The following is a 72,089-nucleotide window of genomic DNA, read 5'->3' as shown; positions in this document are numbered from 1 at the left end:
TTCTGGACGTTGTAGTCTGCACCCCCCAAGGACCATCTCAGAACTTCTGGACCCTTGGGGTGAGCTGTGGACCTCGAAAGAACTTTAAAAGGGCATCTGGGAGAAGCTCCAGAAGTTGGGAGAAGTTTGGACAACTTTTGAAAAAAAGCTCCATAGTGGGACCGACCCGCCGTGGCAACTCTAGCCGGCTTGCCTCAACCGCGACCCGGCCTGATTTGCTGGTTCGTCCTGGTAAAGAAAATCTCCGAAAAAGAGACTAAGGGGGTCATTACAACATTGGCGGTAAAAGCCGCTTACCGCCGTGCAGAAGACCACCAACACACCGCCGCGGCCGCGGAAATCCGCCACAGCTATTATGACCCACATCTCGGAATCCGCCGAAATTCAGACACCCACACAAGTTCGCCACACCAAAGGTCAGTGATAAACTGGCGAAAACAAAACCTCCCCCGTCACGCCAACAGAAACACGCCCATGCTATCACGACCCACGAATCCACGCGGCGGTCTTTCAACAGCGGTATTCCATTGGCGGTACACACCGCCGCGCTCAAAATACACACACATCTCCAAAACACCGCCACATTGGACAATTCGAAATACATACACCTGATACACATACAAACACCACTCCTGCACACCCAACACAATATAAAACACACACCCACATCACCCACAAACCCCTACGACCAAAAATTAGTGACGAAGGCCAGAGAGACTACACAGCATAGACAACCCCACCACACAGAGGCACACAACACCATCACCCACACTACTTCCACGCACAAAACACCACACACCACTACACATCACCACACTCATCACCACATACACCACCCCACACATCACCTACACCACCCCCATGGACACCCATCACTAAAGCATGCCCACTGCACATACCCATAACACCCACCCAACCATCATCACACAAGCCCCCACACAGGAATGCTAGCACTGGGGTACACGCTCACCCACCCATTGCACACCATGACACACACAGATGCAATAATCATGCTTTTACACCCCTGCAGGACCACTACCCAATGTCACCAGACAGGAGGGTCCAGACATCTCTACCCCACCCACAGACGAGGCCCACAGTGATGACAGCAGCTCTGGCCAACTGGATCCAGATGACCAGCCCGGACCATCGTGGGCCTCAGGACAGTCGGTTCCCCTCGCACAGGCACAGCCCAACACAGACCTTCCACCCTCTGGGAACACCAGCACAGCACCCACCCAGCGGGCCCATACCTCCGTACCCAGGACACGTCAATCAGCTGTGTGTCCACCACTACAGGGTACCCAGGATAACCCATCCCCCCAACAACAACAGGGACCTGGGGGCAGGGGTAGTGGGCACACGGTCCAGGGGACGGAGGCCCAGGAACACAGGGGAACTGGGAGGGCTGCTGTGCGACAGGGGGCGGACAGGCCTAGGGAACCCACTCTCCACGAGGCCCTCTCCTCCATCATGGGAGCATACCACCACTCCCAGGAGACGATGGCTATGGTCCTGGCCAAGTTTCAGGAGACCCAGCGCATGCAGGAGGAACAGTATTTGGGCTTCAGGGAGGAACTCAGAACCATCAGCTCCGCCCTGGGCACCATCGTAGGGGTGCTGAAGGACATACTGAACACCATGAGGGACACCGTGGCACTCCAAGGGGCCCCTGACACTAGCATGGACGATGAACTGCCCACCACCTCCGCCGGTGCTAGTGGACAGGACGCCCCGCCACAGAACCACCACACCAGCACCCCAGCCCCTGCAGATGGAGAACCACCCCGCAAGCGGTCCATGAGATCCAGGAGCAGGACAGAGCACGATGGCAAGACCCCCGCCAAGAAATGAGACCACCCTGATTGTCATCCCACTGTCCCACTTTGTAACCCTGTCCATATTGGAACTACCCCAGCTCCACTTCCTATGCCCATATGGGCAGTGCACCTGTGAGACTAATAGACTGGACTCTGCCATGGACATTCCTCCACCATCACCCCTCACCATTTTACCACCCCCTCTAATATTTAGCACTTCAATAAACACCCTTGAAGTACAAAACAATCTGGAGTCAGTCTGTGATTTTGAAAATGTGTATTAGCTATGACAGTGACAAAATCCGTTCTCAAATGTAATGTCAACATACCTATGTCACACATCACAAGTCCATGAAGAATGCAAGCAGATGACACACGTTGGTAACCACACCTGTGAAACCGTAATGGAAATGTACAACTCAGTTACCAAATACTGCTTGAAATTGACAGACAGGATAGAGGTAGAAGTGTGAAAGTACTTGTAGTAGGCAAGAAAGTGTTCTCACCTGTGTTTCACTGGAAATATTGCTGGATGACTGAGTCCCTGTTGTCAATGTCTTCTTCCTCTGCTTCCTCCTCATCACTTTCCACAGACTCCACAGCTGCCACAACACCGTCATCTGGACCATCCTCCTGCAGAAAAGGCACCTGGCGTCGCAAAGCAAGATTGTGAAGCATACAGCAGGCGATGATGATCTGGCACACCTTCCTTGGTGAGTAGAATAGGGAACCACCTGTCATATGGAGGCACCTGAACCTGGCCTTCAGGAGGCCCAAGGTGCGTTCGATCACCCTCCTAGTCTGCCCATGTGCCTCATTGTAGCGTTCCTCTGCCCTGGTCCTGGGATTCCTCACTGGGGTCAGTAGCCATGACAGGTTGGGGTAACCAGAATCCCCTAATAGCCACACACAGTGCCTCTGGAGTTGACCCATCACATAAGGGATGCTGCTATTCCGCAGGATGTAGGCGTCATGCACTGAGCCAGGGAACATAGCATTTACCTGGGAGATGTACTGGTCTGCCAAACATACCATCTGTACATTCATGGAATGATAACTCTTCCGGTTCCTGTACACCTGTTCACTCCTGTGGGGGGGGACCAAAGCCACATGGGTCCCATCAATGGCACCTATGATGTTAGGGATATATCCAAGGGCATAGAAGTCACCTTTAACAGTAGCCAAATCCTCCACCTGAGGGAAAACGATGTAGCCCCTCATGTGTTTCAGCAGGGCAGACAACACTCTGGACAACACGTTGGAAAACATAGCCTGGGACATCCCTGATGCCATGGTCACTGTTGTTTGAAAAGACCCACTTGCTAGGAAATGGAGCACTGATAGCACCTGCACTTGAGGGGGGATCCCTGTGGGATGGCGGATAGCTGACATCAGGTCAGGCTCCAACTGGGTACACAGTTCCTGGATTGTGGCACGGTCAAACCTGTAGATGATGATTAAATGTCGCTCCTCCATGGTCAACAGGTCCACCAGCGGTCGGTACACCGGAGGATTCCGCCATCTCCTCACATGTCCCAGCTGACGGTGCCTAGGAAGGACAACAGCGACCACAGAGTCAAGCAACTCAGAGGTATGTACCCACAGCTACACAGAACACGAAACATAATCCAAAAAGTTGTCTGTATGTGTGTTGAGTCCAGGCCTAGGTATGTGTGACGCAGTTGAAAATGAAGCCATGTGGGCCCTGAAATGGTGGCTGCCTGACCTCTAAACTGGGACAATGGGATGTGAGGTAACTGCGCTGGCGTTGTACACCGTCGCGGTAGGCGGTCGAAGACCGCGGCGCAATGCTGCATTGGTTAACATTGGACCCTATGGGTCCCAGGAGCCAATGATGAAGTGCGCCGGCGGTGATGATACGCACCACCGCAGATGTCACCGCCGCGGATGTCACCGCCATTTTCTATCTGTTGAATCACTCGATACCTGATCTTCGACAGGAGAGGTCCTATACTGCAAGTGCTGCTGTGACCTCGGTCTGGAAGAGACAATGGCTCGTGCGTCTGGGGAAAGGGGCCCTGCCTTCACTGCACAGGAGTTGGAGAAGGTTGTGGACGGGGTCCTCCCCCAGTACACACTACTCTACGGTCCTCCAGACCAACAGGTGAGTACATAGGGTGCAAGTTGTATGGGCTATGCCTGGATGGAGAGGGCTGGTTGTAAGAAGGAAGGGGGCAGAGTTCTGCGAGTATGAAGGACTGTGAATGCATGTGCCACATGGCAAGGGCAGGGATGTGGGCCACTCACTTCGATGGTGCAGTTGGTAATGACTTCTCTTCTTCCCCTGTACATGTCATGTAGGTCAGCGCCCACCAGAAGAAGGATATTTGGCGTGCCATCGCCAAGGACGTCCGGACCCTGGGGGTCCACCAGAGATGGAGCACCCACTACCGTAAAAGATGGGAGGAAATTCGCCGCTGGAGCAAGAAGACGGCGGAGGCTCAGCTGGGGATGGCCTCCCAACGTGGGAGGGGTGCCCGTCGCACCATGATCCCCCTGATGTTCCGGATCCTGGCGGTGGCCTACCCTGAGTTTGATGGGCGCTTGAGGGCATCACAGCAGACACAAGGGGGTGAGTACACTCTCATTCAGCTGATTTTGCACGCAGTGGAGGGGTCTGGGTGGGGGAGGAGGGCTGTGGGTTTCCCTAGGCCAGGGCGAGTTCCGTAGGCTAGGCCCCTCCGTAATGCAGGCCATGTGCCACTCCACCCCACCTCTGTAGAGTGCCAAGTGCAGGTATACATGCCCCTGTGTCATCTATGTGTGCTGATGTCCACCATAGCCATGTAGGCCATATCCCAGGAACTGCATCAGTAGAGCCCAACAGCGCGGCGTAGTGCAGGGGGTTGCTGTGTCTGTATTGTCCGCCAACGGTAGCGGTAAGCCATGCACTCAACCAGTCTTTCTTCTGTCGTCCCCCCCCCCCCCCCTTTTTGTGCTGTCCCTGTTCTTTTGTGCATCAGCATCATCAGGCGGAGGTACAGTGGCACCGGAGCACGAGGGAGCTGCATCCCACATGGCCATGGAGGGCCACACCACGGACTCTGAATACACCAGTGGGACGGAGGGCGAGGGGAGCTTCACGGCGGGGACAGGATCAGCAACCAGCGACACGGACTCGTCCTCCGATGGGAGCTCCCTTGTGGTGGCGGCAAAATCTGTGCCCCCCACTTTTACAGGTACAGCCGCCACCCCCACTACCAGCACCGCCCTCCCAGCAGCCCCTCAGCCTTCGCCCCGTGCCCGCTCACCCAGGAGGGTGGGCATCACCTTCGCCCCAGGCACCTCAGCCCCTGCCCCTGTCACCTCTGCTGCCCTCAGTGAGGAGGCCATTGACCTCCTCAGGTCACTCACTGTTGGGCAGTCTACCATTGTGAATGCCATCCAGGGTGTAGAAAGGGAGTTGCAACACACTAATGCATTCCTGGAGGGCATTCATTCTGGTCAGGCTGCCCATCATCAAACCCTGCAATCTCTGGCCTCAGCACTGATGGCAGCCATTGTCCCTGTCTCTAGCCTCCCCCCTCCAACTTCCTCCACCCAGACCCAATCCCCTGTACCCCAGCCTATCCCAAGCACACCATCAGACCAGCCTGCACACACGTCAACACACAAGGGAAGCTGAGGCAAACATAAGCACCACACATCCCACAGGCACTCACGCAAGCATCACACACATACAGACACAGCAACATCCACTGCCTCCACTGTGTCCCCCTCCTCGTCGTCTCCCTCCTCCCTCCCAGTGTCGTCTACACTCTCACCTGCATGGACTACCACTACAGCCACTAGGACTCGCACCAGCACACCCACCACCAAACCCCGCTGACCTGCACTCACCACCCCCACTACCACTTACACATCCCCTGTGTCCTCTCCCAGTGTGTCTGTGACGCCCCCTCCCAAAGTACACAAACGCGGGCACACACCCGCCCAATATCCATCCACCTCACGACAGCCTCCAGCGCATGCACCTACACCCAAATCATCAAAAGTTACACCTCCTACAACCACCTCCTCTTCCTCCACTCCCAGACCCCCTCCAGCTACCCGTCCCAGTGTTCGTCAGAAACATTTCCTGAGCAACGGTGACCTCTTTCCCACCACCCCCCCCCTCCAATTCATAGGTCCCGTACTAGCACCCCAGCCAAAAAATCTCTACCAGTGGTGCCTGTTAGAGGTATGTGGAGTGCACCGGGCACCAGGGCAGCCAGTGTGACACGGAGCCAAAGCACAGCCAGTCTCCCCCCCCTGTGAAGCACCAGAAGTTGGACAGTGCCCGACGGGATAGGGGGAAGACTCCAGCCGCTCATAAGGGTCCCGGGGGGAGTGTCGACTCAGCTGTGACTCCTCCCAAGGTGGGGAAGGGGCAGAAGAAAGCGCCAAAGTCTGGGAAGAGCAGCACGGCGGAGAAGGCCACCATCATCCCCACTGCCCAGGAGGCCACCGCCAGCCCGATCGTCACTAGCCAGGACGCCACCGCCAGAGTCAGTGCCCAGGAGGGCAGTCCCATCGTCACTGGTCAGGAGACCACTGCCAGAGTCAGTGCCCAGGAGGGCCCCGGTAGCCACAGCCCCGTTGGGCAATGAGGGACTGCCATGGCAAACACCGCTGCACAGGTCAGAGACAGCAAAGTCAAGCACCGCTGAACAGTGCAAGCACCGCTGAACAGGTCAGAAACTGCAAAGTCAAGCACCGCTGAATAGGGCAAGCACCGCTGAACAGGGCAAAGACCGCCATGGCAAGCACCGCTAAACAGGGCAAGCACCGCTGAACAGGTCAGAAACTGCAAAGTCAAGCACCGCTGAACAGGGCAAAGACCGCCATGGCAAGCACCGCTGAACAGGGCAAGCACCGCCAACTCAAGCACCGGTAGCCCATGTGCGGCAGGGGCAGTGATGGAACTGGGACCGTTACCGGGAGAGTGATGCACTCTGGGCACCAGTCCCCCTCCAGAACCAGTGGGGAACAGCATCCACTACCTCAGTCCTTAACAGGATGAAGCACTCTGGGCACCAGCCCCCTCCAGAACCAGTGGAGACTGTCATCCACTTGAGAGACTGTGGCTTTGCACTCCCCAGGATAAAGCAGTGGGCAAACCACCCACTGTAGAGACTTGTGAGACTGTGGCTTTGCACTCCCCAGGATGGTACAGTGGGCAAACCACCAACTGAAAAGACTTGTGAGACTGTGGCTTTGCACTCCCCAGGATAAAGCAGTGGGCAAACCACCCACTGAAAAGACTTGTGAGACTGTGGCTTTGCACTCCCCAGGATTGAACAGTGGGCAAACCACCCACTGTAGAGACTTGAGAGACTGTGGCTTTGCACTCCCCAGGATGGTACAGTGGGCAAACCACCCACTGAAAAGACTTGTGAGACTGTGGCTTTGCACTCCCCAGGATAAAGCAGTGGGCAAACCACCCACTGAAAAGACTTGTGAGACTGTGGCTTTGCACTCCCCAGGATTGTACAGTGGGCAAACCACCCACTGTAGAGACTTGAGAGACTGTGGCTTTGCACTCCCCAGGATGGTACAGTGGGCAAACCACCCACTGAAAAGGCTTGTGATACTGTGGCTTTGCACTCCCCAGGATAAAACAGTGGGCAAACCACCCACTGAAAAGACTTGTGAGACTGTGGCTTTGCACTCCCCAGGATTGTACAGTGGGCAAACCACCCACTGTAGAGACTTGAGAGACTGTGGCTTTGCACTCCCCAGGATGGTACAGTGGGCAAACCACCCACTGAAAAGACTTGTGAGACTGTGGCTTTGCACTCCCCAGGATACATCAATGGGCATGGAGCCCCCTCGTGGATCTGGCGTGGTGCTGTCATCCGGCAGAGGTGCCCCCCTTCCCTTCCCCCTGAGGTGCCTGTTGTATTTCGATCTGAAGCCCTAGCAGTGTTCTCTCCGTTTTGCTCAGGTATCTGATGTGGGCCTCGCCCATGCATTTTGGGGCCAGTGGTCCACGGACATTGAATGGTGCATACCTGCACTACTAATAGTGATGTATATTTTGTTGAATGTGTATATATATCTGTATATATTAGCTTACTGTATTTTGATACATTAAAATGGTTGCACTCATTTCCTTTTGTCTTTGCATTCTTCCGGGGGGTTTGGGGGTTGTTACTGTGATGTTTGGATATACATTGGTATGTGTGTTGTAGTGGGTAAGGGTCGGGGTGGGGGCGGGGGTATTGCATGTGTGTCCCTGACTTTTGCCTCCCCCCTCCCGTATGTCGTAGGTGCAGTACTCACCGTTGTCTTCGGCGCCGGCGTTGCTGATGATCGTACAGGAGCAGGAAGACTATCGCAGGGAGTATTTGGAGTTCCGGCTCCATGGTGCCCTCCTTCCTCGTGGAGTGTGTAGAGGTGAGCGTTTTCCATTGAAATGGCTGTTTTCGCCGTGTTTTTATCCACGGTGAATCCGCCCCGGAAAAGGTGGCGGATTGGTAGGTTGTGATACTGTGGGCGGTACTTTGTATCCCGCCTGTCTGTTGGCGGTTACCGCCGCGCTGCTTGTCTGTACCGCTATGGCGGTCGGAGTGTTAAAGTGGCTGTCTTTATTGGCGTTTTCCGACACGGTCATAATTCCCTTTTTTTTTCCGCCGGCCTGTTTGCAGTCTTACCGCCGCTTTAACACCGTCCGCCAGGGTTGTAATGACCCCCTAAGTGTGAAGGTAAACTTTTAACTGAGGCCTCCCGCGGCCTGTAGCCGAGCAGGGCTCCATCGCAGTCGGCCTTAAACTTTGACTTTGCCCCGGTCGAGGTGCAACCAGATGACCCGATTGGCGCTTTTTGTTTCTAGGCACTAAAAAACAATCATTCTTTAAAAATTCATATCTCCGGTTCCCCTTATCCGATTTTATTCGTCTTTGTGTAATTTTAAAGATAAAAATCTAATTTATTTTGATCAATTGGTTTTGGATTTTTAAACTGTGTCCTGTGTTTTATTTAATTGCTGTTATGTGATATTTGAATGCTTTACACTCTGGCCCAGGGCAGCGGAAGCACGCCAACAGGCTGGCGGTGCTTCCTGGGCTATTCTGACCGCGGCGGTATCCTGTATCCTGGGGAGTGCAAAGCCACAGTCTCTCAAGTCTCTCCAGTGGGTGGTTTGCCCACTGCTTTATCCTGGGGAGTTCAAAGCCACAGTCTCTCAAGTCTCTCCAATGGGTGGGTTGCCCACTGCTTTGTCCTGGGGAGTGCAAAGCCACAGTCTCTCAAGTCTCTCCAGTGGGTGGTTTACCCATTGCTTTATCCTGGGGCGTGCAAAGCCACAGTCTCTCAAGTCTCTCCAGTGGGTGGATTGCCCACTTCTTTATCCTGGGGCGTGCAAAGCCACAGTCTCTCAAGTGGATGTCATTCTCCACTGGTTCTGGAGGGGGCCTGGTGCCCAGAGTGCTTCATCCTGCCAAGGACTGGTGAAGTGGATGCTTTTCTCCACTGGTTCTGGAGGGGGCCTGGTGCCCAGAGTGCTTCATCCTGCCAAGGCCTGAGGTAGTGGATGTATCTCTCCACTGATTCTGGAGGGGACCTGGTACCCAGAGTGCTTCATCCTGCCAAGGATTGGGGAAGTGGATTTTTCTCTCCACTGGTTCTGGAGGGGGCCTGGTGCACAGAGTGCTTTATCCTGCCAAGGACTGAGGTAGTGGATGTATCTCTCCACTGGTTCTGGAGGGGGCATGGTGCCCAGAGTGCACCACGTGCAGTGTGGCCGGTACAATTCCCTCACCTGGGTGTGTGTGCCATGAGATTGCCGAGGTACAGGTAGCATGATACGCCATGGAGGCAGCAACATACCCCACACTGCTGCGGCTTCGCCTTCCACCTGCAGGTGCAAACAGTGATGGAAGGCATGCATCATGGAAGCTGCCGAGGGTCCAGGAACTCTCCTCCAGCCTCGGACGGCTGACCACTGGGGATGGTAGCCATGTCAGCGGTAGTGCCACTGTCCGAGCAAGTCGCGTGGCCGGTGGCGGTGCTTGCAGCAGTGTCTATGACGGCGGTGCTGGTGCATGGGTCAGCACCTGCTGAGGGACACAGCAGGACGTCTTCTGCAGCCTCGGATGACTGCCCACTGGGGAAGAGGCTGGGGACTGTCTCTCACGCTGTAGACGTGCCGGTGGCTGTGCAGGTGGCGAGCAGGTGGCGGTGCAGGTGGCTGTTGTGGTGGTGGGGCAGCTAGCGGTGTTCGCCGCCTTACAGTTTGGTGTGGTCGTGGACAGAAGGTGTGACACTGGTACCTCACTCGGTGCCACCGTGCCCTCTCCTGACCTGCTCTTCTGCTTTTGTCCCTTCCCCACCTTTGATGGTGCTGCAGTTGTCTTGCCACTATCCCCTTTTGTTTTTGCTGAGCCCTTGGTGGCTGGTAGTTTTGGCTTCTCCCTCTGGGATGTGGGCTCCTTTTTCACCTTGGCAGGTGGCGGAATGTCCTTGCCCTCGCTACGTGGCACACTGGCAGCCCTGATGGGTGGCGCACTCGATGACCCCCACAGTTGCTGGCACCACTGTGCCTGGGGATTTGGTGGCTGAGGTGCTGGGCTGGGACCTAGAAAGCCTGACCCCAGGGGAAGGACGGGGGGGAGGTGAAGGGAAGAGGTCAAGGGTTGCCAGGAAAAGTTTTGTAGACACAATAGGACGGGAAGATGGAGGGGGTTTCGGAGTGGAGGAAGAGGTAGTGGTTGTAGGAGGTGTACGTCTGCTGAATTTGGGTGAAGGTTCATGGGCCAGAGGCTGTTGTGAGGTGGATGGCTGTTGGGTGGGTGTGTGCCTGCGTTTGTGTACTTTGGGAGGAGGGCTCGCAGACACACTGGGAGAGGACACAGGGGATGTGTGAATGGTAGTGGGGGTGGTGATTGCACGTGAGCGGTGTATGGTGATGGGCGTGCTGGTGATGGAGGTAGTGGCTGAGGATGTAGTGCATGCAGGTGTGAGTGGAGACAAGACAGGGAGGGAAGAGAACGACGTGGAGGAGGGGGACACAGTGGAGGCAGTGGATGTTGCTGTGTCTTCATGGGGATGGTGCTTGTGTGAGTGCCTCTGGGATGTGTGGTGCTTATGTTTGCCATGTCCACTCTTGTGTGTTGATGTGTGTGCATGCTGGTGTGCTTGGGATAGGCTGAGGTACAGGGAATTAGGTCTGGGTGGAGGAAGTTGGAGGGTGGAGGCTGGATACAGGGACAATGGCTGCCATCAGTGTTGAGGCCAGAGCCTGAAATGCTCTCTGTTGGGCCGCCTGCCCAGAATGAATGCCCTCCAGGTATGCATATGTTTGTTGCAAATGCCTCTCAACACCCTGGATGGCATTCAAAATGGTAGATTGCCCAACAGTGAGGGATCTCAGGAGGTCAATAGCCTCCTCACTGAGGGCAGGAGGGCTGACTGGGGCAGGGCCTGAGGTGCCTGGGGCGAAGGAAATGCCCACCCTCCTGGGTAAGCGTGCACAGGACACACGGTGAGGGGCTGTTGGGAGGGTGGTGCTGGTAGGGGGTTGCAGCTGTACCTGTTGATGCGGTGGACACAGAGGTGCCCGCCACCGCAAGGGAGCTCCCATCAGAGGAGGAGTCACTGTCACTGGTGTCTGCTCCTGTCCCCGCCGTGGAACTCCCCTCGCCCTCCGTCCCACTGGTGGCTTCAGACTCCGTTGCTTCACCCTCCAGGGCCATGTGGGTTGCAGCTCCCTCCTGCTCCGGAGCCAATGCTCCTCTGCCTGATGATGCAATTGCACACAAGAACAGGGAGACTACAAAAAGGGGGGGGGAGACAGAAGAAAAACATGTTCAGTGCATGCAACACCACTACCGTTGGCGCACACAACACAGAGGGAGCAGCCCTCAGCACTACGCCATGCACTAACAGTTCCTAGAAAATTCACCTGCCCATGGGGTACGAGGTCTAAGCCCAATTGCTGCACACCTGGAAGTCACAGCAGCCTGACTAGGTGTAGATGGCTCTTACCACTAGTGCGGTTGCGGTGCCACCTAGCCTGACTCACAAAGGACCTTGCCTACCAAGTTTGCCCTGGTCTAGAGGAACCCACTGCCCACCTCCCCCACCCAGACACCTCGTAATGTGCGCAGAGTCAGGTGAATGAGAGTGTACTCATCTCCTTGTGGCTGCTGTGATGCCCTCAAGTACCCATCCAACTCCAGATAGGCCACCACCTGGATCCAGGAGATCAGGGGGGTCATGGTGCGATGGGCACCCCTTCCACGTTGGGATGCCATCCCCAGCTGGGCCTCTGCCGTCTTCTTGCTTCAGTGGCGCAGGTCCTCCCATCTTTTACGGCAGCGGATGCTCCGTCTGTGGTAGACCCCGAGGGTCCAGACGTCCTTGGCGATGACATGCCAAATACCCTTCTTCTGGTGGGCGCTGACCTAGAGTAATGGTACAGGGAGAATGGAAATTACTCACCCGCCCGGATCATCATACTCATTGCCCACCAGTTCCCACCCATGCCCTGACGCACATACACTCACCATCCGCACATGCAGTCCTCAGCCCCCCCATGTATCTTCCATCCACACCACTCAAAGCAGGCATTGCCCATGCAGCATGCTCACAGTGTACTCACCTGTTTGTCTGGAGGAACGTGCAGTTGTGTGTACTGGGGGAGGACCCCATCCACTAGATTCTCCAACTCCTCCGAAGTGAAGGCAGGGGCCCTTTCCCCAGACACTGTGGCCATTGTCGCTTCCAGATACAGGTGATAGCAGCACTTGCAGTGTAGGTCCTCTCCTGTTGAAGGTCAGGTATCAAGTGAGTGAACAGACGGAAAATGGCAGTCACGTCCACGGCGGTGCGTACCGTCACTGACGGCGTACATTGTCATTGAATCCTGGGACCCATAGGGCCCAATGTTAACCAATGCAGAATTGCGCCGCGGTCTTTGACCGCCCACTGTGACAGTGTACGACGCCAGCGCAGTTACCTCATATCCCCTTGTCCCACCTTACAGGTCAGGCAGCTGCCATTTCAGGGGGCCACATGGGATGGATAAAAACTACGTCACACCTATCTAGGCCGGGAATACAGACAGATACCGGCACATTGCGGATTAAGAACGTTTCTGCAAATAACACATTGTGATACCTCAGTGTTGGATGACTCTCTGCTCGCTGTTCTCCTCCATAGGACACGTCTGCTGGGCCAGGTGATGAGATGGCGCCATCCTCCGGTGTACAGACCCATGGTGGACCTGTCGACAATGGAAGAGAGACACATCATAATCACATACAGACTTGATCGTGCAACAATCCTGGAACTGTGTGCCCAGTTGGAGCCAGACCTGAAGTCAGCTATCCGCCATCCCACAGGGATACCCCCTCTAGTGCAGGTCCTGTCTGTACTCCATTTCCTGGCCAGTGGGCCTTTTCAAACAACAGTGGCCATGGCATCAGGGATGTCCCAGCCAATGTTCTCTAACGTGTTGTCTGTCCTGATGAAACACATGCGCAGCTACATCGTTTTCCCTCAGGTGGAGGATTTGCCCACAGTAAAAGGTGACTTCTATGCCCTGGGACATATCCCCAACATCATTGGTGCCATTGATAGTACACATGTGGCATTTGTCCCCCCGCAGGAATGAACAGGTGTACAGAAACCAGAAAAGCTACCATTCGATGAATGTGCAGATGGTGTGTTTGGCAGACCAGTACATCTCCCATGTGAATGACAAGCATCCTGGCTCTGTGCATGACGCTTACTTTTTGAGAAATAGGAGCATCCCTTATGTGATGGGGCAACACTTGAGTCACCGTGTGTGGCTAATAGGTGAGGCCAATGCCCCAATACAGTTGACATAGGTGTCTGGGTATGGGGTTGTCCCTAAGGGTTAGTGTGTGTCTAACAGTTGTCTCTCGACATTTGCAGGTGAGTCTGGTTACCCCAACCTGTCATGGCTACTGACCCCAGTGAGGAATCCCAGGACAAGGGCAGAAGAACGCTACAATGAGGCACATGGGCGAACTAGGAGGATAATAGAACTCACCTTTGGCCTCCTGAAGGCCAGATTCCATTGCCTCCATCTGATAGGTGGTTCCCTATACTACTCACCGAAGAAGGTGTGCCAGATAATCGTGGCCTGCTGTATACTGCACAACCTGGCTTTGCGACGCCAGGTGCCTTTTCTGCAGGAGGATGGGCCAGATGGTGGTCTCGTGGCAGCTGTGGAGCCTGTGGACAGTGAAGAAGAGGAGGCAGAAGAAGAGGATATCGACAACCGAAACAACATCATCATGCAATACTTCCAGTGAGACACAGGTAAGAAGATGTCACTGCCTCACACATCTCATACTATTGTTGGAGCTAGCATAAGTCTTTCATTTTCACTCAGTGTATGGACCCTGACTTGTCACTTTGACTTTCCATTTCACAGATCTGGGTCCCACTTCGTGCCCTCTGCTATGTTTACTCCTGGGCTACAGCTGTGTTACATTGGTATGCGAACAAGTAAATTGACAATGCTGTATTCCATAGATATTGCAATTACACATTTGTGAAAGCACAGAAAGACTCCAGATTGTTTTGTGATTGAAGTGTGTTTATTCCTGTGAAAATAAGTGGAGGGGGTTGTAAAATGGGCTGGGGTGATGGTGGAGGTATGTCCATGGCAGAGTCCAGTCTATTTGTTTCACAGGTGCATTGTCCAAAGGGGCATAGGAAGTGGAGCAATGGCAGTTTAAGGATGGACAGGGTGACATAGTGAGACAGAAGGGTGACATTCAGGGGGGTCCTGGCAATGTTCTCTGTCTTGTTCCTGGATCTCAGGGACCGTTTGCGGGGTGGTTCTCCATCTGCAGGTGGTATGGTGCTGATGGCCTGTTGTTCCTGTGGCAGTGCCTCCTGTCTAGTAGCACCGGCGGAGGTGGAGGGCTGTTCATCGTCCAGGCTAGTGTCAGGGGCCCGTTGGTGTGCCACTGTGTCCCTCCTCGTGTTGAGAAGGTCTGCCAGCATCCCTTAAATGGTGACCAGGGTGGTGTTGATGAACTTCAAGTCCTCCCTGATCCCCAGGTAGCGTTCCTCCTGCAGCCGCTGGGTCTCCTGAACCTTGGCCAGTACCGTGCCCATGGTCTCCTGGGAATGGTGGTAAGCTCCCATGATGTTGGAGAGTGCCTTGTGGAGAGTGGGTTCCCTGGGCCTGTCCTCCCCCTGTCGCACAGCAGTCCTCCCAGCTTCCCTGTTATCCTGTGCTTCTGTCCCCTGAACCATGTGCCCACTGCCACTGCCCCCAGGTCCTGTGTTAGTGGGGTTGCCTGGGTTCCCTGTAGTGGTGGACACACTGCTGATTGATGTGCCCTGGGGACACAGGGATGGGCCCACTGTGTGGGTGCTGTGCTGGTGTTTCCTGAGGGGGGAGGCTCTGTGGTGGTTTGTGATTGTGTCAGGGGAACCAACTGTCCCGAGGTCTCTGATGGGCCGGGCTGGTCATCTTGATCCAAGCGTGCAGAGCTGCTGTCATCACTGTGGGTCTCTTCTGTGGGGGGACTGTATATGTCTGGCACCTACTGTCCGGTGACGTTGTGGATGGTTCCTGTTGGGGTGTAAATGCATAGTTATTGTACCTGTGTGTGCTATCTTGTGCAATGGGTGAGTGACCCTCTACTCCTGTGCTTGCATTATTGGCTTGGTCCTTGTGTGATTGGTGATTTTGGAGCATGAATGAGTCGCTGTACTGGACATGCTTTGGTGATGGGTGTCCATGCATTGGTGTTACATGCAGGACTTGGTTTTGGGATGTGTGGGTTGTGTTAGTGGGATATCTGTGGGTTGTGGGGGTGATGGGTGTGAGGGTAAGGGTGGCGGTATATGATGGCATGCAGGTGGGGTGTGGGGGATAAAGTAGTAAAGATATGTCTTATCAGAGTTCAGTCCTCCTGCTACTCCTGAGAGGCCCTCAAGGTGCATAATTGCAACGACTTGCTCCTCCCATGTTGTTAGTTGTGGGGGAAGAGGTGGGGGTCCACCGCCAGTCCTCTGTACAGCAATCTGGTGTCTGGATACCACAGAACACACCTTCCCCCGTAGGTCATTCCACCTCTAACTGATGTCATCCCGTGTTCTTGGATGATGTCCCACTGCGTTAACCCTGTCAACAATTCTCTGCCATAGCTCCATCTTCCTTGCAATGGATGTCTGCTGCACCTGTGATCCAAATAGCTGTGGCTCTACCCGGACGATTTCCTCCACCATGATCCTGAGCTCCTCCTCAGAGAACCTGGGGTGTCTTTGAGGTGCCATGATGTGGTGTGGGTGATGTGTGAGGTGGTGTCGGTTTTGATGTGTGAGGGGATGTGTTGGTGTTTGTTGTTTGAGGTGCGTGGATGTTGTGTAAGTGATGGTGTTGTGTGTCTGTGGATGCTGGTGTTGTTTTAGGTAGTCTCTCTCTCTCTGGCCTTCTTTCAAAATTTTGGTAGGAAGGGTTTGTGGGTGATGTGAGTGTGTGCTTTATATTGGATTGGGTGTTTGGGTGTGGTGTGTGTATGTGTATCAGGTGTGTGTATTTCGAATTGTCCAATGTGGTTGTGTTTTGTAAGTGTGTGTGTATTTTGAGTGTGGCGGTGTGTAACCGCCAATGGATTACCGCGGTTAAATGACCGCCCTGTTGATTCGTGGGTCATGATAGTGTGGGCGTATTCCTGTTGGCGTGACGGTGTTAGTTTTGGTATCGCCAGTTTATCACTGACCTTTGGTGTGGCGGACTTGTGTGGGTGTCTGTATTGTGGTGGATTTTGAGCTGTGGGTCGTAATACCTGTAGCGGAATTCCACGGCTGCAGCGGTATGTTGGCGGTCTTCTGCACGGCGGAAAGCAGGATTTACCGCCAGGGTTGTAATGAGGGCCTATATGTCCTTCCTTAACCATACACTGCACCCTGCCTTTGGGGCTACCTAGGGCCTACCTTAGGGGTGTCTTACATGTAAGAAAAGGGAAGGTTTAGGCCTGGCAAGTGGGTACACTTGCCAAGTCGGATTTACAGTTAAAACTGCACACATAGACACTGCAGTGGCAGGTCTGAGGCATGATTACAGAGCTACTAATGTGGGTGGCACAACCAGTGCTGCAGGACCACTATTAGCATTTGATTTACAGGCCCTTGGCACCTCTAGTGCACTTTACTAGGGACTTACTAGTAAATCAAATATGCCAAGCATGGATAAACCAATCAACAATACATTTTACATAGAGAGCATATGCACTTTAGCACTGGTTAGCAGTGTTAAAGTGCTCAGAGTTCAAAAGCCAACAGCAACAGGTCAGAAAAATAGGAGGTAGGAGGCAAATAGATTGGGGATGACCCTCCATAAGCAAACAAATCCAACAGCCTACATACTGCATTTGGCCCTCATCAAACACATACATGACCAATACCTCTTCATTCACATTGCCTACAACCATACCCCCTAAATGACACACTGCCAGCACACACATCAATTTCCATGCAGCCATGTTGCATGCAACGTACCCATAATGTACTCATCTGTTTATCTGGAGGCCCATACAACTGCTCATACAGTACCCCTGTAGGACCCCATCCACGAGCGTCTCCAACTCCTCCGACGTTAAGGCTGGGGCCCTTTTCCCTGTTGCAAGGGCCATGGCAGGGTCCAGTCACAGGTCACAGAAGCACATGCAGAGGAGATGTAGTCCAGTGGAAACTCAGGAATCAAGTGAAGTAGTAGAAAGAAAATGGCGGTCACATCTGCAGTGGTGAACACCGTCTCCGCAGGCGTTGATCATCATTGGTTCCTTTTCACCATAGAGCCCCATGTTAACTAAAGAGGAATTGCACGGCCCTGCAGACCGCCTTCCGCCGTGGTGCCTAATGCCGGTGGAGTGAGGTCACTTCCACTTCTCCCTGCATACAGGACAGGCGGTTGCAATTTCCTACTGCTAGTACTCATGTATTGAATGTAAAAGTATGTCATTGGTGCCGACTGTACACTTCTAGACAATTCTAGTGTCCAACGTACATACATCCTATGTGTACTCTGATGTTGTGAGTCCACAGGTAATGTTGTCACACCCTTTTAACTTTTGACTCACTTAGGTACCAACCACTGCAGAGGAATAGGAGAAGGAGGCAAGCACCCATGTACCGACCCCTTGTGGACTTGGCTACACTGGAGGACAGGCACATCATACTCACCTATCATCTGGACAGGACCACAATCACGGAGCTATGTGCACAATTGCAGCCTGATGTGCTACCTGCTATCCGTTGCACCACAGTGATTCCCCCTCTTGTGCAGGTACTATCAGTGCTCCATTTCTTGGCAACAGGTTCTTTCCAGGTGACTGTGGGCTTGGCTGCAGGAATGTCACAGCCAATGTTCTCTATTGTGCTTGGAAGAGTTTTGGCTGCCTTGCTCAAACACATGTGCAGCTACATCGCATTCCCCGAGGTTGATGATTTGCCCACTGTGAAGGATGGATTCTATGCAATGGGACACATACCACATGTGATTGACGCCATTGACGGGACCCATATTTCCTTACTCCCTCCCAGGGCAAATGAACAGGTGTAGAGGAACAGGAAGAGTTTCCACTCTCTCAATGTCCAGATGGTGTGCCTTGCTGACCAGTACATCTTCCATGTCACTGCCAAGTACCCTGGATCTGTGCATGATGCCTATGTCCTGAGAAATAGCAGTGTCACATAGATGATGGCACAACTACAGAGGCACAGAGTGCGGCTCATAGTTGAACTTGAGTCCCCACCCAATGTATGTCTGTGTATGCCTACAGGAGTCATACCCCTTGTCATTGTGCAAGGCTAATATGTGTCCCTCTCTTCTTCTAGGTGACTCTGGTTAACCATACCTGTTAGGAATCTGAGAACAGGGGCTAAGAATAGGTGCAATGATGCTCATGTGTGTACCAGGAGGATTGCTGAATGGACCATCGGTCTCCTGAAGGCCAGGTTCAGGCGCCTCCATCTGACAGGCAGCTCCCTATGCTACTCCCCTGAGAAGGTCTGCAAGATTGTTGTGGTGTGCTGCATGCTGCACAATTTGGCCTTCAGACACCATGTGCCCTATCTGCAGGAGGAGGGAGGTGACAATGCATCTGTGGCAGCAGTGGATACTGAGGACAACGATGAGGAGGAAGAGGAGGAGGATGTGGACAACAGGACACATATCATTCAGCTGTACTTCCAATGTTGCTCAGGTAAGACTGTTGAAGCATACATTTCTCCATTTAAGTGTTGTGCTGTGTGGCTGTAGTACAATGCCAGTCCCACTACCTTTGCATCCCAACTGAGTGTCACCTATGCCTTCCCTTATTGCAGATATTGGTGTGGTTACAACAGTGTAATGCTGTGATGTGTTCAGACTGCTGAGACACATGTAGGATGGATTCACACATTGCAGGACAATTTCACAGGATCATGCAGTTCATTACAGTTCAATACATTGTACATTTCTTTCAGATGAAGCACTATTACTCAAGTTGTGTCCAAGGGTGTTTATTTATTAATTAGGTATACAATGCAAAGTGAAATAGGATTAGCTGATGGTTGGGAAAAGTCCAGTGTAGTGGGCCAGTCTGTTTGTAGAACAGGTCCAGTGTCCAAGGGGCCATAGGAAGGGGAGCAATGGCAGTTCACAGTGAACAAGGTGACACAGTGGAACACAAGGGGGACATTCTGGAGGGGCTCATTTTGGTCTTGACAACTATCTCTGGTGTCTGTCTGGATCGCAGGGAACGTTTGCGGGGTGGTTTACCTTCTGCAGGGGGAGGTGTGCTGGTGGCCAGTGAGTCCTGTGGCAGGGCCTCCTGACCACTAGCTGCAGCAGAAGTGGAGTGCTGGTCAGTACACTGGCTAGTGGTGGGGCCTGCTGGAGTGCTGTGTACTACTGTATGATGTTGGCCATGTCACCCAGAACTCCTGCAATGGAGGCCATGGTGGTATTGAAGGCCTGCAATTGTTGCATGGCCTCCTGGTGGTGTTACCCCTGCAGCCGCTGGTACTCCTGCATGACGTTGAGCACCTGACCCATCCTGTCCTGGGATTGTTGGTATGCCCCCAGGACATGTGTGAGTGCCTCCTGGGCAGTGGGTTCCCTGGGCCTGTCCTCCCCCGGGCGCACAGCTGTCCTCTGACTAACCCTGGCCCCCGGTGCCTGTGTCCCCTGAATGGTGTGCCCACTGGCACTAGGACACTCATTGTCTTGCCTGTGTGGTGTGGAATCGAGTCCCTGTACAGGTGGGCACACTACTGATTGACGTGTCCTGGGGACGGAGGTTTGGGGGCGTTGGCTGGCTGCTGTGGTCTTTGATTCAGAGGGGGGGAGCTCTAGTGGACTGGCTCTGGGATGGGGTAGCCGACTGACCAGTGGTCCCAGATGGACCAGGGGTTCATCCAGATCCAGACCTCCGGAGTTACTGTCATCAATGGGGGCATCTTCTGGTGGGGAACTGGGTAGCCATGACACCTCCTTGCCGCTGACATTGGCTGGGGCATCTGTGGCAATGTAAATAATGTGTTAGGGTACTTATCTGTGACATGTTCCACATTTCTGGCTTTCCCAATGATATTGGTGTTTTCATCCAACCTTTGGTAGAGTGTGGTGATGGAAGTGGAATTGGTAGTTCTCCATGCTGTGCATGTATTGGTGATGGGTGTGCATGCAGAGCTGGAAGGGATGTGCTTGCAGTGTGTATTGCATACAGGGGTTGGCATTTTGGTGTGGTAATTGGGGTGGAGCACTCTGTGGGATGAGTGGGGTGAAGGAAGTCAGGGTGAGGGGGTGAGATGGCATGCAGGTATTGGGGGTTGTTAAGTTGTAAATGGTGACTCACCAGTGTTGAGTCCTCCAGCTACTCCACTGAGTCTCTCAGGATGCAGTATTGCCAAGACTTGCTCCTCCCATGCTGTCAGCTGTGGGGGAGGAGGTGAGGATCTACCACCAGTCCTCCTGATGGCGAGCTGGTGCCTTGCTGCAATGGAACGCACCTTCCCCCGCAGGTTGTTCCACCTCTTCCTTATGTCGTCCCTTGTGCGTGGATGTTGACCCATGGCGTTCACCCATATCCACGATTCTCCGCCATAGCTCCATCTTCCTGGCAATGGAGATCTGCTGTACCTGTGCTCCAAACAGCTGTTGCTCAACCATGACTATTTCCTCCACCATGACACGCAACTCCTCATCAGTGAAATGGGGGTGCCTTTGTGGGGACATGGGTGTTGTGTGTGTTGTGCAGAGGGTGATGTGTGAAGTGGTAGGGTGTGTGGTGTGTGGTGCGTGATGGATATATGGGTAGTTGTGGTATGTGTGTGCAGTTGTCTCTGGGATTGACATGGTAAGGTGTAGCGGTCTTCTTGTGTTTGCAAAGGTTTGTGAGTGTTGTGGGGGTATGTTTTATAGTGCCGTTGGTGGGTGTGTGGGGGTGGGTGTAATTGTGCCATGTTTGTTTTTATGTTCTGGCCAATCTTGTATCATTTTGTATTTGGGTGGCCATTCCCGTTTTGGCAGTGAGCACCGCCAATGATTTACCGCTGTTGTATGTCCGCTGTGGTTATTGGTGGGTCATTATTTGGAGGATGTTGTTTTGGTGGCATAACAGTATTGGTGCTGGTTCTGATAGTTTATTGCGTTCAGTGGGTCTGACAGATTTGTTGTTGTGGCTGGTTTCTGTCGATTTTGGGTGTATGTGTCATAATCTGTCAGATGGATGTTCGCCTCGGCGGCAGTATGTTGGTAGCCGTCACCTCACCGGTATTTACCACCACTGTCATAATGAGGGCCATAGTCGCTTCAAACAATACATAGATCTATTAAGAAGGCAAGTCAATTCAGTCAACATATCATAAAAACAAATTAATGATAATTCATCAAAGGGCAAAAACTGCACCCATGCAATTAAAACCAAATTAAAAACATGCATTCCCACAATAAATACATCAAGTTATGAAAAAATTAATCAATGTGTCAGTATGCCATATACGTACATAATAGTTAATCAAATACAGCATGTTTATGTCAGGAATATGCCCCGATAAGTACAAGCTCTAAAGTAGTCTTGCTTGGGCTTTAAATTTGAATAGTTTTACTTTACTCTAGAGTAGTCTTACTTGTGTTTTAATATCTGAATAGTTTTACTTAATGACTGGTGAGGTCTAATCTTTTGGACCTGCTAGATATCAGGCAGGTTGTTGCAGTAAGTAACTGTTGTAAAATTATTAGAGCTGATCTACACCGGTTGAAATTGATTGAAATAAACTCTGAAAACGTGTTTAAGTTTAATACAACAATGTCTAAATCCAAAAATGTTAGTAAAATTGACTGCTAAATCCAAATCATCCATAAAAACTATAACATTATCTAAAAGTTTCTGAAGGCTCATACCTGTTCAAGCCAATAGAACAGCACTTTTTGCAGATAGCAGAGTGGGTAGACACTGTGAACCAAGGTATGCCCCTATATATATATATATATATATATATTTATATATATATATGTATATATATATATATATATACATACTAGAAGATGAAGGATCACAAGGAACCAACAGCCAGCCAGGGCAAAAATCTGGATCCCAAAGGATGCAATGAGTCACAAGAAAAGAAGTGAATCAAAAAGATGATCCCACCAAAGAACAAAAATATATTTCTACTACAGTGTTTCAGCTTCCGCCTTCCTCAGGTAGTACAAGATGGTTTGATCAGTGGCTCCACAACTGGCACTGCTGGATTTTCAAAAAGCATCATGAGTGAAGATTCCAATTGGAATGTGGAATCAATGCAGTCCTGAGAACTCTTCAGATATGCAGAAATCAAGTGGTGATGCCAGTGATGTTCAGTCCATCCGGATGCAGTGATTTTAAGCAGTACATATAGAAATGTTCTCACCGTCTAATATGAGTGTGGGGTGTCTTTTGGAAATATTTGATGCTGATGACATCCGAATACAAACCCTGACCCACAAGGCTGGGCATTTTTAAAGTCAGTTTATTTTTCATCAACATATATTAGATGGCATCCATATTCGAACCCCTGATTGCTTAAAAATAAACTGACACTGAGAATGCCCAGCCTCGCTGGTTGGGGTTTTTATATGGATGTCATTTATTTCCAAAACTAAATATTTAACTCCTACTGGTGGTTGCCAGTAGGTAGTTATACTTAGGACCTAGTTTCCATAAAAACTGTTTTTTTGACCTGGCTATATCTTTGGTGCCATATGGCTAATCTTCTGGTCTTCTTGTGTATGAAAAGTTTTGCATTGATCTATCAAGCAAAGGCAGAGAAAAGGGGGGGCAATAAAAGTGAATGTCCTATGTTAATTCCCATAGAAAGTTTAGACACACCTACAGCATGAACCGCTGGACGGAATTACACCAAATTTGGCAAAAAAGTAGATTTTGGTCCAGAAAGCACACATTTTATTATTTGGTGTAAATCTGCTCAGTAAATTTTGAGATATTAAAGGAAATCCAAATTTGCATATCTAGAAGCTGCAGGAGACTGGCTCTCTACGTAGTGTGCAAAACCAGGTACACTGTGCAGAGAATCCAGACAATCATACATTAGTTTACAGCGGTAAAAACTAGACCACCTAATGGTCTAATTTTTAGTGTAGCTTGGTCAAGCACTTAGGCCAATCTTGCCGAAGTGCAAAGCTTTTGTTATACGCACAGTATCAATAAATATGGACACAAACTCAAAGGAATAACTCAAGACCAATTTACAAACATACTTCAGATTGTTATAAAATTGTTCAGACCAAGATCATCAAAATCGGGTAAGTACTTTTTAAGCTATGATTTTTCAAATGTCTTATTTTTGTATTGTATTGTATTGTAATAGCGCTTACTACCCCTGACGAGCCGTCAAAGTGCTTTTCAGCGAGTAGGACGCTACTCCGGAACCCATCAAGAATTAGTGAAGGATTAGTATAGGGAAATATGAGTACAGTTTTAGTATTATTATGAGTTAATTTGAGCCACGGATGTGAGAGTTTGTTAGTTAGTGGAGTAATGGAGGGGTGGAGGAGGAAAGAATCCAGAAGTGTTAATTGGGAGTATATGGTAATAGGATTTAGGCTTGGGATGAGTAAAGGAGGATGGAGGAGGGAAGAGTCTGTGGAAGGGGTTAGGGAGAACATAGTAGCAGGGTGAGATAAATGAGGGCAAATTTAGTAGGGTTGTTTGGGAGGTCATAGTAGTAAGGTGAGGTTTGGTGAGTTAGATGTGGAAGCGGAGGGAAGAGCTTAGGCAGAGTTATTTAGGAGTTGAAAGTAGCAGAATGGATTTGAGATGAGTCAGAGTGGGAATGGAGGATAGATTGATAGAGACATGACATATGATGATGGGTAGATAAGTGTGATATAAGATGAGAGCAGGGATTCATAGATATCTAGTATAACAACCCACGCAGGAGCCATGCAATGACCAACGAACATGCCAAGCACAGAACAACATACGCACATACATACATACATATATATATATATATATACACACACACATACATACACACATGAATACACACATATATGCACACATACATGTACATACAATATATATTTAAAACCATGGGTAAATATACTTAGTTAAACAGGTTTAAAAGAGTGTGCGTGTAGTTTATTGTTATGCCATAGTAGCGATACATATTTTCAAAAGAACTATACATAACTAGAAATATACACCTAATCAGAAAAAATAGTTATCAACATAGGCATATGCAGTCCATAGTTGTTTGAGTATGGTGGTAATGAAGGAAAGAGACTACTTTGAGTAGTTTTCTGAAGACAAGAAAGTTATCTGTGGCTATAGTTGAGGGTAATGAATTCCATAGTTTGGCCGCTTGAACGGAGAAGGATGTACCACCTATAGTCTTTTTCTTGTATGGTGGTGTTCTAAGGCGGAGTGCCAATCTTGACCGGAGGTTTCTTTGTTGAATGTATTTGGTTATTTTGTTTCTGATAAAAAGCGGTCCTTTTCCATGTATAGCTTTGTGGATGATACAAAGCAGCTTGAAAATGCATCTTCTGGCAACAGGTAACCAGTGTAGTGCTCTCAAGGCAGGGGAGATGTGGGCTTGTGGCTTTACATGTAATAATAGCCAGGAAATGGCATTCTGAATACGTTGTAGTTTTTTTCATAATAGATAGAGATGATCCATGGTAGAGGCCATTGGCATAATCCAGTTTGGATAGTACAAGCGAGATAGTAGCTTGCACCTTGTGTGGAAATCCGAGGTGGGGGAAGATGCGTCGTAGAGTCTTCAAGGTGATGAAGCTTGTTCGTGCTAATATGTCCACTTGGGCATTCATAGTTAACTTGGAGTCCATGGTGATTCCAAGGTTTTTAACTTCCTTGGATAATTGAGGAGGTGGTCCGAGATCGTCAGGCCAGGCACACAGTGGGTCATAACTTTTCCAGTCACCACATCTGAGTATTTCTGTTTTAGAGGTATTTAGTTTGAGATGGCTCCAGGTCATCCACTGATCAACAGCTCTGAGGCAACTGAAGATTTCTGAGTTTTCAATGTTTTTGGGGCATTCTAATTTAAGTAGTATTTGTGTGTCATCTGCATAGTTGTAGCATGTGAGATGAAAATCATTGATCAGTTCTGGTAATGTTATCATGTAGATGTTGAAAAGCAAAGGTGAGATGATTGATCCTTGGGGGACCCCTGCTTTTGTGAGGTAGGGTTTGGACGTGAAGGGGGGGCGAGTAGATATTATTAGATCTTTTTTGAAGATGGGATGTAACCCAGTCGAGAGCAGTCCCTTGTCTGCCGGCTTCGTGGATTCTTTGAATTAGGGTTTCAAGGTCAACCGTATCAAAGGCAGCTGAGAGATCCAAGAGAAGTAGTGGAGCAATTGCATTGCGGTCGACTGTGTTTTTACAATCATCCCAGATTGCTATGAGTGCCGATTCAGTGCCTCTTCCTGGGCGGAATCCAGTTTGGAAGTCTGAAAGTATAGAATTGTCTTCAATGAATTGTGACATCTGGGCGAATGCTGCTCTTTCTGTCAGTTTGCCCAGGAAAGGTCCATTTGTAATTGGTCTGTAGTTTTTGGGGTCCTGTGGGTCGAGGTTTGCTTTCTTTAATAACGGTTGTACGTATGCCTTTTCAGGTCTGCAGGAAAAGTTCCTGTAGTTAAAGAGTTGTTTATGATTCTTCTTACAGGTGTGGCAGCACAAGTAGATAAAAGAATGTTCTTGAGGATTTGTGGTGGACAAGGGTCAGAAGGGCAACCGGAAGGCCTGCTTGCTTTGACCAAATCGATAAATTCACCTTGGGATATTTGTTGGAAGGGCTGTAGAGGCTGGGTTGATTTATTTTTAGAGGGTATTTTAGGAAAGGGGTTGGTGCTGATGGTTTTCTTCTGTTTTAAATATAGTCCAATGTGTCTGCCTTGGTTGTGTAATGAGTTGCCAGTTTGTTTGTGAAATCTTGAGTTGTGAGATGACTTCCTTCCATGCATGTAGGTTTTTGAAATTCATTGAGAATTTTATAAAATTCCTTGGTTGTAGATTTAGCATTTTGAATTCTGTCTGAGTTGTACCTTTTTTTTGCTTTTTTGATTGATGATTTGTATATTCTGTTAAGTTTGTGTGGCTGCAGTTTGTCTTGACTGTTGTTTGTTTTGAGCCAGGTCCACTGCAACTTTCTGATTTGTTGCTTTATCTTTTTAAGTTCTGTGTTTCTCCAAGGTGTTGTTTTTCTTTTGTCATGTTTAGCTTTTCTGAGTGGTATTAGGATATCAAAAGCTTCCTGTAGCCACTCATAAAGTTTTGGAACATAATTAATTGTATCTAGATCTGTGTTGGCTGTTAGTTGTGTTTCTAAGTCCTCAAAATTGAGTTTTCTCCATGGTCGATAGGTGCATGTATGTAAGTAGTTGTGGGGTGTGTTGATTTTTGGAGTTTTATGTCGAAAAGTTAGCAAATGGTGGTCTGACCATGTGAATGGCGTGATGCTATGAACGGTAACTAGTTCAGGCTTAGCAAAAATGACATCTAAGATGTGTCCAGCGATGTGTGTGGGATTGTGTACAATCTGATGTAGGTTCAATGCGACTAGGCCAGTGGTGATAGCTTTTGGATGGGGAATATTGGGTTTGTCAAACCAAATGTTTAGATCCCCAAGAATGCATAGGTTGGAGTATAGTGTAATAAGGTTTGAGACTGTATCTAGAAACGTATCTGGGAATGTCGAGTTGTTAGGTGGAGGTCTGTAAAGGAGGAGAAAGTTATACAGGAGGAAGTTGGAGTAGGGTGGCTCTGGTGAGGAGGGCTTCACAACCTTGTATGGAAATGTTGTCTGTTTTACTGTGGTTTATTGCCGTTTGAATATAATAGCTAGTCCACCTCCTCTATTGCCTATACAGTTTTGTGTGATGGTTTGATAGCCCAGAGGAAGAGCTTTGTGTAACACTGGGGCCATGTCATCTCCCAACCAAGATTCTGTTATGAATAGTAAGTCAGGTTGTGTGTCTGTGAGCAGGTTGTAGATGTGGTACTTGTTTTTTTAGAGTGATCGAGCATTTATGAGCTGGCAGTTTAGAAAAGGTGTCTTAGTGGCAGTGTTGTTTTGTTTAGGAGAAGGGTAAGCAGTATAATTTGAGCTTGAAGCAGGTGTGTTGTTAGTTGTGATAACTGTGTGAGGCTCACAATAGTCTTGCTTTTCAGTATAGTGTTCCTCTTCCAGCAGGTTAAGGAGGCATTTTGTTGGGTCTGTGTGTGTGGCTGGTGGACTTGGTGGCTGAGAGAGACATGAAGAGTGTACTGTTTTTTGTAGGGTAGTCTTATTATGTAATAGACAAGGGGATGTGAGGTTGTTAAGAGTGGCATGTTGTTTATTTTGTTTGTGTCTGTTTAGTGTGGATGGAGTATGGGTTAGGGGTGGTGGAGGAGCATGTGGATCATGATTTAAGGCTCTAAAGTGTGCAATGGAGGAGAGGCGAGTGAATGAAAGTTGCTGGGTTTGGGTGCTTGTGGTAAGTGTTTGTGAAGAGTGAGAAAGTAGGGGTAAAGATAGGATGGGACTTGTACTCTTTGTGTAGTCCTGAGGGTGGGAGTGGGATGTATAAGAGAAAATTATGGATGCACATGCAAATTATGTAACCAGTGCAATATTCAAGGTTAGGTTGCTTTGCAGTTTTGGTACTTTTCTTGATTGTATTATGTATGTTCCAAATGTTTTATGAAGTTAATATCAGCTTTGCATGCTTTATGGGTTCACTGAAAACACAAAATAAACTATTTTTTTATGACGATTATTTATGGAATGTTGGCGTCCCTGTGATGGGTGAAACCTGTGAGTTGACTACAGTCGGGAGGAAGAATGGAGCCAGTTGGGGTTATCAAGCTATGGCTGTAACATGAGGGCTTAGCTAAGTTACCTCCTACTTGAATGGATTCAGACACTTATGTGATGAAGCCTCTACCCTTCAAATACATCGGAGATTTCTAGTGATCTTTTGAACGTATTTTCTGAGTTCGCACCGTTACCGTCTTACTCCACTTATTTTTTCTTTTGTTATTTTGTAAAGCGCTCTTTTTTTTTTTTTTTTACAGTTTTACATAGCGCAGCTCCATCCAAAGGTATCGGAGCACTTTACATGACCACCAGTTACATCATACAAAGACGGATTCAATGTTTGTACAGAATGTGAAAGTGATTTGCACAGACAGACAGGATGGAGCCGACACCAAGTCTAAAACCTGGTTATCCAACTCTAAAGTCGGCAGCTCTGTCCGTTACGCTACATCTAACACCTCCGGCAATAATAGCACAATTTAAAATTGAATAAACTGAACCCCCTCAAAAATAAGTCCCTTACCTTCTGAGTGACGTTGTGTACATAAGGACAGGTGTTAAAAGCAAATCAATAGCACTTCTGCCCCTCCTCCACTATCAACACGTTTCCACATGTGGGACAAAACTATGCATAATTAAGCACCACAGAAATCAAAGGGAGAAGGCTTTAAAAATGCATATGAATTTAGACAATGCATTTACCAGTGTGCTCTTTTGTTTTTAGGTTGAGATTGTTAAGCGGTCCTGTGGGCCAGCTGGAGGAATTTGGGCGGTTTCCGGTTTTGGTGGGAAGAGCTGCTGAAGAGTCCTTGGAGCTGGCGCAAGACCACTGCGAGGGATCACTTGGAAAAGCAATGCATAGGAGGACTTCAAGGTGAGTCCGGTGGATCCCCTTGGAGTGTAGAGGTCACCAGGGGTAAGGGACCTTTAGACCACAGCTGGTTCTCTGATGCACGGCCCAGGGAGTCCAGGTGCAGAGCAGATAGCTGAGCCAAGAGCTGTGCTCAAAGGGGCAGGAGGCAGGTCACTTTAAGGGTGGATTGTAGGTCAACAGGGCCACTCTGAGGAGTGGTTCTTACTTGTTCTGAGGTCCCTCGAATGGGGCTTGTCCCTGTCCCTTTGGAATCCAGAGTGGACCATTCTTCTGGGTATCCGACATTGGAGGTCCAGTACCCTGGGCTATTGCACAGTTCAGCCACTGGAGGTCACAGTGGTACCAAATGTAGCACATGTGCAGGATTTGTCCTCTGGGTCCATTGGGTCAAATTTGGTCTGACTGCTGTGCCCAGTACGTTGGGCAGCAGCCGGTCAGTGAGCTGGACTTCACTGGTCTCTTGCTACATTGTTGCAGGGAGTGATACCTTGACTCTGGAGGGCAATCTTTGGCATTTTAGAGAAGGGTGGAGGTCCTCTGGGTTTTGTAAAGTCCATCCAATGTCCATGCAACCCTCAGCAGTGATTGTTGAGTCCTGGGTGCAGCATACAGGGTATGGTGCCTTTTTCTTTGTGCAGCAGGAATGCAGTTCTTGAGCCTTGGGTCTTATCTATTGCAGGCTTTCTTGTGTCCTTGGAATCTGATCTGCAGGTGTAGGGGTGCCCACTAAATACTGCATTTAGTGGAGTTTAGGGGAGTACCTAGTAGTGACCAATGGGTGATCTACCTTAGAGTGGCTACACCCACTATGTGACTGCTTCCTGTGGGGAGAGGTCATTCCCTATCTCTGATAAGATATTTTCTTACCATGCAAGATGGAGGAAAATTAAATGGATAGGTCACCTCGCATGCAACACATTACCGGTGGTGCAAGCTGGGGGCGGCCATTCCTCTTGTCCTTTGTGCTTTTTCTTGCTGTTGCTCCCACCAAAAGTGGAGGTTTGCAACAGGGATGACCATTTGCTGCTAGCAGCAGGGCTGGGTTTTGAGTTTCAAGGGTGGTAAGCCCTTTGAAGCTCGTAGGCAGGGCTGTGCACATTCCTGAGGAATGAGGTGTAACACTTTTGCACAGGAAGTGCTTTGTTCTCTTGACCCAGAGAGGACAGGCCCCCATCCCAGGGTGCCAGAATCTTGTCTGGTGGTGGCAGGCTGGTTGTGACTGGCCAGAAACCGTGACAGGGTAGCAAACCTTTGCAAGAGACACCTCTAAAGTGGCCCATGGGTAAATTATGCAATACATCCAATACATGTAGCAGTTTGGATTTTTCATTCTGAGTTGTTTGCTTGCCAAACAACCCAGGGTGCAGAGTGGCCATCATGTAGCTATGAAACTCATACTGACCAGTGTCCAGCACATGCATGTAAAATGGCTGCTCTGTTCATTTACTATGCCCTGGTGTGGCAGGGACACATTAGGGGAATATTGCTCATGCATCCTCTCACACATACAGTATAGTGCATGCTATCTTAGGGCTGGAAGGCCTGCCAGAGGGGTGACTTACCTATATTGTATGCAGTGTGTAGTAGACAGGGCACACAGGCTGTGTACCATGTCAGATTTGCATTTTGGGAATGCCCCGGGACACTCGGCCTGCAATGACAGTGCTGGGTGCACTTGGATGCATGGTCCCTGAGGGTGACACAATCAGTGCTGCTGTCCTCAGGGGCCTACCTTTAGTATTCCATGCCTTGGGTGCCTAAGTATAATTTACTAGGGTCTAATATGTGCCAATGCATCACAACAGTTTTGGTAACGAGATCTTGCCGAGGGAACCTGGTTAGCGGGGGCCCTGGGAACTAATAACTTTGAAACCAGATCAAATACTAAGCAAAAAGTAGGGGCTAACCATTTCAAAAGAGGCACTTTCCTACAGATGTGTGAATACAGACATTGGAACGATTCACGAATTAGCATGTGAACAGAAATACACTGATTAGCTGGTTGCAACCTGAGCAGAAAGTTGCAACCAGCATTTTTATTTACGGGCACATTCCCTGGGGCTCAAAACAAATCAGTATCAGCATAAGGAGTCAGGTTGGATGTACCTTGACTCCATGGGTGGGATACAGGGATTTTTCTGGGACAAAGTATGGGCAGAAAAAATTGAAGAACAGGTGGTTCCACCCCACGTGCAATATTCACAAATTTGCTGCAACACTGAGAGCAGTTCCATGTAACATTGCGGCAAATTTGTGAACTTCACGAAAAACTCACAAAAAAGAGAATCACACACACAGACTCTCTTGCAATCACTCACAGGCCTACTCAGACACTTATGCACCCATTCACAGACCCACTGAGACAGTAATGCACCCATTCACAGACCCACTGAGAGCGTCATTCAATCACTCATAGACTCAGAGACTCATGCACCGACTCACAGACCTACTCAGAAAGTCATACACCCACTCACACACCCAGCCAAAGACTCACGCACACACTCACAGACCCACCCAGAGACTCATGTGCCCACTTACAGACCCACTTTGATAGTCATTCACGTACTCACATAGCCACTAAGGGACTCATGCACCCACTCACAGACCCACTCAGAGACTCATGCACCCACTCACAGACTGTCTATATAGTGTTTGAAAATGACATGCATTGTGCAGAGTCCAAGCAACCCCACCTTTGATTACGAGCCGGTGACGATACTGATGCCACTTTGCTGGTGGGCTAATGGGCGGAGACCTTGGTTTCTGCTCGTCAGCCCAGCGGGAAAGTCGTAATGGGCCTGGTGGGAGGTAGTCATCATGGCCATAACCACCCCGTCAAAAGTTTGGCAGACGCTTCTACCTGTCTGCCAAACTCGTAATGAGGCCCAAAGTCTTGGAGCTGGTACAGAAGAGAGAAAGGTACCACTTGAATGCACACTGCACAGATGGACTTAAAGGTAAGTCTGGTGGGTCCCCTTGAACTGTAGAGTTTGCAAGGGGTTAGGGACCCGTAGAGCACAGCTAGATTTCTGATGCATGGACGTGGGAGTCCGGGTGCAGTGCAAGTAGATCAGCCAAGGTTCGTGCATCTGAGAGTCCTTTGACCCAGGTGCAGGGCACTTGGAGGGTAGATTGCAGGCCAGCAGGGCCACTCTAGGGGTGGTTCTTGGGTGTCAGGTGCTTGCTTCTGGTGCTTGCTTCTGGTTGTCTCGGAGTCCAGAGTGGACTTTCCTTCTGGATATTCAACATTGAGGGTCCAGTACCACCTAACGTGGTACACTGGTAGGCCTTGTCTCTTGGATCCATCAGTTTTATTTTGGTCAGGCTACTCTGTCCGGTTCATTGGTCAGCAACCAGTCAGTGAACTGGACTTCACTGGTTTCTTGCCTGCAGTGTGCAGGGAGTGATGCCTTCACTCAGAGGGAGGTTCTTGGTCATTCTAAAAAGGCTGGAGGCCCTCCGGGGTTTCTTAGAGTCCTTCTGTTGTCCAGTCAAACATTCAGCAGTGATTGTTGAGTTCTTGGTGCAGCAGACAGAGGTTGGTGCCTTTTTCTTCTTGCAGGAGGACTTCTATTGTTGTGTCTCAGGTCTTCTTTGTCACTGGTCTTCTTTTTTCACTGAATCTCATCTGTAGGTCTAGGGATGCCCACTAAATACTGCATTCAGTGGGTGTTAGGGGAGTACCTGGTAGTGGCCAAGGGCCACCTACCTTAGGGTGGCTATACCCAGTATGTGACCACATTTCTAACCCTGATTGACTATTTTCCTACCATCCAAGTTGGAGGGAAATTAAATGGAGTAGTCACCTCACCTGCCACGTCTGAGGGGTGGTGCAGGCTGGGGTTGGCACCTCCTGTGGCTAAATTTTCCCCCTCAAAGTGGGGGGAAATGATTTGGCAGCCATCTGCTGCTAGCAGCAGAGTCAGAGGTCAGATTTCGAAGGCAGTAAAGTCTTTGAAGCTGACCGCTGGTGCAGGGTATCTGCCTGGGGTAAGGAGTTGTAACATCTCCACCCAAGAAAGGCTTTTTGTTCTGGCTTCTGAGAGTAGAGGCTCTCACATAGGACTCCAAACTTCTGTCTGGAAGTGGCAGACTGGTAAACACCAGTCAGCAACCATGCCAGAGCACGCTTTGCAGGGGGCACCTCTAAGGTGCCCTCTGGTTACATTTTATATTAAATCCAACACAGGCATCAGTGTGGTTTTATTATTGTGAGTTGTTTGATACCAAACAACCCATTATTCAGAGAGGCTTCATGTCGCTGAGGAACTCGCAATGACTATGCCTGGGCATAGAAATCCACTTTGCCGGTGCAGCTTGTGGAATTCAGGCACTTTGCGCTACACGGAGTAGTACAGAGATTTTGAATTCCACTCTCCAGCATGGAGTGAACTTTGTTCATCCTCGCAAGATTAGGTTAAGGCACTCTCTTGCGAGCACCATAATACTCCTGGGCAGCTAGTGAGTGTGTGCAAGACTTTGCATTTACTTGTGCTGCTCCCGGCCGCGCCGGCAACTAAAACAGTGCAGCTTGCTACTGCAAAGTCGTTTTTGGAGTAGATTTACTACCCCAAAAGCCACTAAATCTAGTCAAAAAGAGATTTTCGACTAGATTTTCTTCTCCAATGGACCCTGCAATTTGTTTTTCAGATTGAGAAGCCTTTTATTTAAACATGAAGGAACTGCGTCAGAGACTCCAAGTTCTTGTTCCTGTCCAGCAGGCTCCTCCCAGTGCTTTGTCCATCTCCTGGTCACGTTTCACTTGTATTTCGAGGTGGAAGGGTCACTCTCTTTGTCTCCTGGATATACCTGTGGATTTAAGGACGTTGGGCTTCACAACGAGTTTGGTGGTCCCGTTACCGTCTTGTAGGTGGTGGCGGGCAGGCTGGCAGAGCTGAACACCAAATTATGACTTTAGCGGTGGCGCACACAGAACAAGGCCAGCGATCTGGTGGCACCGCCAGCCAGCACAGACCGTGGCGGTCGTCTGGAGGCACAAACAGTCCAGCCGAGACCATGTTTCCGCTAGACCAATCAGGAGGTTGCATATCGTCAATGTAACCACCGCGGTCTAACCACCATGGAGCACCAGGTGGAAACAAACAGTATAAAAGGAGACACTCACCTCCAGGAAGCCATACCCATACGGAGCCGCCATGAAACCTGAACTAGACATCCCGCTGCTTCTGCTTACTGATAGACAATAGAATTGTCGTCAACGAGAATGACAACAACCGTAAGTACATACACACTCACCTGTTACATATGTGAAATTTATAAATTTGTACAGTTACGTAACATAACAGAGGGAGAGTGGTGCAAAGGGCTACACACACACACGTAACAGCACAGTGACACACACACTCACATATTGCCTCAATGACACCCACATATACACATCACGCATACTTCAGCCAGTGCACACACCACACCACACATCAATACCACACATTTACGCACAGTAACATATCACAGGCCCAGGCACACTGATTCCCATACAACATACAAACTAGTAACAACATAACAACTGCACAACTACAAAAACATGTCACATACTCGCAGCCAACACCGACCAGGGTCTGGACACACATACAACACACATGTACATCCATGTATAATGGAACACACACAACAGCATCATCATACAACCCAGCAATTGGCACAAACACAGCACATCGAACCTATCATGCCATGCACAATACACGCAGACACAAACAGTCAAAACACACAAAGCGACACATCACAACAAGACGGGCAGAGCAGCAATGGAAGCAGCAATACCATACATGGAAGAAGGCCATACTTGGACACATCTCATGTTCAACAAGGCCCACAAAAACATGCCCACACGAACAGGTCCCACTCAGATTTCATGGACAAGCAATACCAACAACATATGTAATTCACAGTCCAAGCCCCCCCCAATACACCTCCACAGGGTGTATTGGGGGCTTGGACTTGGGAGGGCTGGGTTTTGGTTTGGAAGGGGAGGAACCTTATTGGGAGGGATGTACCTGTTCTTGGAGGTGGGAGAGACATGGGTGCTAGCAGGGGGGTAGGGGAGGCCTTGGAGGTGGAAAGGATGGCCTTGGGGAGAGAAACAGTTCTTTTGGGGGTGTCACAAGGGGAATGAGTAGGGAAAAGGTCAAGGTTGGAAAGGTACACTTATTTTTGACACGGGGACGTCATCAAAAGGGGGTTTGGGTGTGAAGGGTGAGGGAGTGGTTGTCTGATGTTTAGGAGTGGATGTCTTGGGTGCATCTTTGTGGGAGGTGTGCTTGTGTGTGGTAGGTCTCTATTGGGTGGCTGGGTGAGGGCGTTTATGTGTTTTGGGCTGAGGCGGGTTGAGGTGGTGGGGATGCCGTGGTGCGTGGCTGTCTGTTGGGGTGGGGACTACAGTTATGGTAGATGTGTTGCATGAAGGCTTGTCAGTAGTTTTGGTGTCTGTCAATGTAGTGACAGGGGTGGATGTCTGAGGGTCTGCTGGGGTGCTGTCTGTGGGTAGGATAGGTGTGGTGGCTGGATCAGTGAATGTTGGTATGGTGTCCGCAGGTGTGCCAGGTGTTGTGTCTGTGATGCTGGGGTGAGGGGGTATCAGGGCAAGTTGCAATTGATGCTGTGCCTGCAAGTGGATGTTGTTTGTGTGCATGCTGGTGGTGTGTCTTGTGGTGCTTATGTTTGTCTGTGCTACCCTTGGATGTTGAGGTGGATGCATGCCTGGCTGTGTGCTTTGGCTGGGTCAAGGAAGGGGGGATTTGGTCTGGGAAAAGGAAATTGGAGGGTGGACGGTAGACAAGGGGTGACTGGCTGCCATCAGTGTTGAGGCCAGAGCCTGAAATGATCTCTGAGGCCAGAGTTTGTACTGTGAATTCTCTCCAGGAATACATTGGATCTCGCTTGCCAGTCCCTCAGTGGCATTCACAATGGCCCTCTGACCCACAGACATAGACCTCAGGAGGTCAGTAGCCTCCTCCTGAAGGCAGTAGGGGGAACAGAGGCTGGGGCAGAAGTGCCTGTGGCAAAGGAGATGCTCACCCTCTTGGATGAGTGGGCACGGCCAACTGGGTGGGGAGCTACAGTGAGGGCGGTAATAGAACTGGGAGTGGTAGACAGAGATGGTCCAGGAGTGATTCCTGATGAGTCTGCCACCACTAAGGAGTGACCACTGAGGAGGACTCAGATGAAGATGTTGCAGATGTGACTTCCCTCGCCCTCCAGGCCACTGGCTCCCTTGGTGTCTGTGGTATTGTGACTGGAGGTTCCATGGTCAGAAGCTTTCCTACTCGGCTGTGCCCCATCTCCTTTGCCTGCCTGTGCTGATGCTGAAAATAGATGGTGAAGCAGGGTCATCACATACACATGAAAACACTTCCATTACAAATCAGACAGAAATCACATACCATCATGTCCACTGACCACCTTCCCCCGCAGAAAGTTCCAGTAAAGTGCCAACATCATGTAACAACACAATACTATGTATGTCCCTCAATTTCTCAACTGTCACACACCAGCAAAGCAAAGTGACCAACTCACCTTTCTATCATGGCATTAGGGAGGTGTGATCTGTTGGTGGGAACTAACGCCCACCAGGGTAGTAAAAGTAGATCACCGCAACCTAAGAAAACGCTGTCATATGTGCTCGATTCTGTGCTACCCTATAGTTGAGTACCATATCACAAAACAAAATGAACATGCACACCTGTTGCCAATACATGACTCATGTACATCAATGTGATCACAGAAGCTCTGTGACAAATTACACTTACCACATTGTCAAAGCTAACATCCTGTCCCTCACTAAATCACTTGTTAAAGGGGCACACATGTTTTTGGTATGTACTTACTGCCTTTTGGCTGCTGTGCTGCCCTCAAATGCCCATCCAACTCAGGCTAGGCCACCACCAATATGCGGGCTATTAGAGGGGTAATGGTCCAATGGGCACCCCATCTTCGTTAGGGGACAGCACCAGCTGGGCCTCTGTGATCTTCCGGGCACAGCGTCTCAGGTCCTCCCACCTCTTCCGACAGTGGGAGCGCTGCCGGCTGTGGACCCACAGGGGTCGCACCTTCTTGGTGGTGGCATGTCAAATCCCCTTCTTCTGATGGGCATTGACCTGCAGGGATGCAAAAGACAAAAATGTATATCATGTAGTCAAGTGCCACACAAGAACAGGCAGAGTTAACTGCAAGTCACTCCAACAAGCCAATGACAAACTGTCTTGCCCATTCTGTACACTTATGGCACATAGCAGACATTGGATAGGTGGAATTACTGCTAACACTCTCCACAAGGGTACCCATCACAACCACCTGCTCAGTCCCTGCACTGACCACATACGAGAGCAGTGTGTTTTGTGTGACATGAACAATTCACATGACATTGACCAGGAACATGATATACTATATGAAAGAAACTGGCAGGTGACAGCTGCACAAATAGTAAATATTGCGCACATACATCCATAGACCCTGATAATCTCAAGCTGCTTATGTCCCCACAGGGCACAGAGAGGCTACATAAAGGCCATATTGCCAAGACAACATACAAGGGAGTCACATGTTGTGCACACAAACATGCAAGCCTCTACATGCATGCACCTATGAACATACACATGCACCCACATGCTACTTCAGGAAGTGGGGGTCTTTGTGTAGTTTCAAACAATTTGCACAGTACTTCCAAAACATGTCAGCACATCAAAAATATGTCTAAGAAAGATACACCTAACCTTGCATTTGACATGTCCCACATCTTGTCCAAAACAAAGGGTCAATGTCATGGAACATCAATTCACAACACACTGTTTACAGGAGTTCAATGACCTGTCAAGGATATGCAACACAAATGGTCAGAGTTGTTATGAGCACATCTGTTACATCTCTCCACCATGCCCCCAATGCTATAACAAAGGAAACATTGGGCATAGGGTGAAGTTGAGGAACCTCAGTAGTGAGGCATGTTTTTTAGCCATCACAGGCTGTATATGGATACAGGGTGTGGCTACAGGCTCACACTTGCAGTGCTGAAGCTATACAGTAGCAGTCCAGATGGCAATATTTCCAGAAAGTGGCAAGTGAAAGTTTACTTTCTCTACAGGCCGAGCACACAAATCAACACAAACTACCATGTCCCAAGAGGTTAGATGCATCAGGATACTTCATGTATCCCATAACTAATTGGTAAGGGTTGTCACTGTGCAGAGCTTAGGACCATAGAGTGTCATCAATTAGCTTCAGTACAACACTACAACAATGCCAGATGTGGCCACATATGTATGTGGAGATACAGAGAGGGCACAAGTATGGTAGGAAACCGGCAACCAACATGCATCAACACCTCTGTTGTCATTTTAGCACATATGCCCACACGTCAAGCACATCTGATGATGGGATTTACGTGGTAATGGCTGGCATTGCACCTCAGCCACTCATGTGCAACAGCCACAAGATGGGTCAGGGAATAATCATAGCACACTCTCCTCAGTGTCTCAGAACTCTACACCTGCCACATCACATAAGGACATGCCCAAGAACTGAATCATTTAAGAACACTGATAGTACCTACAGGGCTTTAAGGACACATTCTCACATGTTGCCCATATTGCCCATAAGCCTAGGCTAAACAATCAAAGCTTAGTTGAGCTACAGAAAAATATGTGTATATGGTACTGTTACCAGCTCCTCTGATGCACCATAGAGCTGTCCACACAGGGGTAGGACCTCCTCCACAAGCTCCTCCAGCTCTTCTGGTGAGAAGGCAGGGGCTCTATCACCTGTAAGATGTGGCATAATTGCTTACAGAGGCAGTACACAGCAATTCAGGTCAAGGAGGTCTTGCTGGCAGCAGTGTCAGGAGTCAAGTGGGAGATTAAGCAGAAGATGGCGGTCTCGTCCGCTACATACACGATAATCACAGTTGGCAGACACTGCCATTTGCCCAAGATCACCACAGGTAGCAATGTTATGCAATAGCAATGTCCGCCATGGTAGCATCCGCCTACCGCCATGACGACTTCTGCCGGCGTTTGCAGTCATTGCCTATTGTCCAGTGTAGTAGGTCAGGTAGTTGTCATTTTAAAGCCTTTTGCTGGTCGGAAAAGTTAAAATTGTGATGCGTCACAATGTGGGAAACATTTTTAACGCATAATTTTCAGTACATTCATTGTCCAAAGATGTATATTTGTCCAGATTGAAGGAACATGTTGTCCTGTTGTCCTGCTAAGTTTCAGAAATCTTTGGTGGCACAGTCACCAGCCTCCTGGCCATGGGCAAAAATATACTTTGGGCTTTTAATCACGGGCACTGTTATTTGTCACTATCACATAGCCTTGCTGATGCATCTGTTTATTTATATATACCTTTACTGAGGCAAGGGGATGACATGTCAATAATGTGCCAGTTTTACTATTGGTATGTGCTGTATCTCATGCTTCTCTGTATGAAATGGCATGTCACATTTTTATGTCAGATATGTAGTGTCAATTACCAGGGACACAATGAGTGATAGACATACCTTCTTATTTTCTCTCACATAGCTACCTAAAATGAGAAGGGTCAGACAACCTCCTGTATACCGTCCACTAGCAGACTTGCAGACCATGGAAGATAGGCATGTCATTCAGATCTACCGCCTGGATAGGCACACAATCAAGGATCTCTGCCGACAGTTGGAGCCAGATCTGATGCCTGCCATTTGTCATCCAGACAGCATACCACCCATTGTACAAGTCATGTCAATGCTGCACTTCCCGGCCACAGGCTCCTTCCAAAACACAGTGGCACTTTTTGCAGGGATGTCCCGGCCTAACTTCAGTCTGGTTTTGAAGGCTGTACTTTCTGCATTAATGAAACACCTGGACAGCTACATCCGATTTCCACAATGTGAGGATTTTGCCCATGTGAAGGTAGGGTTCCATGGTTTATCACACATCCCACATGAAGTGGGAGTCATTGATGGTAGCCATGTAGCCTTGGGTCCCCCACATGGCAATGAACAGGTCTATCGGAACAGGAAGAACTTTCACTCCATAAATGTCCAAGTAGTCGGTTTGCCCAACTTCTACATTTCCCAGGTATGTGCACAGTATCCAGGTTCAGTTCATGATGTATTCATCATGTGGAACAGCGCTACCCAAACTGTCCCTGGTTGTTGACACCAGTGAGGAACCCAACCAGACCAAGGGAAATCCTCTTCAACGAGGCCCATAGAAGGACACAGCGTGTCGTGGAGCGGGCTTTTTGGTTCCTGAAGGCAACATTTTGCAGCATTGATAAGTCTGGTGGAGCCCTCCTCTACTTACCTGCTAAAGTTTGTGAGATAATTGTGGCCTGCTGCATGCTCCACTATCTTGCCCTGAGGTGACAGATCCCCTACATCTCAGATGAGGGGGAACTAGCAGTTCCACCGGGTGAGAATGCAGAAATGTCATGTGAGGATGACAGTGATGAGTATGAAGGTGAAGACATGCGGGCAGATCTCATCAATCAGTACTTAACCTGTGTGTAAGTGTGTGATGGTCTGTAATTTCACAAACCCTGTGGGGGTAGTGTGGGGGTGAGGATTGTTTGAGAAGGATCTCTGTGTGGCCATTGGACAGGTCATTTGATGCCTTGCATTATGCAGCTAAGGTTCTCAAGCAGGTACAGACTTGGAGTTGTGACTCTATTGCTTGGACTCGGATCTCCTTTGTTTGGGGAAGTTAACATGCACAATTCGAGAAACTACAATATGTGCTACATATCTTTCTAGCTAATATAAGCCTTTACATGCTTACACTCTTTCTCCTTCCATTTCTCTTCACAATGCCATCCTTATGTGGACATTTCTGAGTTGTGTCAATGGCAGGTATCTGTAGTTGGTCTGAGATGTGAAGTAGAAATGGATTGATACAGGTACTGTGTTACATATTTTTGGGGTGTGTGAGTCCCATACCCAGGCTGTCAGGACAGTGGGATGGCAAAGATCTATTCTACACAATAGACCTGTTTGACATGGTATGTGGGCCCAATGGTGTTATGTGTGTGATAATGTGCACAGGATGACACAAGTCATCCTGTGCAACCCATTCGCTCAATGTTCACATTTTATTGACAATGATCCTGTTTGACATGTATGTAGCTGTCATTGTGTTTCCTCATTTCAGACCACTGTGCATGTGTATCAACACTGACATAGGTGAGTAGCATGCCTACAGATGGCTGACCATTGTAAGTGAAAGGATCTTTGACTAGGGACTGTTGTACTATCCTCTGTATTATGGTGTTTGTTGATTTGGTAGGCCTGTATAGGTATGTGATAAGGGTTAAGGTGATGAAAATTTCCACCAATCTGTGAGCCTATTCAGAGGGACACAGTCTGACATGTCCCTTACTTCAGTAGTCTGTGGGATGTTACTTACTGACACCTAGGCAGGATCATTATATATATAGACCTACTTCACAATGACATTCCTGAAATTTGGTCAGCCTATGTGATGCACAGTATAATAAATAGAGGTCGTGATTGTCCACTTGTGTCATTGTGTTGGTATTGTTCTCCAGCATGACAATACCTGTTACATGTCCCTCCTCACATTTCCTCCTTATGAGTCAATAATGAGCATATTTTAGATGAAACTACTCACATAGATGAAAATGACTAACACACTCAGACAGTGTATTAGTTGTGTTTATTAACATGTGCACAGGAGATTAGGATGAAGATGAGCAAATAAATAATGTTCAAACAGTGAAGGGATCCACCATGGTGGATGTTATTATCAGATTAGTTGCCACAACATTTTAAGTCCCAAGTCCAGTGTCCTACTAGCCTGGTAAATTGGAAAGTGGTTATAGAAATGTCAACAGTGTATATCTGAGGCACAAAAAAGGGAATCCATCAGTTGGGGGTTACTTCCTGGCAGTGGTTGTTGTCTTACCATCTACATCTCCTGGGTGTTTGAGTGGATATCCTTGCTTGCCAAGGGTAGAGGGGGTTCTCCAGCTACAGTGGCAGGTGTGTCTGAAACATGTCCTTCCACTGGCTTCCACAGATGTTGAAGTGGCCGGTATACTTTGGCCAATAGAAGGGGTCTGGTGGTATGGACATCTCCTGTTCAGGTTGGTGTTGATGTCTCTCAGCAGCCCTGTTATGGCAGTCAGCTGGGTATTTTGGGCCTCCCACTGTTGCATGACTTCCTGACAGTTGTCCCTCTGCAGCTGCTTGATCTCCCTCATAATGGCAAGTACCTGGTCCATCACGCCCTGGGATTGTTGGTAGGCTCCCAAGACTATGGAGATAATGTCCTGTCCAGAAGTATTCCTAGTAGCCTCCTGCCACTGGCCCACACCATCCCTCCCACGCACCCTACCCCCACATGCCTGCACCCTTGGCACAGTTTGCCCACTGGTGCCAGGTCCATCATTCTCAGGGATTTTGAGTTGTGACTCTGGTACCTAAACTGGGTGGCACATGATGGTTGTTACTGTCCTTGGGACACAGGTTTGGGGGCAACTGGTTGTTTGGGATGTAGATGCAACAGGGCTGGGAGGAGTTGATGTGAGCAGGGTGAGGCTGACAATTGTCATCTGACCAGGTTGCCCTGACGGACCAGAGCTGTCCTCAACGTCCACACGTCCAGGAGTGCTCTCCTCACTGAGGGCTTTATCCAGGTGGGAAGTGGCGGTCTCAGGAGTGCTTTCCATGGATCCAGTGGCACCTAGACCTGTTGGAGATGTGAAATAGACAGTTACACGTTGTTATGTGACATGTAGCACCATATTTGACATATAGATATGTTTTAGGCCATATACAGATTTGCTTTGCTTAGTCCCCTTTATTTGACAGTGTCACCTACTTTCAATTATGATGACCTGACATTTGGGGTACAGACAATTCTTTTTAAGTCACCTTACTGCAGAATGTCCGAGTACCTTGTCATTTGAATATCTGTTCATTGACTCATATCTTGGCAACATTGTGGCATAATATGTTTCATGGTACCTCCCAGTTAGCAATACTTTATTGCTGAGTTAACAGACAGTTACACAACATCATGTGGACACTGACCTGGCCACGAGGTCAGCATACAGCATACTGCATATATGTGAGTTCCCCCCAGGTAAGTAGAGTCCAATAGATGATGGGCAGTAAGAGGGACAGAACAGCAGAGACCACAGTTGTAGCTATGTGTATGGGGTATGTCAGTGGCACCTGTCCTTGGCATTCCTGTCAATAGTTGTCCTGTGGCAACAAACTATATTATTGTTAATCCCTAGGTGAGTACAATTACATAGGTGATGGGAGATAGAAGGGAGATAGAGGACACAGTTGTACCTGTGTGTTAGTGTTTTTGTATTAGCAGATGTCCATCGCATTGCTGTCATTCCCACAGACTTAACAAGTGTGGAGCATTCAGGGGAGTGTTCTCTATTGTTTAGTTTTCATGCAAGGCTATTTTCAATACGGTACACTCTACTGGTTTTCCTAATGGTAGAGCAATGCCTACTGGGAGTTGTAGTGCAGTCAGTTCCTGTACTACCCAAGCCATACACAGATACTGAGACCCCAGATGAGTTAAGTTCACATGTGAGATGCCAGGCAGGTATTTGTGGACAGTTGGACACAGGGGTGGTGAGTAGGTTGACTGTTAAGTTGGCAATGGGTGATCTGTGAGCATGAATGACAATACATTTTAATGGCTTTATTGTTGTAGTGACTTACCCGACTCCCCCAGGTATTCCTGTCAAGCACTCAGGATGCAGAATGGCCAAGACCTTCTCCTCCCATGATGTGAACTGTTGGGGTGGAGATGAGGGATCACCGCCAGTCTTGAGTACCTCCAGCTGGTGCCTGGCTGACATGGAACGTCCCTTCCCCCTGACGGCATTCCACCTCTTCCTGATATTCTCCATTGTCACGGGTAGCTGCCTACAGAATTCACCCTGACAACTAATCTTTGCCACATTTCAGTTTTCCTAGCAATTGTAGTCTGCTGGACTTGGGCTCCAAATAAGTGTGGCTGTACTCAGATAATTTCATCCACCATGACTCTAAACTCATCATCTGTGAAATGGGGATGTTTTTGTGGTGTCATTATGGTGGTGAACAACACTGTGTGAGAAGTGTGGCTCAATGGTTAGAGCGGCAGACCCTGAAGCAGAGATCTGGCTCAAGACCAGGGTTCAAGTCCTGCTTCGGCAAGTCTTGGGCTCAATTCCCCTTGACCAGATAATTCTCGCCTCGGTGCCTAATCTAATTCATGGGTCCCACTCTGGGCAATAGCTTGCTTAATCTCCACAACGGCCCCAACAGCGCTTGGATGCCTGGCTTCACCCTGGGGGTGCTCAGGAGAGGGCGCCTCACAGGGAAAAGCCAGGAGGGGTTCCATAGCGGTATGAGTACAGCGCCTTGAGACCCTAACGGGTGAGTAGTGCGCTATACAAGTGCTAATTTACATTTACTGTATATGGATGATGAGATGTAGGTGCTGTGTGATGAGGGGGTGATGGTTAATAAATAATGGGTGTCATTTTGACCTCGGCGGTAAAAGGCGCTTACCGCCGGTCAGAAGACCGCCATAACACCGCCGCTGCCGCGGGAAACCGCCACGGTCATTCTGACCCGCAACAGGCAAACCGCCAAAAACCCGACATCCACAAAAGTCCGCCACACCAACGGCCAGCGAAAAACTGGCGATGACCAAACCTCCACCGTCACGCCAACAGAAATACGCCCATTCCATTCCGACCCACGAATCCACGCGGCGGTCTTTCAACCGCGGTATTCCATTGGCGGTACACACCGCCGCGGTCAAAATACACACACAGCTCCAAAACACTGCCACATTGGTCATTTTGAAACACACACACCTGATACACATACTAACACCACCCCCACACACCCAACACAATATAAAACACACACCCACATCACCCACAAACCCCTACGACCCAAAATTATTGACGAAGGCCAGAGAGAGATCACAGAATAGACAATCCCGCCACACAGAGGCACACAACACCAACACCCACACAACATCCACGCACAAAACACCACACACCACCACACGCACCACACTCATCACCACAAACGCCACCCCACACCTCATCCACACCACCCCATGGCACCCCAAAGACACCCCAGGTTTTCAGACGCTGAACTCAGGGTCATGGTGGAGGAAATAGTTCGGGTAGAGCCCCAGCTCTTCGGGGCACAGGTGCAGCACACCACCATTGCCAGGAAGATGGAGCTATGGCAAAGAATAGTGGACAGGGTCAACGCTGTGGGACAGCATCCACGAAATCGGGACGACATCAGGAAGCGGTGGAACGACCTACGGGGGAAGGTGCGTTCCATGGTATCCAGACACAACATCGTGGTGCAGAAGACTGGCGGCGGACCCCCACCTCAACCCCCAGAATTTACAACATGGGAGGAACAGGTCTTGGCGATCCTGCATCCTGAGGGCCTAGCAGGAGTAGGCGGAGGAATGGACTCTGGTAAGTCGAATCTCAACTACTTCATCCCCCCCCACCCACCGGCATGTCAAATCATACCCCCGCCCCACCCCCATCACACATCCTCCTTGCTAATGTCTCACCATCACAACCCACCCATCCCAACACCAAGCCCTGCATGCGACCACAAACCATGGACACCCATCACCTAAGCATGCCCACTGCACATACCCATCCCCCCCCAAACCACCGTCACAACAGCCCCCACAAGGGAATGCCAGCACTGGGGTACACGGGCACCCACCCATTGCACGCTATGGCACACACAGAAGCAATAACCATACTCTTATACCCCTGCAGGACCCGCACGACTCCGCCCAGGAGGGTCCAGAAATGTCCATTCCACCCCCAGAAGAGGCCCACAGTGATGACAGCAGCTCTGTCTCCCTGGACCCAGATGACCAGCCCGGCCCATCGGGGACCTCGGGACAGTCGGTTCCCCTCAGACAGCCACAGCAGACCTACCCCCCTCTGGGAACACCAGCACAGCACCCACCCAGCGGGCCCATGCCTCTGTCTCCATGACACGTCAATCAGCGGTGTGTCCACCACTACAGGGCACCCAGGTTAACCCACCACCCCAACAACAACAGGGACCTGGGGGCAGTGGCAGTGGGCACACGGTCCAGGGGACAGAGGCCCAGGGAAACAGGGGAACTGGGAGGGCTGCTGTGCGACAGGGGGGGGACAGGCCCAGGGAACCCACTCTCCACGAGGCCCTCTCCTCCATCATGGGAGCATACCACCGCTCCCAGGAGACTATGGCGACGGTCCTGGCCATGTTCCAGGAGATCCAGGTACTGCAGGAGGAACAGTTTATGGGGTTCAGGGAAGGACTCAGAATCATCAGTTCCGCAATGGGCACCATCGTTCTGGCTCTCAATCAGATTGTCAGCACATTGCGGGACCATGTGGCACCACAAAGGGCCCCTGTCACTAGCATGGACCAAGAACAGGCTACCACCTCCGCCGGCGCTAGTGGACAGGAGGCCCCCACACAAGAACAGGCCACCAGAACCCCACCCCCTGCAGAAGGAGAACCACCCGCAAGCGGTGCCTGAGATCTAGGAAGAAGACAGAGTAGGATGCCAAGACCCCCGCCAGGAAAGGATACCCCCTGATTGTCACCCCACTGCCCCACATTGTCACCCTGTCCAACCTTAAACTGCCCCTGCTCCACCTTCCACAGGCATATGGACAATGCACCTGTGAGACTGAAAATCTGGACTCTGCCATGGACATTCCTCCACCATCACCGAATTGCAACCATTTCCCAAAATTTTACACTTTAATAAACACACTTATTGCACAAAAATAATCTGGAGTCTGCCTGTATTTTTGAACAAATGTATTACACAGAACCGTGCCAAAATGTCCAGTTACATTGTGATGACAACATACCACTGTCACACAGCTGTAGTCCATGGGGAAACAAAGCAGAGGTCACGGAGTGGGGCCCACATCTCTGAAATTGGAAGGGAAAGACACAACTCAGTGAACATACACTGGGTAGAAACTCAGACAGTAGAGAGGCAGGAGACTTTAAGTAAATGTAAATTCCGGTGTTGATTCTTACCTGTATGTTATTGAAAATACTGCTGTATTACTCTGTCCCTGTTGTCTGTGTCGTCCTCTTCGTCTTCCTCCTCTTCACTCTCCGCAGGCTCCACAGCTGCCACAACACCACCATCTGGACCATCCTCCTGCAGGAAAGGCACCTGGCGGCGCAAAGCCAGGTTGTGAAGCATACAGCAGGCCACGATGATATGGCACACCTTCTTTGGTGAGTACATTAGGGATCCACCTGTCATATGGAGGCACCTAAACCTGGCCTTCAGGAGGCCGAAGGTCCACTCGATCACCCTCCTAGTACGCCCATGGGCCTCATTGTACCGTTCCTCTGCCCTTGTCCTGGGATTCCTTACTGGGGTCAGTAGCCATGACAGGTTAGGGTAACCAGAGTCACCAATTAGCCACACACGGTGTCTCTGAAGTAGTTCCATCAGGTAAGGGATGCTGCTATTTCGCATGATGTACGCGTCATGCACTGACCCAGGGAACTTGGCATTTACATGGGAGATGTACTGGTCAGCCAAACAGACTACCTGGACATTCATGGAATGACAACTTTTTCTGTTCCTGTACACCTGTTCACTCGTACTGGGGGTGACCAAAGCAACATGTGTCAATGATGTTGGGAATATTTCCAAGCGCATAGAAATCACCCTTCGCCGTAGCCAAATCGCCCACCTCAGGGAAAACAATGTAGCTCCGCATGTATTTCAACAGGGCAGACAACACTCTGGACAACACCTTGGAAAACATAGGCTGTGACATCCCTGATGAAATGGCCACTGTAGTTTGGAATGACCCACTTGCCAAGAAATGGAGTACTGACAGAACCTGCACTAGAGGGGGAATCCCTGTGGGTTGGCGGATGGGTGACATCAGGTCTGGCTCCAGTTGGGCACACAGTTCCTGTATAGTGGCTCTGTCAAGCCTGTATGTCAGTATGACATGTCTTTCTTCCATTGTCGACATGTCCACCAGCGGTATGTACACAGGAAGATTCCTCCATCTCCTCGCAAGTCCCAGCGGACGGTGCCTAGGAAGGACAACATGGAGCACAGAGTCAATCAACCCACAGGTACGCTCCCACAGCTTGCACAGTACACGATTCTCAATGCATTGAATGGCTTGTATGAGTGTTGATGCAAGGCCTAGGTATGTGTGACGCAGTAGATTTTAAGCCATGTGGGCCCTTGAAATGGCGGCTGCCTGACTTGTGAAGTGCGACAGTGGGATGTGAGGTCAATGCGCTGGCGTTGCACACCATGGCGGGAGGTGGTCGAAGACCGCGGCGCAAAGCCGCATTGGTTAACATTGAACCCTATGGGTCTCAGGAGCCAATGACGATGTGCGCCAGCGGTCGCAGTACGCACCGCCGCGGTACGCACCGCCGCAGGCGTGACCGCCATTTTCTATCTGCTTAATCACTCGATACCTGATCATCCACAGGAGAGGACCTATACTGCAAGTGCTGCTGTGACCTCGGTCTGGAAGAGACAATGGCTGCTGCGACTGGGGAAAGGGCCCCTGCCTTCACTTCTGAAGAATTGGAGAAACTCGTGGATGGGGTCCTCCCCCAGTATGCGCTACTCTACGGTCCTCCAGACCAACAGGTAAGTACACTGGGACCATGCTTTGTGGCCAATGCCTGGGTTGAGTGGGGTGAATGAACGATGGTGGGGAGGGGAGCGAATGAGGCATGCATCAAACGACAGATGAGAGCATGTGCCACATGGCAAGGGTGGGGATGGGGGGCCACTCACATCGAGCATGCAGAAAATGATTGTTTATTTTTCTCCCCCTGTACATGTCACATAGGTCGGCGCCCATCAGAAAATCGACATTTGGCGTGCCATCGCCAAGGACGTCCGGACCCTGGGGGTCCACAACAGACGGGGCACCCACTGCCGCAAGAGGTGGGACAACATCCGCCGCTGGAGCAGGAAGACCGCGGATGCTCTGCTGGGGATGGCCTCCCAACGTAGGAGGGGTGGCACTCGTCAATTGACCCCCCTGATGTCCCGGATCCTGGCGGTGGCCTACCCCGATTTGGATGGGCGCGTGAGGACATCACAGCAGACACAAGGGGGTGAGTACAAATACATTCTGCTGACTTTGCGCGCAGTGGAGGTGTCTGGGTGGGGGAGGAGGGCTGTGGCTAACCCTAGGCCAGGGCGATTTCTGTAGGCTAGGCCCCTCCGTTAGGCATGGCCCTGTGCCCCCGCCCCCCACCTCTGTAGGTTGCCTAGTACAGCTAATCATGGCCCTGTGTCACCTATGTGTGGATTAGTCGTCCATAGGCTTGTAGGCCATGTCCCACGGATTGAGTAGTGTACCCCAAGTGCGCGGCGTAGTGCAGGGGGCTTCTGTGTCTGTCCTCTCCGCCAACTGTGTCGCCAATGCATGCACTCAACATGTCTTTCTTTCTCCCCCCCCCTTTTTTTGGTGGGATTCCTGTTCATGTGTGCATTAGCATCATCAGGCGGAGGAGAAGTGGCATCGGAGCACGAGGGAGGTGCATCTCACATGGCCATGGAGGGCCATGCAACCGACTCGGAGTTCACCAGTGAGACGGAGGGCGAGGGGAGCTCCACAGCGGGGACACGTGGTGACACCAGCGACACAGACACGTCCTCGGAAGGGAGCTCCCTTGTGGTGGCGGCAACATCCGTGCCCACTGCAACAACAGGTACAGCCGCCACCCAGCGCACCAGCTCTGCCCTCCCAGCAGCCCCTCAGCCTTCACCCCGTGCCCGCTCACCCAGGAAGGTGGGCATCTCCTTCGCCCCAGGCCCCTCAGGCCCTGCCCCAGTTACCCCTGCTGCCCTCAGTGAGGAGGTCATTGACCTCCTAAGGATGCTCATTGTTGGGCAGTCTACCCTTTTGAATGCCATCCAGGGTGTAGAAAGGGAGGTGCACCGGAGTAATGCATACCTGGGGGGAATTCATTCGGGTCAGGCTGCCCATCAGCGATCGTTCAACGCTCTGGTCCCAGCACTGACGGCAGCCATTGTCCCTGCCTCCTGCCCCCCTCCTCCAACTTCCTCAACCCAGTCCCATTCCCCTGTACCTCTGCCTATCCCAGACACACCTACAGACCAGCCTGCACACACCTCAACATCCAAGGGAAGCTCATCCAGAAATAAGCACCACACATCACACAAGCATTCACCCAAGCAACAGCCACATGCAGACATGCCAACAGCCACTGCCTCCTCTGTGTCCCCCTCCTCCTCGTCTCCCTCCTCCCTCCTTGTGACGTCTCCACTCACACTTGCATGCACAACATCAGCCACTACGTCCATCACCAGCACACCCACCAGAACACTCCGCACACGTGCAGTCACCACCCCCACTACCATTTACACGTCCCCTGTGTCCTCTCCCAGTGCGTCTGTCACCCCCTCTTCCAAACCACACAAACGCAGGCAGCCACCCACCCAACAGCCATCCACCTCACGACAGCCTCCAGCACAAGCACCTGCACCCAAAGACACCAGACTTGACTCGCCTACAACCACATCCTCTTCCTCCACTCCCATACCCACTACACCTACCCTTCCCACTGCTCCCAAAAAGTTTTTCCTGTCCAAAATTAACCTCTTTCCATCACCTGACCCACCCCCTCCATCTCATAAGACTCCAACCAGCACCTCAGCCACCACAAAACCTGGACCTACAAGGACAATAGTCCAAGGATTTTGGAGTCCAACACCTTCAAGGCCAGCTACTTCGGCTTGCAGTAAAGATACAGCCAGCCCACCCCCTGGAAAGAAAGCCAAAAAAACCAGTGCCCGGCGCGAGAGGCCAGAGACAGCAGGCTCCAAGGGCACTACCCTGGCACCGTCAGGAAGTGGGGTGCCACCTGGCACACCGACGAAGGGAGGAAAGGGCCACAGAGGAGCAGGGAAGGGTGGCAAGGGCAGCACGCCTGACAAGTCTGGCAGCAGGCGAGCTGCCCAGGAGGGCCCCACCAGCCCCATTCCAGGGGTGAAGGAGGACACCCACGGGCCCGGGACGGCAGCACAGGAGGGCCCCGCAAGCGAGAAGACAGATGTGCACGAAGGGCACGGCAGCCACATGTCGGGTGGCGAGTGAAATCCATGTCATGGCCGGATCTGGTGCCCTGGAGACACATGTCAAGCACCACTGAACAGGGCCCTTCAAGTCAAGCACTGCTGAACAGGGCACCGCCATCTCAAGAACCGCTGAACAGGGCCCTTCAAGACAAGCACTGCTGAACAGGGCACCGCCGTCTCAAGAACCGCTGAACAGGGCCCTTCAAGTCAAGCACCGCTCCGCTGGGCCCTTCAAGTCAAGCACCGCTCTGCTGGGCAACGCCGTCTCTGCACCGCTCCGCTGGGCCCTTCAAGTCAAGCACCGCTCCGCTGGGCACCGCCGTCTCTGCACCGCTCCGCTGGGCCCTTCAAGTCAAGCACCGCTCCGCTGGGCCCTTCAAGTCAAGCACCGCTCCGCTGGGCACCGCCGTCTCTGCACCGCTCCGCTGGGCCCTTCAAGTCTAGCACCGCTCCGCTGGGCACCGCCGTCTCTGCACCGCTCCGCTGGGCCCTTCAAGTCAAGCACCGCTCCGCTGGGCCCTTCAAGTCAAGCACCGCTCCGCAGGGCCCTTCAAGTCAGGCACCGCTCCGCTGGGCACCGCCGTCTCTGCACTGCTCTGCTGGGCCCTTCAAGTCAAGCACCGCTCCGCTGGGCACCGCCGTCTCTGCACCGCTCCGCTGGGCCCTTCAAGTCAAGCACCGCTCCGCTGGGCCCTTCAAGTCAAGCACCGCTCCGCTGGGCACCGCCGTCTCTGCACCGCTCCGCTGGGCCCTTCAAGTCAAGCACCGCTGGACAGGGCACCGCAGTCTCATGCACCGCTGGCCCATTGGCAGAAGGGGCAGGGCTAGATCTGTGTCGGGCAGGGCTGCACAAAGCACTCTGGGCACCATGCCTCCTCCAGAACCAGTGGAGTCTGTAATCCACTTGATTGACTGTGGCTTTGCACTCCCCAGGATGGCACAGTGGGCAATCCACCCACTGTAGAGACTTGTGAGACTGTGGCTTTGCACTCCCCAGGATGGCACAGTGGGGAATCCACCCACTGTCTGGCCTTGTGAGACTGTGGCTTTGCACTCCCCAGGATTGAACAGTGGGCATGGAGGCCCCTCGTGGATCTGGCGTCGTGGACTCATCTGGCTGAGGTGCCCCCCCTTCCCTTCCCCCTGAGGTGCCTGTAGTTTTGCTATCTGATGCCCCTGCAGTGTTCTCTCCAATGGATTCGGGTATTGTGTGTGGGCTTTGCCCATGTGTTTAGGCCCATTGGCCCACGAACAATGGCTGATACCCAATTTGCACAGGACAATTTACATTTGTATATATAGTTATAGATGTTGGATATATTTTTTAACTTAGCCGTTCAATATACTTCAAAATTTATGAACATTTTATTTTGCCTTTGCATTCTTCCGGGGGGTTTCGGGGGTGTCACTCTGAGTTGTTGCTCTGCATTGATGTGTATGTAGTTGTGGGTGAGGGTGGGTGTGTCGCGTATGTGTGTGCCCGTAATTTTTTGTCTCCCCCCGGCCCCTGTGTCGTAGGTGCAGTACTCACCGGTGTCTTCTGCGCCGGCGTTCGTGCTCCTGGTAGAGGAGCAGGAAGACAATAGCTGGTAGGATGTGTTGTTCGGGTTCCATGCTGTCCAGATTCCTCGTGGAGTGTGTAGAGGTGAGCATTTTCCGTTCGTAATGTCTGTTTCCGACGTGTTTTTATCGGTGGGGATACCGCCCCTGGAAAAGGTGGCGGATTGGTGGGTTGTGATAGGGTGGGCGGTACATTGGCTCCCGCCTGTCTGTTGGCGGTGACCGCCGCGCTGTTTGTTTGTCCCGCTGTGGCGGTCGGAGTGTTAAAGTGGCGGTCTCTGTTGGCGGTTCCCGCCAGGGTCAGAATTAAATTTTTTTTACCGCCTGCCTGTTGGCGGGTTCGCCGCCGCTTTAACACCGACCGCCAGGGTTGGAATGACCCCCAATGTGTAGAGGTGCTATTTTGTGTGGTGTATGTGTTGCACGGGTGTGGGATAGTTGCTGTGTGAAAGTTGGAGGGACACCTGATCTATGGTACTGTCTCTGATTTTGGGCTCTGGCTCCTATGTGTGGTGTTGTTGATGCAAAGGATTGTGTTGTGTGAAGGGGGTGTTTTATAGTGAAGTTTGTAGGTGTATCAGGTGTGTGAAAGTGTGTGTCAGCTGTCTGGATTTTGAATCTATCCAATGTGGTGTTGTGCATTACTGCAGTGACCGCCGACTGCTGCAGTTCATGCCGTCATTGGATGACTGCCATGGAAGAACCACCATTGTGATTTGTAAGTCATAATAGGTTCGGTGTTTGGTTGATGGGCTGGTTGCGATAGGTGTCGGACCGCCCTACGGGGTCCTGGCGGTGTTGGCTTTTTGGTTGTGTTTTAGCAGTGCTGGCTGTTAAACTCATAATACGGGGGTCTGTATGACTGCCAACATGGTGGTCTGGCGGTCAGACCACCAAACTGGTAATGACCACCTTGTTTTTGTGAAATCACACATGTAAGTTACAAAAATATTGAAAAAGGGTGTTTGCTTGGACATACACCAGTATTTCTTTGTAGTTTAACTTGATTTTGAACATTTATAGTGGTGTGTGGCCTGCAGTTTAAGTATGGGTCTAGTTATTTATTTTGCATTTTATTGATTTTAAATCTTTTGTAAATGAAAATTGTTGCACAGCTCAGTACCTGTCCTTTTCTACATGTTTATAATATTTGCAATATTATTTTACAGTGTGGCCTAGATTTCTGAAGGGTCATTTAGCCTGTAGGCCCAGTATTTGTCATCATCAGTGCATTAAATAAATGTTTCTGTGGTTTTTAAAACTCCATTTAGGGCAGGGAAGGCATTGGATTAAATTAAAAATGTTGGCTATTGTTTGCATTTCATTTGTTTCCCAAAAAGTATATCTATTGTGAGATAATAGTTGATGGCATAGGAGGGTGTTGTTTGACCATGTGGCTGGATGCCATTTTGTGCATGCAGTGTTTCTTTGCCATAGGCTTGCATGTGTTCTTTGTTTGCCATGCCTACTTGCTCCTTTTTGTTTGACCATGTAGCTGGCAGCCATTTTGTGCATGCAGCCAATGTCCCTTTGCCAAAGGCTTGCATGTGTTCTCCGCTTGTCATGCCTCATTGCTCTTTGTTGTTGTTTGACCATGTGGCTGGCAGCCATTGTGTCCATCCAGCCAGTGTCCCTTGTCTTAGGCGTTCATGTGTTCTTTGTTTGTCAGGCCTCCTTCCTCCTTGTTGTTGTCTGACCATGTGGTTGCCTGGCAGTCATTTTGTCCATCCAGCCTTTGTCCCTTGCCATAGGTTTGCATGTATTTCTTGTTCTCCATGTCTCCTTGTTTGCAGTTGTTGTTTGGCCATGTGGCTGGCAGACATTTTGTGCATGCAGCCAGTGTCCCTTTGCCATAGGCTTGTATGTGTTCATTGTTCTCCATGCATCCTCGTTTTTGCAGTTGTTGTTTGACCATGGGGCTGGCAGCCATTTTGTCCATCCAGCCAGTGTCCCTTGCCACAGACTTGCATGTGTTCTTTGCCATGCCTCCTAGCTCCTTGTTGTTGTTTGACCTTGTGGCTGGTTGGCAGCCATTTTATCCACCCAGCCAGTGTCCCTTGTGATAGGCTTACATGTGTTCTTTGTTCGCCATGCCTCCTCTATGCTACTTGTTGTTGGTGTTTGACCATGTGGCTCGCTGGTGGCGATTTTGTGTGTGCAGCCAGTGTGTTTTTGATATAGGCTTACATACAAACATTTTTATTTATTGATCATTTGTTTTTTGAGTTTCTATTTTTTTTTCTATTTTTATTTTGTATTTTTTATTCTAAATTGTTGTAATTTTCTATTTCATTTTTTTCTATTTTTTATTTTTTTAGTTTCTTTTTTATGTCAATTTTTATATTTCAGTTTTTTATTTTTTTTATTTTTTTAAGCTTCTTCGTTTTATTTTTGTATGTTTTTTTATTTTATTTTGTAATTTCTATTTATTTTACTTTTTATATTTTAGTTTCTATTTTTTGTTTTTTCATTTTTTTACTTTTATAATTAATTTTGTATTTTTATTTTGAAGTTTAATTTCTTTAAATGTCTTTTTATTTTTATTTATATATATATGTATATATATAATAATGTTTTTTTTTTTTTTTTTTTTTTTTTTTATTCTTCATTTTGTCTTGATCCATCCATCCATTCCCCCATTCAGCCATCCATCCAGTTACTAAAGACACACAGATGCACTACAGCATTAGGTTTCTCTAGGTGCAATTCTAATTCCTCCAGGACACCCTGCCTGCGGAGCACGACAGACAAATCAACAGCATAATTCATTTTGTTCATGATTATTCCTTTTCCCCTGGACCACCTTGTCACCATAGGTTATTTAGGGGATTATTCCTTTTACCCATGCACCTCTCTCTGACTGCCCCAGGTCTCTCCTTTAAAACAGTTGGAGATCAAGCAAAGATCTAGATCTGCCTGTTGTGCTGTCTGATTTGAAATTTATTTTTTTATTATGGGTTGGTGGTATGGTTTGCCTTTACAATGTTTGATTGAATAGGTATGTTACATAAGTAACTAACAGCACTAAAATTCGATTTCAACACGCAATCATGGCATGTTTCACTAACTACTTGTTTTTTTGCATGGTTATTTTTAGGTGCACAAGAGAAGAGACCCGGCATCACCCACAGTACTACCAAAGAGAAGGCCTTACATCTACTTAGGTCCACAGACACCAAACTTTTTCGCTTGTGCATCTTAGTGACACTGCCACCCAAGAGCTTAAGATTTCCCCAAAGAAAGTTGCTCCCACGAAAGTATCCAGTGAGAAGTAGCAGCTTTCCACAAGTGGCGTGCCAACCACAACCTTTTTCAGGAGAAGTGTTCCTGCCACACGAGGCTCCAGAGAGGAACCTGGGAGCAGAACTCCCACATCAACAGCACCACTAGAAGCCAAGCCCAAGATTATGTCTGTCAGTGAGGCTCCATTTGCCACACAAGTGTTAGTCAAAGTAAGCCAGGTTGAGATTATCGTTGTGGAGGACAGGGGACCCATATTAAATAACATCACACAATCCGGTGTGGTGGGAGGAGCACCTTAAAAAACAGCTCAATGTGGTTGGCCTGATTTGGTTGGATCTTCATTGCCCTGGATGGCACACGTCTACTCAGCGTTTACACACATGCTAATCGCAACATTCACAGCCTTGATAAAGTCTATGAGACGAAACACACGTCAGCTGTTTGTTGTGTACTGGAACTATTCTTTCATGTTATAAATAAACTTCATTTTCATCTACCTCGTGGCCTTCGACTTTGATTGGCCTACCACTTGGATTTTACTACGCAGGACTGCTCTGTGGTGTACTCTGGTATTCATCAACAATTGCCATTACTGACTACCTCAGTCAGTAATTCTAGACACCCTTGGTGGTTGGGTGTCTCACCGGGTTGGCACCCACTACATCAACATCAGTAACATAGGACTCTTTCCCAGAATATTGTGCAGTCACCTGATTGGATGTGCGAGCGTGTGGCATTTACCACCTTTGCTTTTTGTATTGTATATAATTACAGGCATGTTTAGGCAGGAGGGGCCCTATGACCGCAACCACCCAAGGGCACATTTGTACAATGGAAAGCTGGCAAAAAATGTTAGTGCTGGACTAACTCCCTTTTTCTTTTATGGAAGGAGTGGGATTCTTAGAGTTTGTGACAGCCTTCTGCCCAAAATGAAAGTTTCCAAGTCAGCCCTATTTTGCCAAAATTGCTGTTCTAGCACTGCAACACAATGTGCTGCAATTGGTTGCATGAGCTTTGCAGCAAAGTGTTGTCCATACTATTCACCTGACGACAGACATGTGGACCAGTTGTCAGGTGACTTATTACATGTGCATCACTACACACCAGATCTCTTTTGTGGGGGGAAAGTAAAAACTATATACAGATCTTGGCAGAAAGAAATATTTTGGAGCATTTGGTGGCATGCAGTTGTAGCCATGTTTGCAATGGAGAAATCATACACTGCTGCAAACAACTTGGAGGAATTTAATAGCAAGTTGTCGGCGGCGACCCAGTGGTCTTTGAATTTCATTTGTTTCCACAGATAACAACATAGTCAAGGCGATGTATGACGGTGACTATTTCAGGGTGGGTGTTTGTTGCACTGCATCAACCTGGTTGTGCAAGACTTTCATAAAAAAGAAGACATAGTCAACAACATACTGACCACCTGCAGACACATCTGCACCCATTTCAGCCATTCTTTTAAAGCCTGGAAGTAGTTGCAGATTATTCAACGTAGTGACAGAGTACCTGTTAAAGCCCTGATGCAGGGGATGCCAGCACATTGGAACTCAACCTATTATATGCTGCAATGTCTGTTTCAGCAGTACAAACATATCAATGGCCCTCATTTTAACACTGGCGGAACACTCCACCTACCGCCACGGCAACAGCCTCCAAAAGACCGTCGCCGTGGCTACCTACCATCCACCATTATATGACCACAGCCGGAATTCCACCAAAAGAACGCCGCTGACCGTATCATGACACATGATACAGCCTGGCGGTGTTCTGCAGGCGGACGCTGCTGCTGGCAGCAGCACCGCGTCCTGTCTCCTGCCGGAGGACCCCATGCAAGCAGGTAAGTCAGGTTCTCTAACAGGGGAGGGAGTAGGGGGTGTAGTGTGTGTGTGTGTGTGGGTGTGTGTGTGGGTGTGTGTCTGTTTTTGTATGCGTGCATGCGGATGTGAGTCATGTGGAATGCGTGTGTGAATGAATGAATGTGAGTGTACATGTATGTTGTGTGTTGTGAATGCGTGTGTGCTTCAATGTATGTCAGTGTATGTTGCAGTGTGTGTGTATGTATGTATGCATGCGTGGGTGAATGTGGGTATGCATGTGGGTACTAGTGTGTATGTGTGCGCCTGTAGGTGTGTATATGTCAGGGGGATGGAAGGGGAAGGGAGAAGGTGGGGGAGGACTCTGGGGAGAGGTAGGGGGCAGGGGAGACCCCTATCAGTGTCAGGGAAGGAATTTCCTGGCACTGATAGTGTCTACCACCATGGTTTTTGTGGTGGTAAGATTGGCACGGAAACCATGGCGGTAGGCGGGGTCTTAATCCTGAGGGTGGGACTGTGACGGCCGCCTGGCTGGGGGACGAAGTGGTACATTGGTGGTTTGGCTTGAGCCAGGGTCATAATGACCCCCAATGTCTGTGTCATTCAAAGAGTAGTTGATGCAATTGTGAAAGCTATGACCATGGATGCGGACAAATGGGACCTAGTCAAATGCCTCACACAGATGTTGCTCCATTTTGAGGTTTTCACACGGGAAGTTCGCAAGGAGGACAGTACAACAGGCCAAGGTATCCTGGTATTGCGTCTGCTATAGGAGCAGCTAAAGAAGGTGCTTGAAAAGCTTGCATTTGGGTGTGGGAACAAAAACCCAGAAGTGCATGCCTTAGTTTAGAGCCTAATCTATTGCTTGACTTGTAATGCAAGACTACAAAATGACATCAGACTGTCCAAATGGTACATCTGTGCTACCCAACTTGACCCATGCTACAAAAAACTCTTTCCACTTTAATTTCTTTTTTCTGAAGGGGATTTTTCACAATACAAGTAGTGTTTTGTTGAATAAGCAGGAGAACTGGAAGAAGAACGGCTGGTAGTTTGAGTCTCAATCCGCAGTTCTTGGGTGCCGCCTTCAACTATAAAAGAGTACAGTTTTGTCTCACATCACCCAATCCCACCAATAAGAAAACTGGTGACAACAGCATCAGAAGAATAGGACTCAACCTCAGCATTGGCTTTTTTCAAGTGGCAGGTCTTAAGTCCAGTGCAGAGGCAAAATCAAAAGCAGTTGAGCAGGTAGCAGAACCAATGACCATTAGGAGGATGTTCCAGGAGTATCTGGATGACCCAAAAGAGGTGAATGTGGATAAAAACCCATTGGTGCATAGGTATGTGAAGATGCCCCAATGGCCAGAGCTCAGCAGGCTGACAATAACGTTTCTGGCTTTTCCTGTAGCCAGGGTGTCTGCTAAATGTATGTTCCGTGCAGCTGGTACAGTTTTTACAATGAGAAGGACCATTCTCTTGCCTCATAACGTAGAGAGATTGACCATGATCAAAATGAAAGAGCATTTTATACCACCTGATTACATCGTTCCTGAAACACCACAGGAGTAGGAAGAGAATGATTGGTCCGAATTAAGGTATTAGGTGACCAACTCCTGGGAGAACCACCATAGTTTCAGAACAAACTCTACTTCCCAGACTGAGTATGCCAGTGCCTCCATAGAACTTTTTAATTATTTCTCGTTCAGCTTCTTTTTCTCTTTCTCTGCAAACAATAATGCTAATGCAACATTAAATTTGTGTGAGATTTATGCTACCCCACCATTTTATAGTAACATATAAGCCTGGATTGGAGTTGGACCTGTATGCAGTGAAGAAGACCCCACATACCCTTCAGGACATTGGAGATGAGACCTGCCTCCCTCACATGCCATTGCCTATCCTATTTTGGTTTTACAATACTTAGCAGGGTTGCCATAGAAAATCATTGATTAAAAGATTGACAATTTGCGGATACCAAGAGGAGATAATTTGTTCAACCACCGTTCTTGAATTTGAAGACGTAAATACTAAGTAACTGTTGTACCAATGAGTGGTGAGATATTGAGTGCTTGTGAATTTCTGAGTGATGACTGATGTATGTGGTGGCTGACAGTGAAGGAGGGAGTTCAACAAATTTGTAAACTTGTTTCCAATGATTTGCAAAGTTTAGGGGCTGATGGATGATACTTTTTTTCCTGAAAGTGATTCGTCTTTCACACTTAGTGAATTTTACCTACAGGGTCCACTCCTTTTTTCTGGTTCCTCAGAACAGACCAGCCAATTTAGTTACCGAACACAAAGGTACACATAAAATACTCTAGTTCTGTTTCTCTATTTGTTCTTCAACAGCAATGCACTTCACAGATCTACCTTCATCGGTTTGGGACTGGGGCTGAGTTACTCAGAAGCTGGAGGAGGAAGATGGAAGGACTCAGGGCGGAACTACCTCAACAGCTAGAAATTAGAAATATATTGAATTCAAAGAGAACCCATGATGATGGCGAAGACTCTGAGGCCTAGTACTCACGCAGTACTGTCAACTGGAGAAAGGTCCATTGATCTGAAAATGCTGCTGAGTATGGGTTGGCTGCATTGCTTGCTCAAATGTGAAGCTCCTCTTTTGTTCTTGCTCTGCTTCTGAGTCTACTTGGTACACCGCTGACTCCTCATAGAGCTTACCTTGCTTTCTTTTGTCTTGCTTCTTTGCTCTATAATATAGCTACTTTTTTAATACACAGGCCTTCTCCTAGTCCTCACCTGTATGAACAAACTTGAGGAATGCTCAAGTGTCCAGCTTACCTACTGGACAGGTTCAGACAGGCACCAGATTGACGGACATTCCAAGAAGAATGGAAATGCATCATACAATTTGGCAATACAGTGTCATTTTCCTATTAATAATCAGAATTTTTGTGTCGGGTAAATTCAGTCTTCTATATTTCAAAACTAAAAGGCATAACGCTTAGGATATACTATCTGTAGTCTCTCTAGGACAGAGTGTTTGCAATGCATTTAACTGAACTGTGTCATACTTACTTATCCATTTGTTTCCTTCCACAAGATTGATGATTTTGTGCTGCTCAATGACCCAATGAATATTGCTGTGGTTTCTTTTGTGTTGTGTTTATCTTTGTCGCACCTTTTCCCAACTCCCTTTTCCTATCCATTCATCAAGCCCCTAACACTCTTCCCCTGGGCTGTATGATTTATTGAGGCGTGACTTAATTTTATACAATAAATGTGGTGAAAGTGATACAAACACACTGCATGACCTTAACCTTCCCTTACCTGAGCAATATTCCACACCAGCCCCATAAACATCATCATTCATGCCTTGAGTGTGTGTTCCGTAAACACTTAACTTGCACCAACCACTCAAATCTGAGCCCTCTTCTCCTGACTCCAGGATTTCATTTCCTAAGTTTAGTTTTGTAGCACCCCACCATTCCTCAGAAAAAATTGATATTGCTAGATGTTATTATCATATCAGATCTTCTTAGCTGTGTGTCAAATACTGCCATTGTGGTAGTCTGGTCTCAGCCATCCTAAAGTTATGACACTACGATGATGGCCCACTAACTCTCTGTTTTCTTCCAATCAAGTTGACAGTAATGGATAGCCCTTTGATTAATCCTGTAGGTGGAGATTGCATAGGTTGGCACCTTCTGTAAAGTTCTGTCTTCCCTGTTAGCACACTAGCCTGCTACTACTACTACCTAGCTACCATCCCCTTAAGATGCCATCTTGGGAAAATCCCTGCAGTAATAAGACTCCCTTGCTTCTTCCATTAAAGTAAGAGAAGAACTACGGATTGAAGTAAGCTTGTTTGTTTAGTAATTAACTCCTACTTAAGGAGATTTTGTCTTACTTGTCTATGGGTATCTAGGTTTCTGTAGGCAAAATAGACAATGCAATCATCCCTTAGTGGTCCATAAAGCTGCAGAGAACAATAGAGCAAGGATATAAGTAAATGAGATACACCTTTTTTAGCAGATTTAAAAAAACAGGCTTCACTAAAAGACAGTAGTGCAAAATAAAACACCAAAATAAACATGTGAGGCATAAATCGAGTAAAATAAATCCCCCCCTTCATTTTAAGAAATACAGAAACCCACCCTTTCCACCCACAACAGGCCCACCCCTCTACCCAAACAAAGAAATAGCCTGTCCCCAAAAGGTCCAATGATAAGTCCAATATGTAATGCTAAAAAATCCCATCCCAACTCCCTTCCCACCCTCTCCCACCCACAACAAGTGTCCCTCCCACCTAAACTTTTTTTTTTTTAAAAGAGTCAGAGTAGGGCATTTTTTACATGGGTCCAGAGATCTTCAATGCTTGCCTCTATGTATGCCATTCAGCAGTCCAGGTGCGCAAGTTATTGGAGAACGCAGCACTGTAAAATGAGGTCCGAGTGCGAGGAGGAGGGCAGCAGTGGGGGAACGAGGATGGGCTGATCCCGACTGCGATGGTGGTGCCACTGGGAGGCTCGAGGTGCTAATGGACAGATGGAGGAGCTAGGGCCGTCGCCAGTGGCCACTGCTAACTCAGCCTCATCCTTCTCCTACTGAAGTGCCACCAGCCACCGATATTTATTCGGGATCCTCTCCAGCCTCTGCCGCTACAGTCGGGCTGTAATCTCTTGACGAGCTGGTTGATGTCCACCAGGAGTAGCTATAGCAGGGAAGAAAAAGGAAAATGACAAATTATAAACCGTGCTCTTTACAAACAATTTTTTTTTAAATGTAGTAGCGCAGTAGCAGTAAAATGCTGGTCCCTTACGGTCATTGGAATTTGATGTGGGTGATTACGAAGAGTCACAGGGCCATTACCCACACATGCCTCACTGTAGTTGTCGGAAGTCAAAAGGATAAAATTTGAATCCATTATAGAAGCCATGAAATAGTAAATTATACATAAATGTGGGACATGCAAAAAGGACTTTTTTAATGTTGTTGGTGTGGCTGGGACAGAACTTTGGAAAGAATAAAGGACTGAAGTACTAGGAGGTGACAGAGTGGGCAATGGGGTGGAAGCAAAACACACCTTAAGTTTTGTCATAGTAACATTAGTGACTAATGTGGAGGGAGGTATGATGATGGGTGAGAGGATACATATCTGCCTTGCTTCAACTACAGTGAGTTAAGGGAGAAGACAGAAAATTAAAATATCCCCATTTTGAACCAAAGCTTTGATAACCATGCAAACCAAGCAAATTAGGTGAACAGCAGACATGTACCTCTCCACAGCAGCTCCATTATTTCTTGATCCAAACAATTATACATTCATTTTTTCATTCATCTGTTCTATTCATCCTGCTTTGATACCCACCATTTGATTGAAGCTTACACTCTCATCCAGTCTCTCACTATTCCAATGTAGCCATCCATATTTATCTACTCGTCCATCCATAGACTCACCTGTCCACTATCCACCTATCCATACATCCCTGTTTTCACCTATCCATTCATTTTCCCACGTATTATTCATTACCATCCATCCACCCATTCCTCACCCGAGCATCGGCTTCTATCCATCCACCCTTCACCCACTGAGGCACCCTTTGACACCTTTCATCTAGCTTCATCCACCCATGCATCTCCTATCATTCCCCTACGCAATTTTTCCTTTCACCCACACGCCCTTTCTCTCATATATCATTTCACTCATTCTTTCATTTAGCTGTCCATCCTTTGTTTGCGTTTTCATCAAGCTATCATTTGTAGCGTTCATTCATTATGAGCCTTTGTCTGCTGATTTGCAGAGAGAAGAGGGCATTAAGAACTCAATCCCTGCTGCAGCTGCTAAACCAGGGGCTTCACAAGTAATGTCCTTGCAGTGAGAATATTAGTAATTGTCAATGAGCAAAAGCAATATGACTTACTTACACCCGTCTCTGTTGCTGCCTGTTCTCCCCCTCTGACCGCTGCTGCATCTGGTGCGTTAGTACTGCCGCTGGCCCTGGAACTGGTGATCAGTGCGGCTGGAAAAAACATTACACAATTTAGTTCCAACAAAATAAATACTACCACAATAGATCATTATAGTTCTATCTTCTTCTATCATTCACTTTAGGAATTTTGTTGGTTGTTAGAAAAGTAAGGTAAACAAATCAACTACAAATGTTTCATAATGGAGGGGCAGAGCAAAGTAACAGAAGCGCAGTAAAGGGTTGTAATACTTTATTTGATCAAGGAGAGCCTATGGTGAGGTCTTGGTTGGCAAATGCAATGGGCATGATCAATGCAAAGAAAACCTTCACAAATATGCAGAGAAAATCTGACTTGGGCATGCATTTGGTAGAGTACCTGTTCTAAAAATCTGTCCTCTTAGTATTAAGTACCAGTCCACAAGATACATAAGGGGAGAAGGGAAAGCTAAGCTTTGTAACAAAGCAGAACAAAACTAGAGCAGACAGAAGGATGTCAGGTACAGATGAAACATGTAAAATAGATAAATGCAGGGATAACAAGAATTTAACTATGCATACATAGGACAAAAATAAGTACAAAAAAGGTAGACAGAAAGAAAAACTAAAAGAAAAATTATTCGAAATGAGGAGAGGTGAAAAACAAATTAGGGAAATTATAATAATAATATAGCCGGAAGGCTTGATGGGGCCAGCAGATCCGTCAGCATCCACAATGATGGTGGCATTGGCACCCTCGTCTTCTGGACCCACTGATGATGTTGCCCTCTTCTCCCCCTTGGGTGCAGAGGTGAGAAATAAATGAAGATAAAAAATAGATTAGTGGTACACTTAATATCTCCCAAATATCTTTTTGACAAGCAGAGGCAAACACAATAACATTCTACTTTCCAAAATCAGTGTGCCTAGCATGATCGGCTCAATTCGAGTTGACCTATCACTTTCACTTTCCTAATTCCTATACCTAAGCCCTACTCCAAAATTTCTTAATCTAATTGCCATATTTACAAACTTTTGAAGCAGGGCAGTGCTGCAAGCCAGCTTGCAGCGCTACCCTGCATCAAACAGAGTGGGCATCAATGTGCCATAGCTACAACAGATATGGAACATTCCTGACCTTTTCCCCTCTGTTGGCGCATAATGGCCTGCCATGAGGCAATGCAGGTACCCCTGCACCATGCTGCAAGGGTGCCTGCCTTGAGGAGATAATTGTTTTGTGCAGGGAGGGAGACTTTCCTGCAAAAAAAGAATCTCAAGAAGAATTTTCATTTTTCTATGTGTGCTGTAGTTCCCAGCATATGTAGAAAAAGGAAAAAGTGAGGAGAAATAAAGGTGTTTCTCCTTGTTGCATCCCCATTATGCCACCCCTGGGAAGGCGTAAACTTTTGACACATTCCCAGGTTTACAAAAGTGCTGCCTCTGACTCACCTTGCTACCTCCAACTGCATCACAAAATAAATAAATGTAACCTTAACTTAACTCTGAGAGTCAGCACTGTTATTAGAAAAAGAGATTAGCATTGTAGAACAACAGACACAAAAATAAATAACTATTACTCACCAAGCCCGACTCATCGACGCCCAACAGGTCAAGCAGGTCCTTTTCCTGGTTGGTAATGTCTGCTCAATGGTGCATCAACTGCTGCTGGGTATGTTGGCCCCCAGTGTGGTGACGAACCAACCAGTGCACCCTTCCCCACAGCAGTTGACACTCCAGAAGACTGAAACCACTCCGAGGCCTGCCCTCTGCTGCCAGCATGGAAGGGAGGTGGAACTGCATATAAAACTTGGGCTGCCACCTTCTCCTCACTAAAGATGGCCCGAGGCTGCGCCCCTTGACGGCGCCCCACCCACAAAGGTAGGTGGCTGCTGCTGCATCCCTGCTCTGCCATGGTTGCTAGGTGGGGTGGGGTAAGGAAGAAGAGAAGAAAACAAGAGGGTAAAGGAAGGAAGGAAGAAAATGAGGGAAAAATGAACAAATATACAAAAAGTCATGAAAAAACATGAACCTTTTTTTTTTAAACTTAAAAATACAGATTCAGAAAAAGAGAATGTAATGAAATAACTAAAAAAAGGAGGATAGCTTAAATTAGAGGGTGGAGGATTACAAAGATAAATAGGGATACAAAAAATAAGGTCCATTACCATGAACAGAGTGAAAACAGGATGGCCAGGCCCTTGTGAACCGCCTTTTGCCATTCATGTGTGATTTTCAATGCAAGTACATACTTCATGTTGCGTTTGCCATCAAACGCAAAGTGACAAGGTACCACAGAGAGCTCCACCTGCACGTGGAACTCCACGAAGTGCAGCAGAGCTTTTTTACCACTTTGCGGAGTTCCGTGTAGCATCACTCTGCGCCCTCCACCCAGGCCTAGTAATGACCAATGTCCTGCATATGTATCTGCTATGGCTTCCCTGTACATTTACTTTGTCTTAAGGTTTTGTTAAGATGCAGTAGGAGCATATTCGCTCATGCACATATATGCCCTCACATGCATTATAGTGCACCCTGCCTTAGGGCTGTAAGGCCTGCCAGAGGGGTGACTTACCTATAGTGAATGCAGTGTTGGTGGATATGGCACTCTTGGTGAGTGCCATGTTTAGTTTGCAAAGTTGAAGTACAACTTGTCATGCACTTGCAATGGCAGTCTGATTGAGGCTTAGGTGGGGCCTCTTCGATTGGCACAATTGGTGCTGCAGCTATGGGGGACCCTCTTCAGTACCCATACCCTATGTACCAGGGGTGGCATTTACTGAGGACTTACAAGGGTGCCTGAAGAGCCATAGTACGGTTTTGGGTAAGGAGATCCTGCCCTGGGAACCTGTTTAGCATGGTCGCAGGGAGATTACAGTTTGAAAGCACAACATTTTCCAGGCAAAAAGTGAGAGGCTACCATGTCAAAAGATGCCCTTTTTTACACAGACCCAGTGAGGTACTCACTCACATGCTCACAGACCCACTCAGAGACTCATATACGCACTAACAGACACACTGAGCCACTCATACAGGCACTCACAAACCCACTAACATACTCATGCATTCACTGACAGACCCACTGAGAGAGATATGCATGCACTGACAGACTCACAGACTCAGAGACTGATATATCCACTCACAGACCTATGCACCCTCTCACAGAGCTACACAGTCTCTTGCATCCACTCATTGACCCACTGAGATGCTTTTGCAACCACTCACAGACCCACTTAAAGACTCATGCACCTACTCACACACCCACTGAGGTACTCATGCACCCACTCACAGACTCACTTGGAGACTCCTGCACCCACTCACAGACCCACTTAGATTCTCATGCACCCACTCACAGACTTACTCAGAGACTCATGTATCCACTCACAGATCCACTTGGATACTCATGCATCCATTCACAAACCCACTGAGGTACTCATATGCCCACTCACAGACCCACTCTTAGACTCATGTATGCACTCATAGACTCATGCACCCACTTGCAGACACACATTTAGAGACTCAAGCACCTACTCACAGACCCACCCTGAGACTCATGCACCCACGTACAGATCTACTGAGGTACTCATGCACACACTCACAGACCCACTCAGAGACTCATGTACCCACTCGCAGACCAACGTAGACACTAATACACACAGTCACAGACCAACTCAGGAACTCATTCACCCACTCACAGACTCACTAAAAGAGTCATGGATGCACTCATAGACTCAGAGCCTTATGCATCCACCCACAGACCTACTCAGAGACTATTGTACCTACTCACAGATGCATTGAGATACTCATGTAGCCACTCACAGATTCACTCAGAGACTCATACACCTACTCACAGACCTACTTAGAGCCTCATGAATCCACCCATAGACCCACTGAGGTACTCATGCAACCACTCACAGACCTACTTAAAGACCCATGCACCCACTCATACATCCACTGAGATACTCATGCACCCACTCACAGACTCACTTAGAGGCTCATGCACCCACTCACAGACCTACTTAGATACTCATGCACTCATTCACAAACGCACTGAGGTACTCACATACCCACTCACAGACCCACTCAGAGACTCATGCATGCACTTATAGACTCAGACACTCATGCTTTCTCTCAAAGACCCACTCAGAGACTCATGCACCCACTCATAGACCCACTTAAAAACTCATGAACCTACTCACAGAACCACTGAGCTACTCATACACCCATTCACAGATCTACTCAGAGACTTATGCATGCACTCAGAGACTCATGCGCCTACTTACAGACCCACTCAGAGACTCATGCACCCAATCACGGACCCAATGAGACATGTATGCACCCACCCACAGATCCACTGAGAACTCATGCACCCACTCACATACCCCTTTAGAGACTCATACGCCCACTCACATGGCCACTGAGGTACTCATGCATCCACTCACAGACTCACCCAGAGACTGATGCACTCATTCCCACAGACCCATTCAGAGACTAATGCACCCACCCAAAGACCCACTGAGGTACTCATGCACACAGTGACAGACCCACTCAGAGACTCATATACACAGTCAAAGACTCACTCAGATACTCATGCACCCACTCACAGATAACACAAGTGAGTACACTGTTCCAAAAAGAAGAAGAAGGACAGGAGAACAAGTACAAGGAGTCCTAATTGATGCGGGAACTCGGCCAGAGGTAGGTTACCCCGCGCGATTGACTGTGATCCTAATAGCCTCACTAGCCGATCATTGGCCTCAGTTATCCCATGAAGTGCGTTTCTCGAATAAGGGGGGGCGACGTGTAGGATTAGTAAGTTCTATACATCTTTCGGACTTTATGTAAGTGACTGGAGATACTATGACGAATATGTTGTTAGTGATAGGAGCCTTCCTTTTCATTCATTTATGGTAGGAGAAATTGTTATTGTGTTTGGTCCTGAAGAAGCGTCATAGGATCCGGTTGGACCATGTGGACGCAAAACATGTCGACCCAATTCTTAGGATAGGTGTGGTAATTCCTGACCTACCTAGTATTTAATTAAGTTTGACTGAGAACACCTGACCATTGTTTTAGGTGTACTCTCCTTTCTGTTTTTAATCTTGGCCCATACCCGATATGGACGAATAAACTTTCTACGATCAGGGTTGCGAGCCAATTTTATGTTATTGATTCCTTTCCCTACTATCTTTCTGAACCCACCTGTATTGGGGGTCAGGGCATCATCATTATAAGATCTCCGGCAAAGAGCCTCCCCTTTGGGGTGTGCCCGTCAGACATTGCAGCGCCGGTCTGACGAGGAGCATTGCCGATGATGAAGCATGACACCCATTTGGGTGTGTGAGGTTTCTGCTCCTAAATATTAGGACTCCTTGTACTTGTTCTCCTGTCCTTCTTCTTCTTCTTTTTGGAACAGTGTACTCGTTTGTGTTATTTCATAGTACTTGATCAGGGAGACGGTACACTGGACCATTATTTCTCCCAAATCCCCGCTATCGTTTGATTCCCACTCACAGATACACTGAGACACTCATGCAACCACCCACAGACCCGCTGAGACACTCACACATCCACTCACTGACACACACATACACTTATGCACCCACTCACAGACCCACACAGACAGTCATGCACCCACTCAAAAACCCACTCAGATAATCAGATAGACTAATTCAGACATTGATTCACGAAGTGTAATAAACAGAACCACTTAAGTACTTGAGAATTTTAAATGTAATGGTGTGCATTGAACATATGGTGTGGTTTTGAGTACTCACAGCGTATTTGCTAATTTTGAAAAGTTGTAAAAAAAGATATCTTAAAGAAGTAGTGCTTGGGAAAAAGGATTCTTCTGAGAAAAGCCTTTGTGTTTATTGTGGTGTGGATAATAACTACACATAATGCAGGATGCAGTGTTTCTAGTTGCTGAGAAACACCCTATTGCCTTTGTCTGTGAAGTGAACTCCATCACTTCTATAGAGTCCATCCATGTCAAAGCGCTATTCGTTGTTGTAGATAGAGCCCATGTCATGGTTTCTCAGGAATGCAGAAACAGTTATATTAACATGTTTTCTGGTTTTGTCCATCTAGGGACAGAATTCACTTGACCATTTCTACTTCTGCCTTTGGCATATGTTGGAGAATACCAAGTTCACACAAATTTGCATCCAGGGAAACATATAAAAACTCTTCTTTCTGCCAGTGGGAGTTGTCTGACAGCTCCCACTGTCAAAAAGCAGACTTTGTTTGCTTTTGCATGGTGAGAGCAGTCGCTCTCAGCAAGCAAAAGAAAACAGCTATGTCCCATGGGTTGGCACCCCGGGACATAGCAGGAGCAGGCCCTGGGTTTTGGTAGTCCCCAGGGCCATCAATGGCTCCTCGAGGGGCAGGCCCTCCTCCATTGAACATTGTCCCAGGAGGGGGTGGTCCCTGGGACTCAGTAGTCTGAAACAGTAGGTGTGGTCCAGTGGCTGCTGGTGGGCCACACAGCCACCCAGGCTTGTATTTATTTAAAGCCCCTGGGAGGTGGCATCCTCAGGGCTGTGGGGGGCCAGCCAGACCACCCGCATACAATTAGTATTAAGACCCAGGGAGGTGGTGGTCCCCCAGGGCTGCAGGGGGCGCATGCCCTCCTGCATACAATTAACATTAAGCCCCGGGGACGTGGCAGTGCCCGGAGCTGCAGGGACCATGCAGCTCCCCACCTATAATAACATTTAAGCCCCGGGGAGGTGGCGGTCCCTGGGGCATAGATAAGCCAAGGGGGGGGGGCGTGCACCCCCTGCTACATTTTAAACATGGCCCTGGAACCTGACCCCCCAGAGGCTTTAATCAAACAAGTGCAGGAGACTAGACTTGTTTTTTTTCTTTGTTTTTTTGAAATAACCACAAATTTGTGACAATGTCATTAGGTAGTTATAGTTAGAACCATGTTTCCATAGAAAAAAAGGTTTTTGGCTTGCATATATATTTTTGGCACCATTTGACAAATCTTCACTAAATTTTCAAATAAAAAGTACCCCAGTGATTCATGTTGTACACAGAAAGTTTCAGGGTTATTCATCAAGTGGGGGCCAAAAAAAAGGGGAGGGGCAAAAAAAGTTGTGTTTCCCATGTTAATTCCCATAGGATATTAGACACGACTACAGCCCAAAGCAATGGACGAAATGACACCACATTTTGGCAGAAAGCTAGCTTTCAGTAGGCAGATTGTTCTTTCACTTATTTGGTGTAAATCCATTCAGTAGTTTTGGAGATATTAAAGGGAAAATAAATTTAGATATCTCTGGCTGTGACAAATTGATGAATAATGATGAGCGTGGGCAAGGAAATGCACAGCTCTCATTGGCTGCCAAAACCTCAAACCAGAAAGTGTTGGAAGCCATTTTAGGACTTGTTTTGAGTCAAGTACCTGTAAAAAAGGTTTAAAAGAAAAGGGCTAGGGTAGGGACACCCTGACCCCTTAGCTCTGGTGGTGTGGTCCTAGAGGGACCCATGGAGGGCTAAAAGTTTTTTGTTTTTTTTAACTGTTTGCTTTGATTTGTGGCGGATCCACAGATCTGGCAAAAAATCCCCCCAAAAATTAAAGAGCAAGCTCCCAGCATCCTCGTAGCCCCAGGGACCACTACCTTCCCAGCGCAATGCAGAATATATGTGTGGGGGGTGCATGTCCCTCTTGCCCAGGGGACCACAACCTCCCCATGGCTATATGTTTTATTTGTGTGGGGGAGGCCTGTCGGACTCCCCCACAGCCCTGGGGACTGCCACCTCACCAGGGCTTTAAGCTTCAACAGCTGCAGTTGAGTTGAAACTCTGCTTTCTGACAGCGCAACCTGTCAAACAGGTCCCGCTGTCAGAAAGTGAAGTTTTCATCTGTCTTCCCTGCATGAAGATATGAATGCAGGGAAAACAGATGAAAAAATTTCTTCAGCAAACAGACAGCTGCTATGAAAAGCAGCTCTTTGCTTACTGGAGCAATGTCAGATCATGTGGGTGCCAGCTGGGACCGCGGGGAAGGCCTTGAGGCTACCCCTACAGTTCCAAATAAGCTATGAAGGGAACCAATTGAATACATTAAAAAAAACCTTGGCCCAATGGTCAAGGTCTCAGACTCTCACACTGAAGACTGAGGGCTCTAGTCCAGGCGTGTCCGTAATCGTTTCCCTCCTTTAATTTTTTTAAACCTCAAAAGTTTAAGGATCAAACTGAAAGGTGATCTCTTTTTAATTGACAAAAACAGTTTTATTTTCAAGTTGTTCAGAAATATCTCATTCCAAGTATATCATTCATCAAAGCCTAAAAAACTCTACCCCTCTCCCTCTCACTCTTATTTCTCTCTTTCAATCTCTTTCTCTTTCTCCCACTCACATACCGTCTCAGACCCTTATGCACCCACTCGCAGACCCACTCAC

This window comes from Pleurodeles waltl, chromosome 8 (assembly GCF_031143425.1).
Source record: "Pleurodeles waltl isolate 20211129_DDA chromosome 8, aPleWal1.hap1.20221129, whole genome shotgun sequence".
Taxonomy (NCBI): domain Eukaryota; kingdom Metazoa; phylum Chordata; class Amphibia; order Caudata; family Salamandridae; genus Pleurodeles; species Pleurodeles waltl.
Note: the sequence above shows the minus strand (reverse complement) of the source record.